The sequence below is a fragment of the Manihot esculenta genome, chromosome 7 (genome assembly GCF_001659605.2).
Source record: "Manihot esculenta cultivar AM560-2 chromosome 7, M.esculenta_v8, whole genome shotgun sequence".
Taxonomy (NCBI): Eukaryota; Viridiplantae; Streptophyta; class Magnoliopsida; order Malpighiales; family Euphorbiaceae; genus Manihot; species Manihot esculenta.
In genome coordinates, this window is record NC_035167.2 from 8,649,308 (window position 1) to 8,719,378 (window position 70,071).

At 29.5% G+C, this 70,071-nt stretch overlaps 6 protein-coding genes across 6 annotated transcripts; 4 read left to right on the forward strand and 2 right to left on the reverse strand.

The window, feature by feature from the left end:
• The first annotated feature begins 7,729 nt into the window (after window positions 1-7,729).
• LOC110618940 (acyl-CoA--sterol O-acyltransferase 1) lies at window positions 7,730-9,528 on the forward strand. Its single transcript, XM_021762209.2, has 2 exons — window positions 7,730-8,886; window positions 9,479-9,528. The coding sequence occupies exons 1-2, from the start codon at window positions 7,842-7,844 to the stop codon at window positions 9,526-9,528; spliced, it is 1,095 nt and encodes a 364-aa protein (XP_021617901.2). The 5' UTR covers window positions 7,730-7,841.
• Window positions 9,529-17,646: 8,118 nt separating this feature from the next.
• Window positions 17,647-18,934, forward strand: LOC110618409 (acyl-CoA--sterol O-acyltransferase 1). The gene has a single exon (XM_021761534.2). It carries the CDS (start codon window positions 17,766-17,768, stop codon window positions 18,879-18,881), a length of 1,116 nt encoding a protein of 371 aa, XP_021617226.2. The 5' UTR covers window positions 17,647-17,765; the 3' UTR covers window positions 18,882-18,934.
• Window positions 18,935-25,849: 6,915 nt separating this feature from the next.
• Window positions 25,850-26,956, forward strand: LOC122723974 (acyl-CoA--sterol O-acyltransferase 1-like). Its single transcript, XM_043958111.1, has one exon. The coding sequence runs from the start codon at window positions 25,850-25,852 to the stop codon at window positions 26,954-26,956; it is 1,107 nt and encodes a 368-aa protein (XP_043814046.1).
• Window positions 26,957-34,386: 7,430 nt separating this feature from the next.
• Window positions 34,387-35,652, forward strand: LOC122723943 (acyl-CoA--sterol O-acyltransferase 1-like). The gene has a single exon (XM_043958012.1). It carries the CDS (start codon window positions 34,444-34,446, stop codon window positions 35,557-35,559), a length of 1,116 nt encoding a protein of 371 aa, XP_043813947.1. The 5' UTR covers window positions 34,387-34,443; the 3' UTR covers window positions 35,560-35,652.
• A 9,189-nt stretch (window positions 35,653-44,841) lies between these two features.
• On the reverse strand, window positions 44,842-47,569 carry LOC110618939 (endo-1,4-beta-xylanase 5-like). The gene is made up of 7 exons (XM_021762208.1): window positions 47,476-47,569; window positions 47,344-47,390; window positions 47,005-47,227; window positions 46,754-46,920; window positions 46,576-46,674; window positions 45,264-46,055; window positions 44,842-45,189 (listed from the first exon to the last, which is right to left on the reverse strand). Exons 1-7 carry the CDS (start codon window positions 47,567-47,569, stop codon window positions 44,842-44,844), a joined length of 1,770 nt encoding a protein of 589 aa, XP_021617900.1.
• A 6,939-nt stretch (window positions 47,570-54,508) lies between these two features.
• Window positions 54,509-57,530, reverse strand: LOC110619149 (endo-1,4-beta-xylanase 5-like). Its single transcript, XM_021762406.2, has 7 exons — window positions 57,278-57,530; window positions 57,142-57,194; window positions 56,831-57,053; window positions 56,575-56,741; window positions 56,312-56,410; window positions 55,443-56,234; window positions 54,509-54,877 (listed from the first exon to the last, which is right to left on the reverse strand). The coding sequence occupies exons 1-7, from the start codon at window positions 57,336-57,338 to the stop codon at window positions 54,530-54,532; spliced, it is 1,743 nt and encodes a 580-aa protein (XP_021618098.1). The 5' UTR covers window positions 57,339-57,530; the 3' UTR covers window positions 54,509-54,529.
• Window positions 57,531-70,071: the final 12,541 nt, after the last annotated feature.

The following is a 70,071-nucleotide window of genomic DNA, read 5'->3' on the forward strand; positions in this document are numbered from 1 at the left end:
TGTCCAGTAAAAGGGTCCTTTGTCATCTTACCAAGCAAACAAGATTCACAATTTTCAAATGATTCAAAATCAAGTGAATCTAATAAACCATCCAAACTGGCCCAAATAATTTTCTATTTTTTTTAAGCCCAATAGAAATTATGTAGAGGATAATGAACAATCAAGATAGGATTTATCCCTCTCTCTGAGAGAGATATCTTCTGGGCCCCTCGATAAGTGAGACTGAGAAATGCATGGCCCTGCTCAAATGAATTGATAGTGTGATCAATATCATTTGAATTTATCAGTCTACTTAGAGATCGAGAAATCATAAGTTTGAACATTATAAGTTTGACATTGACCATGACTTATGTTCAAACTAGATATCGTGTGACAAAGGATTAATACATGTTCTATTTATTAGGCTTTATCGGACTATTAATCCTCATATTAGTTGGGTAGTCATAATGTATTGCTAGAGGCTATTTATGACTTATGGGCCTTGTGGGACTGTGCCTATTGCCAATTAATATGAGCCTATTGGATCACACACAAAAGAACGTTGTTGATGTGCTATGACATATTAATGGCCCAAAGCCCATTAATATAATTAATAATAATAAAGTGTTATTATTATCGATCATTAATTAATAATAATAAAGTGTTATTATTATTAATATTAATTAATAATAATAAAATGTTATTATTATTATTTATTTATTATTATAAGATAATAATATTTAAAAGATCTGCAGTCTATCTGTAACTGTTACAGATAAAGGACTCTATTACATAAGATATTTGAGTATGTGCGAGATTGTGATAGTGGGTTCTGAACACAACTCTTTTGGGAAAAGAGTTGTGGAAAAATAAAAGACTGAAACATATAAATACTCGTTCTACGAATTTAGGAGTGATGATGAAATTTTTAGAAAAATTCAGTCTAACATTTGCAGATTGTGGAGCACATAATCTATCCATCCTTGAGAGAGCTAGCACTGTAGAAGGATAGAAGACGTTCGTGTAGATACCATTGAGGGTGTTCGTTTGAAAATGCAGCACCATTAGTCCGGCATTGTATCTTCTCGATGAGATTAACAGGTTAGTCTCATATCCTTCCTTTGAAATAAACGAAGCACTTGGATTTTGGAAAAGGAAATCAGAGTTTTTTTATTTTTCCGCTGCGCAATATGGGTTGTAATAATCTCTGTATTTCCCAACACCAGATGACTCATATATTCTAGAGTCAGTTTCACGTGGCACCAGAGGTAGGAGTTGCGGTCATGCTAGGGGTCGTAGAAGCGATCAGGCACAGGCGGCACGAGTTGAGAGGGATGTGCATCCAATACCTCCCCCAATACAGTATCATCAGTCCATGCATGATTAAGATGCACCAAGTTCATCTCATGTGGCACCCAGTTCATCTCATGTGGCACCCAGTTCATCTCATGTGATATACATGTTTTATCCTTCTTAGAGTCAGTTCATGGGATGGACGCCGGGACTTTTGATACCGACTATATCCCCTTCATTTATGGCCGGTACTTATGGTGTACCATATACACCATTAGCATCGATGTTTTCTGCATTTGCATCGCCTTAAGAATTCCAGCATGGCTATCTGAAATTACACACAAGTCTTCTCGATTGGTCACAAAGATCCTTATGCAATCCATAAACCACGATCAATTATCATCGTCCTCCTTATCAACAATGGCAAAAGCTAATGGAAAGAGTTTATTATTTCCATCGAGTGCGGTTGCACACAGTATACACCCGGTATATTTTCCATATAGGAATGTCCCATCGATTGAGATTATAGGTCGACAATGTTTAAATTCCTCAATCGATTGCTTAAAAGTTCAAAACATACGGTCAGATACACAACACATCAGATTTAATTGTTCATTTATCCAATGTGGATTATCTTCAATCATGTATATTGTTTCTGGGTTGAAATGATGAAGAGCAGTCATGAATCTACGCAACCAACTGTATGATTCATCCCAACCCCCATAAAGCCTTGCAATTGCCTTCTGCTTTGCTTTCCATGTTTTTTGATAAGACGACGCGTACCCAAATTTATTTCTCACTTTGACTTGTAAGGCAACAATTTTTATATCAGGCTGTTGTTCAATTAATGCAAAGATAAATGAACAAATAAAATTTTCATCCAATTGGCTATGGTTTTTCATCAACTAAGGATTTTTACATATGTGCGGTCTACTATATCTCGTAATTTTCCATATATCCTTTCCTTCTTTTTTGGATGCTCGAAGCCTCCATGCACACTCACTGTCTTTGTCTTTACACTTTATAGAATAAGTCTTCTCTCTTATTTCATGGTAGCAAAATTGATGATTATGTTTTAGGTGATATTCTTTTGCAGCCACAGCCACTGCATCTCTCGAAGAAAATATCATCCCAATCCCAACTGAAAACTCTTTAGATGGGTCCCAAAAGGAACGACCTTCTAGGTTATCATAAGGATCCACCCTAAGTAAATCAAAGTTTATTTCTGAGTATGGGGGATGATGAACAACAGGCATAATAGGATTAGGAAATTGAGTGTTGTAATATCGAGACTAATTCCCACTATTCTCTTGACCATTATCATCATCATCATCTTCAGTAGACATCCATGAATCATTGTCATCATCATCCTCATCCTCTACTATATCAGATAAATTGTTTGACGGCCCTCTAAGACTATCAGATAAATCATAATCATCAACTAAATTTTACTCTTCACATTGTTTAACATTTGATTCTACAGCAGTTCCAAATAGACCTATATCAGCATCCTCATTCGTCGCATCAACCTAGCGAAATATCTTAACGTATATTTCTATACCAAGTATACCACCAATTTGATATAAGTAATTAAACATACTAGAAACATCATCTTCACCCTATATCTCCATGCATTCAAATTTTAAGGATCCATCAACGATTGTAGACTTTCTAAAATTAATTATCTCTATATATTCATTCTTCTCAGATAATCCAATTGTACAAGCAATTTTTCCGAACAATTGATTAAAACTTATCTTTTTACCCATTGGAACAACTTTTAAAAAACTTTCATCATAATCGTATCCATGAGAACTATTTATAATATTAATTCAATATTTCTATAATTGATAAATAAATATTTTTATTTTTTAAAATTACAGTAAATTAAATTTAGACACAATAAAAATGATATGTTTATTTAAAAAAATTATAATTTTTTATGTACTTACCTTTTAAATATGAATCATTGTATCACGTTTTCACCTATACGATCAATGAAATTAAATCTTTCAATTCCTGCAAATAAAATAATTTATATTAAGAATTTATTTTTCTTTACAAAATTTACTACAAAAATAAAAAATAATTTAAATTTAAAATGAAAAATATCTAAAACTTATAAGCGTTTCTTTTTTTTTTTTTTGTAATCGAGTCGAAACAAGTAGAAATGATAATTTTATGAAATTTGTAGAGGAAAAGAACTAATTTGTATCAAAAATTAAGTAAAAAATAATTAAGATTATAGAAGCAGAGAGCAATTTATAGAGGTGATTAAGTAAAAAATAAGTAAGATAATAGATGGGAGGTTGATTGTAATTCAATAAGTAGAGAGCAATTTATAGAGGTGCGGATGGGTAGCTGTTGGACGTTTTGGGCCGTCGGTGTAGTTCGACACTCTTAGTGCCGAACTAGTCGGTGCAGGAACATGCCACGTTCCCAAACTCCTGTGGTGCCAATGGCCCGTCAAGAAGTTAAAATGCTGGACAGGCATGTTCGGCACGTAGACATGCCACATATGTCACCACGGGAGAATTTCAAAATGCTCCTGTGGCATGAAGCAGCTTGTCCGACACCAATGCTTGTTCGATACTATTGGTGTCGAACTATCCATTAGTATCGAACAAGCATGTTCGGCAGTCATACTACCAAACGTACTCCTTTAATACACAGAATCCGAAAATATTTTTGGATTGTACATGATTTGATAAGTATTTTCTTTATTATGGTTGAAAAAAAAGCTCTTATTGTGTTCTTTATGTTGTTTTCTAGGACATGCATCTACCTTCTTGTTTTCTCTTTGCTATTTTCGACTGCTTTTGCTTGTGCTGTTGGCCAGAGGTAGTGAAGACGGTGGAGCAGTTGATGCGATTGTCTTTCTCCAGATGGCTCTTGGATTTTGGGCCGGCAGATTAAATTTCCTCGGGCTTTTAGGGTTGTTTTTGTTAGTGGACTTTTGATTTGTTAGAATGTAATACTTTGTACTAAGCCTATGCCTATTTTACGACTCAGTAAATAAAATTGAGATTGCATGGTAAAAAAGTAACTTGAGCCTTACCAGATAACCACTTCTCCCTTGTATATATCTATACTATATATAAAAATAGGAAGACGACAGGAGAAATATTAAAATTTTTTAAATTACCTTACTTTAGATTTAATTTTTTAATTAGTTTTCTTTATTTTTTAAGAAATTATTAAAATAAATTATTTCATAACGAATATAATTAAGCCAAGGTGGACCTCGAATGCTGTCATTTTAAATTTTAAATATCTAATCTAATTTAATTTAGTGATTAAAAATATATTATTTAAATTTTTTATAAAAATAATTGTAAAAATTAACAATTAAATATTAAATTATACGACACCAAATAATTTTTTGAAAGAAAGAAATAATATTGACTTAAAACTATTAGATGCCATTTACAATAAAAATGGTTGACACAATTTTTAGCAATAATTTAGTTTTGATTTTGAAATCACAATATTATTTTAACCGTAGGTAATTAAATTTTAACAATATTTTTTTATTGATGAAAATTCATAATACGACATATATTATGGCGTTTTCAAAGTTTAAAATTATTTGATCTAATAAATTCATTTTAAATAGTAATAAATACTATAATTATATTTATCTCTTAAACATTAAAGCTCTAAAAACGTTTCTTCTTCTCTTCTTTCTCTGTTCTTATATATCAAACCATGTTTTTAAGACCGATTCAATTATTAAAATACCTTCTTTTCTCTTTATTGGAAGAAAATATTAATTTTAAGATCAATAACGTTAAAATTAAAAAAACGATTTAACTGAATTAATTTAAAAATTCAGTTTAATTTTTTATTATTTTAGTTTTTAATTTTACAATGTTTAGTTATTTTGGTTCAGTTTAATTTTAATAAAAAAATTAAAAAAATTAAACCGAACCGATTAATAATTATAGTATATTATTTTTTATAATATAAATAGATTAAATCATAATCAAAATTAAAATATTTTAATTAAATTTTAAAATATTAAATATAAGATATAAAAAATAAAAAAAATATAAAAAGTCAGAAAATATATTAAAAAGTCTAATTGATCAAATCAAATTAAATCGAATAGAATTGAATCGGTCCAATTCAATTTAATTTCTATCCACAATCAATTTGATTTAATTTTCATACATATTAAAATTCTTATTTTTAATTTATTTAATTCGATTTAATTTTAAATCGAACTAATTGAATATTTACCCAATGTTAAAAGAGCAATGCATATTATTTTCAAAAGTGAAATTCATCATGCTACTTATATTTTTCTTAAAAATAAATATTATTTAATTTATATATTATGAAAATTTTATTAATTAATTTATAATATTTTAAAAACACAATACATTGATTAATTTGAGCTATTAAAAATTAAAAATATCTAAAATACGCTTAATTGATTGACTTGATTATTCACTCAATAAAAAAAAAAGTAATTTTTACGTGAATTTTTTTCTTACCTTTTAGTATCAATGATTATGACATTAGTTTAAAAATCTAAAAATAGAAATTTATTAATAAATTTTTAAAATTTTTAAAAAAATTTAATGTATTTTTAAAAATAAATTTAACTAATATATAGAAATTAAATAATAATTTTTTCTTCAAATTTACTCTATTGATCTCTAGTTTATTATGTTCTCTGTTGAATTTTTTTTTTTCCCTAGATAATGTTGAATTAAGCATATGAAAATTTTATTTTGAAAAAAAATGTACACAAAACTTTAGCAGCACATTTTATTACTTCATCCATTTATTTTTATTCATCACTTTAATTTTACAATTTTTTTTAAAAAATGTTTATCATTTTAAGAAAATTAAATGGCATTGTTTTTAAATTTATTCTTACTTCTATTAAACACAAAAACATTTTTATAATTTCTAAAATCTATTCTTACTATTTTCTTTGCATTTCTCTCAATTTTCTCACTTTTCCAATTATAAATAAATGGAAACAGACTAAATTAAAATTAATTTAACCTAGTTAAGGAGTATTTTTTAAAATTTTAGATGATTTAATGAATTTTTTAATCATCTTAAAAAAAAGAAAAATATTTTTTTAACAAATAGTTGCACAAAAGAGCCAAACTAATTAAAAGATCGTTACGTGGAAAGCATTCATTTTTTATTTTTTAAATATCTTTTTGTTAGTTCTATTATTTATTTTCTTTGTTTTTTAATTAATTTGTTATTAATTATATCATATATGAAAATTTTATATAAAATTACACAAAAATTATAAATTTACAAAAATACAAATACAGGCTATTCAAAACTCAACTGTTTAGTATATATATACATATAAAGGCTATTCAGTTCAAATTTCTGTTAATTATTTAAGAAATTACTAAAATATTTTATAAATATACTACTTTTTCATCCTTGAATTATATTAGAATTAACATTTGCATCCCTTTATTTTTTAAACAAAAATGCTTAATCAAGTTTTGATTTTATCAAATTTAAAAATATCCTAGTTTTGAATATATACAAAGTGACTTTTTTTAAAATTGAATCAAAATACAGAAAATACACTGTTAAATTATAGGAAGAAATGTATTAATTTTGACATAATTTAAAAAAAAAATTCTACTAATTAGAAAAATACTAGTTGCAGTAAAATTTTCAAGTGATTGTCTAATATTTTTCATTCTATTAATTGAAGTATAAAATATATTTATGATTAATTAAAGAGAAAATATAATAATTAATTTAATACTATTTCTCAACCAATAAGATAAGAAGTATTAAACTATAACTCAAAAAAAGTATTAATTAATTTATTATATATATATATATATATATAATAAATTTGAAGACTAACCATTTTAAGGAGAATTCCAATATCTACACGTTAGATTCCATTTCTAAAATAGTTAATAAATTTTAATACCGATCTTTCTAATTTTGAAACTATAAATATGAAAGAAAAATCGTGGTGAACTTTATTTTTTCTCATAGTAGAGAAATTAATTAAGATATATTGACCAAAAATTAAACAAATTAGACGAAAATGAAATAATTAAAATCACTACAAATTCTCAACAAGACATGCAATTAAAATTAAAATATATACCCATAATTATTATTTGATATTAAAATTATCCAAATTTTACTTATTTAATTAATTTATATTCATATCGATTAAATTTATTAAAGATAGAGTGATTCTCTTAAATTTTAAAAATAATTTATTTTAAAACTCAAATTCAAATTTTTAATAAAAAAAAAAATAAATTTATGATATCTCATCTCATCAGGTGTGTGGTAATAAAAATCAGAACGATAGTTTCACGGTAGCTTTAGAAAGGTGTGATGAAAAGTTTATGCTTCCTGGATCACCATATATAGCGAAATCTAGCTTAAGTTTCATGTCAAAGAAACTGCCAAAAGAAGGCCCAGGAATCTAGACCCCCAATCAGACAACTAGCGTGCATGGTTCCACCGTTTACCTCGTCTCTTTCACTTCTTTAATGTTCTAATACCTCTGCAAGTCCTCAAATTCATCAACTGATCATCAAAAGAAAAATATGGAAGGAGAACTGTACAATTTCTTCAAGGTATGGCTCTCAGTTTTGGCATCTCTGATTTATTGCCATGCCATTGGCAGGATAGTCCCAAAAGGTTCTGCACGATTCTTTTGCTTACTACCAATTCTATGCCTGTTTCTTCTTCTTCCTCTCAACCTCTCCTCTATTCATTTTAGAGGTATGACAGTTTTCTTCATCGCTTGGCTTGCAAACTTCAAGCTCTTACTTTATGCTTTTGGTAAAGGCCCTTTGTCTTCCTCCGACAACAACCCAATTGGTCGTTTCCTGCTCGTTGCTTGTTTTCCCATCAAAATCAAAGGAGAATCTCATCCAAATGGTGAAGATAAACAAAACCCAGCTCCTAGCAAGGTCCATAAATCTATTCCGAATTATGCAGTGAAGGGCTTGCTTTTGGCTATGGTGGTTCGTGTTTATAACTATAGGGAGTTTATCCATCTTAATGTAATCTTACTCCTATATCTTGTTCACATGTACTTTTTCCTTGAATTAATCTTAGCTATGGTGGGGGCCCTGGCTCGAGCCTTGTTAGGGCTCGATCTTGAGCCACAGTTCAATGAGCCATACCTTTCAACTTCGCTTCAAGACTTCTGGGGTAGAAGATGGAACCTCATGGTCACCAGTATCCTCCGGCCCACCGCATATGAACCCTTTCTCAGAACTTCGGCTCCAATCATTGGCCGAAGATGGGCTCCAATCCCTGCAATCTTCGGCACCTTTGTCGTGTCGGCTGTTATGCACGAGCTCATGTTCTACTATGTGTGCCTCGAGAAGCCAACGTGGGATATCACCTGGTTCTTTCTGCTCCATGGAGTGTGTTCGATGGTGGAGGTTACCTTGAAGAAGGCGGTTGCTGGGAAGTGGAGCTTGCCGAGGTTGATATCAACTCCTTTGACGGTTGGGTTTTTGCTGGTGAGCGGTTGTTGGCTCTTCTTTCCACAATTTCTCAGGTGTAAAGTTGATGTTCGAGTGCTTGAAGAGTATTCGGCTGTAAGCGCGTTTCTAAAGAATGCTGATCGTGCTTTTAGTTATTTGAACAGATCTAGTAATTGGTCAATAGTCAATACCATAAAATATTGAAAAAAAAAAAAAAGAAAAAAACCATAAAATCATAAAAATCAGGCAGTAAATATAAAATTTAAGACATACTAATTTTGGCAAATTTAAGTATTTATTTTTATTAAATACCATTAATTAAATTGTACTTACAAATTCTTAATAGTTTGCCAGTGTCAAATTTTTAATTAAGCTGCACTTCAAAACACAGCTGGTTAGAATTATAAAGTTATGAGATGAATAGGGCACAAAACTAGGGATATTTGTGGGCTGGGTTTGAGTATATAATCGAGTTTATATGGGTTTTGATTTTATAAATTGTATTCCTATTGAATTTGAGTATTATACGTTGGTTATTTATTATTAAATTTGTTTATATAAATAATTAATTAATTATAGTTTATATATTTTATAATTAATATTTATATTTTATACATATATTATATATAGAATAAATATAATTTAAATCTTTTATTTAATTATTGAAATTATAGAATATAAATTAATTTTTTAAATTATATTTTATGTAAATGATTTAATTAAAAGTTTATAAAACTAAATAGATTTGAGTATTTTTGGTAATGGTAATCATCTTTATGGTTCAGGTAATTAAACATATATTTTCATTAGAATTTAGACGAGTTTGAATATTGAATTTACTAAATCAAGTTTAAATATTCCTAGGCATAGATAAAATTATAAAGAATTAATTATAGTTTATTTTTTCCTTCAAAGGGAGGGAGAGAGACTTTATACAAATCAGCAAAAAAATAGCCAACAACATCTATCTGGTTCTCTATCCACTTCACACCATACTCTCCATTATATGTATTCTTTACCATGCTATCCGCCACTTGATGTCCTTGGCCTTTGCCTTAACTCTTGGCATTTACGGACCAAATCACTTAGTCGAAAAACTCCATCACCATTCCCTGTGATCAAAGCAATGACTGTAGTAGAATCAGATTGCACTACCAACCTAGATTATCCTTTTTTCCATGCAAAATTAAGAAAATGAAAACAACCCCACACCTTCGCCTCTATAGATCCTTAGGAATCTAAGAAATGTTAAAAACCACCTAACCATTTGCCTTCTTTATCTCGAAAAACTCCTGCACACGCAGCTGTACTAGAGCTACCTCTCGCACCACTATTAGTGTTACAAACAACTCACCCATCCGGCAGAGGTTCCCACCCAATAAAATGCAAATGCCTGCACACGTCTGAATTTGGATTTGCATCTCGATACTAGGCCTTCAAAACGACATGTGATGCAAACATGAGAATAACATTATTTTTCAACAATAAGTAACACATTGAAGTCTTTACATTCTTCTAAGATTCGATATGAGAAGTTTTGAATCACGAGAAATCAAGGAGAATTCGAGTCATTTATTCTGAATACCACATTTTGAAGACAAGAGAAAGAAATGGAATAGTTTCCTTAAAATTTATGGGTCCAATTCCAACCATAATTTATTTACTTTAAAAATTCATATATGAGATATTTTAGTGTGTTTTAGTGTCTTTTATAATTATATATAGACTAGGAGTAAAATTAGTAAGATTAGATATAGTTTTTCTTGTTTAAATAGGATCGCCTTATGTTTTCTTATTTCAACTAAAATTTATTTTATTTTCCTATTTCAATTAGAATTTATTTTGTTTTCCTATTCTAACTAGGATTAGGAGATATTTAACTATAAGTAACCTTTAGTTTGTATGTAGGGAGAAGAAGTTAATAAGTAAAGATTTAACATTTTTCTCCATAATGAGAATTTATGTTCTCCATTACAAAGATGGTTAATTCTTCATACCTATATGTTTAGCAACTTATCAAGGTTCAATCTTGTGGCATTCTAATATGGATTTCCTTTATACTTAGTTAACTTATCAAGAATTTCTCATGGCGTTTTCTAGCTAGAATCACTTGATTATCTTCATTTCTAATCACATTGGTTGATTAAGGATGTGGTAGAGCAATCTTATGGAAGATATATTTACCTTGTTTTTTGTCAAGTTGTGTGACGAGGTTTTTGATATCGAGTTAATCCTGAGTTCCACATCAATTGCCAAAATAAAACTTACAAAAAGTTAGACATAGATAAATAAGAATTTATATCTCATCGTGCTCTGATACCAATTGATATAGAACACAGGATCAACTCGTTATCATAAACTCCGTCACATAATTTAATAAAAAACGAGGTAAAGATATCTTCTATAAAGTTGTTTTACTACACTCCTAATCAATCAATGTGATTAAAAATGAAAATAATTAAGCAATTCCAGTTAGAGAACGCCACAAGAAATTTTTAATAAGTTAACTAAGCGTAAGTGAAATCCATATTAGAATGCCACAAAGTTGAACTTTAATAAGTTGCTAAACATGGAGGCACAAAGAATTAACTATCTTTACAATGGAGAACATCTCATTATAAAGAGAAATATCAAATCTTTACTTATTAACTTTTTTTTTCTCTACATACAAAATAAAAGACTATTTATAGTTAAATATCTCCTAATTCTAGTTTGAATAGAAAAACAAAACAAATACTTAAGTCAATGGTAGACCGGATCAGTGACTAAATACTTCGTAAAGCATGAACAGTTCTTTATCACTCTTCATCAGTAACAATTTGCTGATTTAATCGCTTTGGGTTGTCCATTTCCATACTCCTGCATAGAGCAACATTCAACTTATTATCAATACTTAATTCAAATCTATTTTGTCTCAAACTATTAATAGCATCTATGTTATTAATATGAATTACATCAATAGGATATTTCAAATAATCATAAACATTTAATTTAATCACTTTTCCATCAAATTCTATAGTGAGTATATTGTTACGTACATCAATTTTAGTTCTAACCATACTAAGAAAAAATCTACCTAATAAAATATCAAATGTCTTGTTAGTTTTATCCTCTTCAATATTAATGATATAATAATTATTAGAAAAAACTAAACCATCAACTTGAACTAGCATATCTTCTAACACTCCAATAACATAAACTATAGACTTATTAGCTAGTTGAATCACAGTCTGGCGGTTCTTTCAATTTTTGAATCTCAAAGCAAGTCTTTTTCACGATCGAATTTGGCCACGAGAAGAAATAAATTAATTTAAATCAATTATTCAGTAATAGCGCTAAATTTTTATGGATGTGAAGTTATAAAAAATAATCTATCCAAATCCAAAAAAAAAATAATTACATATATAGGCTGAATAGAATCATATCCACAAAGAATTGACACTAAAAATTTCTAATCAATAACCATAAAAATAAACAATAAAAATAAAAAAGGATTTTGATTAAGAGTAAAACTAAAGTAAAAATCAAGATAATTAATAAAGAAAGTAATAATCAAGTAAAAATCAAATAATAAACTTGAGAGAAAATCAATGAAAATAAATTTTAGTTGAAAAATATGATCTATTTTAGTTGTGAGAATTGATTATTGAAACAAAAATAAATCTTTATTTATTCTAATAAATTGATTCTAGTTATGGGAGATATATACTCCTCACAACAATCTCTCCTTAAGTGTAAATTAATTAGAAAATATTTATAAAATTAATCCTAGCTAACAAATATCCAAAAAACATCTAATTGAATTGAATTTATTAATTGTCTTAAAAATTATAGAAATTTAATTCTAACAAACAAATCTAATCGCGTGGTAAGTTTAAGTGAGAGTATGCGATTACTTAGCAGGTTACAGACTCAAGCATCCCAACTAACAATATATTACCTTTATAAAAATAAACAATGAGTCTTATTGATCGATCAATAAAGTAATAATAATAATAAAAATTAAAATTTAATGAGGTCTAAATCTCACAATTCTTGAAAAAAAAATTCAAATCTCAATCTATTTTCAACTAAGAGAAATCAGCCATTCATGGTGGTTGAAAGTATAAAAATCAGATGTAAAAATAGGCCCCCAAGAGAAAGGATTCACTGTTGTTATAAAAAAAGAGCTTATAAAGCAAAAATCCAAAGAAATTGTAAATTAAAATTCTTTTTTTGAAAAGATAAAATCCAAATTTTCTAAGATAAAGTGTTGATTTATTTTAATATTTCCTAAGCTTATTGGGTGAGAATCCCATTATTCAGGGCTGAATTAAAAGTCTTTTAATGAAAAATCACGAATCTACCACGTTAATTGCATTTCTGCTACTATTCAAAGTTTTGTCCAATGCTTTAATAAAGGTTTTAGGCAAGACTTGATCTTTTGTTATTTTAAGTCAATAAATATATTTGTTTAAGTCCGTTGGTCGAGATTCAGTCTAGTAACTTCTCCAAGATTATTTTTCATCTAAATTTTCCATCACAAAATTTGCCCAAATAAACAGAGATACTAGCGCGTATATAGACTTAGTCAGGTGAAAAGTGCATCCTGGTAGACTTGAGAGGTCTAAAATTCTACTTTTCCAATCCCTATTTCAAAAAAAAATATATATATTAATTAAAATACTTATATTATTAAAAAAATTTAAGGATACAAATATTAATAATTTTCTTGTAATTCAAGAAGGAAAACGTAGTTTATTTCTAAAATATTTTGATAATTTCTCATGTAATTAATAAAAAATTAAAATGACTAGCTTTTAATTTAAAAGAGTAAATATATATATATACTGATTAAGTGTTATAATAGAGAAAAATATATATTAATAATTATATATTTAAGATGAAAAAATAATTGGTCGAATACATACTTATACCCGTATGTTAGTTGGAATTAAAGTGTTGAATATTTAAAGTTAAAAAAATCATATTTTTTCTGTCTTACAATTTTTCTTTATATATATATTTTTAAAAAATTATTATTATTTTTTATATTATAATAATATATAAATTAATTATTATAATTCTATTTAATTATATCTTATTTATAAGAAATTTGTTAAAAATATTTTTTAATATTTAATAAAATTTAATATTTTTATGAAATGTATAATTGAAAAGTCAATAAAAAATTATTTTTGTTAATATGTATGAAAAAATAAAGTAGACAAAAATTATAAAAGGAGTGAAATATCAATTAACACAAATTAATTTTATTGTCTATGCTTTATATATATATAAAAATTATTATAAAAACAAACAATAAAATTTATCAATCAAATTATTTGATTGATAAAATAAATTACCTACTAGTTATTAATTATTTAAAATATCATCAATAAAATTATCGATAATTTATAGATAAAAAATCGTAATTATATTTTTATTTTTTTTGCTGAATATTTTTTATTACATTATAAATTTTAGTGATTATACTCTAAATTTTTAAGAATGGATAAAGTTAAATGAACATATTTCTATTATTTTATGAAAAGTTAATAATATATATCAATTCTCATCTTTTTTCTTTTTATTAGTCATTAATAATATAATTAATTTATATTTAATTATTAAAATTTTTTTATAATTTTAAATACTCACTAAATTATATTTTAATTCAGATATTTAATGAATTAATTTTAAATAATATAAAATATAAATATGTAATTTATCAAAATAATTCACGTGTTGTTTTTTTTTAAATGAAGAGTGGGGAATTCGAAACTGAAATCTCTCAGAATTATTCGGATGCACTTATCACCAAGCTAAACCTGTGAGTGTTAATTCACGTGTTGTTGTAATTTAATAATAGTAATATGTTGGTTGTGATTTAACAATAATAATATGTTGGTTGTGACAGACACCTTTTCCTTGTAATTATAATATATGGTATGGTTCTGGTTATTCAAGAGGAATTTCTCTAATTTTAGATGGATACTCATTAATAATATTGTTGTTATCAAAAGAAAAACATGTTAAATATGTATCACAAATTAAATGCATTATTTTTTAAAAAATTTTAGAAAATTAAAAAGAATTATTAAATTTGTGATGCCATGTCCACAGAAATTGTCAAAATCAAAATTTTACCCTTAATAATTAAAGAAATAAAACTTATGATACAATATTTTCAAAATAAAATCTAAATATTTTAAAATTAAAAATATGAAATTATTTAATTTTTTTATTTTTTATATCAATATTAATTAATTATATAAAATTATAAAACAATATTTATGCATTAATTTCTTTAATTATATGAAAATGGGCTTGGATTGAATTTCCCAGTAAAGTAATAGTAAAATTATATATAAATTATGCACGAGTTCATTTGTGTTTATGAATTAAATAGAGTTTAAAACTAAAAATTTTAGTTAATTAACTAAATTAAAAATCTTATTAAAAAAATATACAGGATAAAATTAAATATTCAATTAAAAAATAATAGTAATGGCACCAAAATGGAGCAGAAAAGAAAATTGGGACTCTTAGGAATCAAATTGGGCGTGTCTATCGAAGACAATTCAACAAAATTTTCTTTCATTGAATTTTCTGGCACCTGTCTCCGGTGACTGATATAATTTATATGGTAATATATTTTTTATTTATCTATTAAATTTAATAAAAATTACTATTTAATCTCTCAATTTAATAAAATTTATTAATTAATTTATTAATTTTAAAAAATATATTAAAAGACATATTAAAAAATTTATTAATTAGACCATCAGCTAATTTTAATTATTAAATATTGAAAAAATTACTAATTAATTTAATATTTATAAAATTATTAAGAAATTAATAAATAAATTTTATTTATATTATAGAGATTATATAGTAAAATATTTAATATTTAAAATAAAAAAATTAATTAATAATTTTTTTAATAATTTAAAAATATTTTAATAAATTTTTTAATTAATAAAATAACTAATGAGTTTCACTAAACTTTTAGAATTAAATAGTTATTTTTTTATAAATTTAAGTGATTATTTAAAATTTAAAATTTTATAATAATTCAACTTAATTTTTTATATTATGTTTTTTAAATAAAAAAATTATTTTTTTCAAAAATAAAAATTTTATTTTCATAAAAATAAATATTACCCTATTTTACAAAAATTGATTTAAATGATTTTTTTTATAAAATAAATAATGTCAAACGGATAATAAATAAAATTGCTGATGGTTTCTTAGTTAGTAGCTAAGGACATTACCTTAATTCTGATTTTTTGATTTTAAGATTCTCTTTTTCCGATATAATATGTCCATTATGGATTTTAAATATTATAAAAAATGGTAAAAATATATGGATTTTAAATATTTTAAGACATGGTAAAAATAAAAATTTTAAATAAAATTTTATTAAAAATATATTCGTTAATTATTAATTGAAGAACTCCATCGTTCCCTTGACCCGACGGCAGCTTTCTATTGGTTACCTTTCTTTTTCTAATTTTGAAACAGAAAAATTAATAATTAAAGAGTTTTTTTTATGTTATTTTACTTGTTTTTTTATGAAAATTTCCAATCTAAGATTATCTTTTGGAGGAGAATATTCTCCAAAGAAATTTATTATATAATTTCTATAAATTAGTAAAATTAATTATTTAATTCCTTTAGGTTTTTAAAAATATAATTAATTACTGTCTGCATTGCTGATTATTAATTTAATATTTATAAATTGTTAAACACTAAATAATATAGTGTTTTAAAATTGTAAGAACTAATAATTAGAGATAATATTATTTTAATTATTTTACTCGTTATTAATAAATAAATAAATAAATAAAGAGACTTAGCAGTTAAGTATTCAGAAAAAATAGATTTTAAAGCCTATGATATGCATAAAATAATTTATATTTAAAAAATATTTTTTTGAAAAATATTTTTTATAAGATAATTTATTTTCTGTTGTTTAATTTTAATTTAAAAATTAGAATTTATTAATTAATTTATATAAAAAGATCTTAATAAATATTTCAAGAGTGTTCCAAATATGAAAAAAATATTTTGGTATTTTTCATTTTAAGTAATTAATAGGAACTAAATAATATTTTTCCTAGTGAATATCAAAACTTGCCTTCCTGTTTAGAATTTATATTTCTTAAAATTGTTAGGAATATATTAAACCAAATAATTTCTCAGAACTTATTTATATTGAATATTGGATACTCAATTTTTATATGTTTTTATATTTAGTTTTTAAAGTTCATTATAATAATTAAAATTCAAGATAAACTTATAAATTAATTCTACAAACAGAGTAGTATTTTGAAAATAAATTTATAATATAAAAATACAAATTTTTTTAACAATAAAATATGTAAAAAAAGATTTACAAAAATAAAATAAAATAAAATAAATTCTATTCATTTTTTGGTAAACGATATCATCAATTCACATCTTTTTCATTATTTAATGTTTCTTACGCATAATGGAATTAATCAGAAGAGTAAACACAAGCCAATATTTCTAAAGTTAACAAATTTTAATACCAAAGCTTCTACTATTAATATCAAAGAAAAGTCTTGGTAAACTTTCTTCTTTCTCTTCTCCTTCGTACAAGATACAAATATTTTTTTTTATTAATGGAGCAAAATTTAAATATACTAAATGAGCAAAATGCCTTCAACCAACAGACTAAAGAATAATATCTATATGAAATAATTAAAACGATTTCCAACATGGCATGCAATTGAAAAATAATAAAAAAAAATCATACCCATTATTTATTTCATATTAAAATTGCTTTAAAAAGGTATGAAGAAATTTCGTCCTAGTTCCTGTCCTTGATCACATAGGGAAAGCTAGCTTAAATTTCATGTGAAGGAAAACTGCCAGAAAAAGGTCCAGGAATCTAACCCCCCAATCAGACAATTGGCGTGCATGGTTCCACTATTTAGCTAGCTCCTTTCTTTCACTTTTTTAATAATGTTCTAATATCTCTGCAATTCCTCAAATTCATCAACTGATCATCCCAAGAAAATTATGGAAGAACTGTACAATTTCTTTAAGGTATGGCTCTCAGTTTTGGCATCTCTGATTTATTGCTATGCAATTGGCACGATGGTCCCAAAAGGTTCTGCACGATTCTTTTGCTTACTACCAATTCTATGCCTATTTCTTCTTCTTCCTCTCAACCTCTCCTCTATTCATTTTAGAGGTATGACAGCTTTCTTCATTGCTTGGCTTGTAAATTTCAAGCTCTTACTTTATGCTTTTGATAAAGGCCCTTTGTCTTCTTCCTACGACAACAACCCATCAATCTCTTTCAGTCGTTTCTTGCCTGTTGCTTGTTTTCCCATCAAAATCAAAAGAGAATCTCATCCAAATGGTGATAAACCAAATCCAGTTCGTACAAAGGTCCAGAAATCTATGACAAATTATGCAGTGAAGGGCTTGCTTTTGGCTATGGTGGTTCGTGTTTATAACTATAGGGAGTTTATACATCCTAATGTAATCTTGCTCCTATATTTTCTTCATATGTACTTTTTCCTTGAATTAATCTTAGCTATGGTGGGGGTCATGGCTCGAGCCTTGTTAGGACTCGAGCTTGAGCCACAGTTCAACGAGCCATACCTCTCAACTTCGCTTCAAGACTTCTGGGGTAGAAGATGGAACCTCATGGTCACCAGTATCCTCCGGCCCACCGCATATGAACCTTTTCTCAGAATATCGGCTTCAGTCATTGGCCGAAGGTGGGCTCCAATCCCCGCAATCTTCGGCACCTTTGTCGTATCGGCTGTTATGCACGAGCTTATGTTCTACTATGTGTGTCTCGAGAAGCCAACGTGGGAAATCACCTGGTTCTTTCTGCTCCATGGAGTGTGTTTGATGGTGGAGGTTGCCTTGAAGAAGGCGGTAGCCGGCAAGTGGAGCTTGTCGAGGTTGATATCAACTCCTTTGACGGTTGGGTTTTTGCTGGCGACTGGTCTTTGGCTCTTCTTTCCACAGCTTCTCAGGTGTAAAGTTGACGTTAGAGCGTTTGAAGAGTACTCGGCTTTAAGCGCGTTTCTGAAGAATGTTGGTCGTGCTTCTAGTTCTATGTTTGGATCTTTCAACAGATCTATCAATTGGTCAATAGTGAATACCATAAAATCTTAAAACTCACGTGCTTAGACAGTAACTATAGAATTCAAAGATATATTAATTTTGAAAAATTTAAGCATTTATTTTTATTAAATAGGATTGCTTACATTGGACTTCAAATTCATAAAAATAAAGAAAGTTGTACTTCAAATACTTATATTGCTAGTTTTCAAAATTTTAATCGAGTTGTAATTCAAAACACAACTGGTCAAAATTACAAAGGTATGAGATGAATGGAGCATATAATTAGGTTTCATTTTTGTGTTTGAGCGAATGATGCACTTCTTATTAAAGACTTTGTGCATTTTGAATTATTAAACATAACTAAAAAAAATGTTTTGAACCGGAATAGATTTTAGTTTTTAAATTTCAGATAAATAAGTTATCCAAGTACGGATAGATTTTAGTTTTATAAATAATATTAGTATCCAATTGAAGTTTTATATATTGATTATCTATTATTGAAACATATTTATATAAATAAATAATTATTTATTTATATTATTTATATTATTGATGTCGCATAACAGTCCACTAATATAAATCGTGAGCTGTTATTATGAGATAGTGCCATGCGATAAAAATCGGATAAATAGAAAATGCAGTTCATCCCGAGAAAGTAAGATACAAATGTCTTAACATCTAGATCATTATCAAGACTCGCCCTTCTCTCAACATGGAGAGTCTCGGCGCTAAGTTACTGTTAACCAGCACAGCCTAGCGTATTTTCATAATCATGAGATTACCAATCCATTAACTAACAATATATCTTATCAAACAGCCGGCTACATTTCTGTCGGATTACCAGAAAATGCTATATTTATTTTTACCTTCTTACAATATAAATCGTGAGCTGTCAATATGAGATAGTACCATGTGACAAGAATCGAATAAATAAAAAATGCAGTCCAAACCGAGGAAGTAAGATACGGATACCTTAACACCTAAATCATTATCAAGACTCGTCCTTCCCTCAACAGAGAGAAATAAAATTTTGTCTACCAAATCACCCTGTGCTCTTTTTATTTTGCAGATTCGGACCTAAAGAAGGAGCTGATGTAGCGTCATTAGCACTGTCTATAGGGAATCTCTCCAATTTCTCATAGAAATACAAATTTTGTGATTGTCTGCCTTAGTTTCTTCCTTCAATGGCCTCTAATCCTCCTAATTCTAGTCACGATATGCAAGACAACGGTACCACTAGAGTAGGCAATAATAGAAACCTCATCAGTATAAAAAATCTTCCCGAGAATGAATTACTAACTCGAAGCTTCTAGAAAAACTAAAGATACTAACAAAACTGCTAAAGAGACAAGAGAGAGATGACGTCCTACAAGGGAGCCAGAATTTGAATATGAAAGAGAATAGAGATGGTGCTTTGGAGAGATCGGCAAAAAGCCGAGAGACCGAAGGAATAAAAACCGTAAACCACGATCGAGGGTAGCTGCATACGAGGTTAATGGATGCCATTAGGAAAATTCAAAAAGAGTAGTTAGATGATGATTTTGCTATAAGAGACGTTTTCCCCCTCTCTCCTGAGATACTAGCTGAAGCTTTTCCTTCAAAATTCAAGTTACCTTCTTTGGATAAGTATGATAGGAAGACATATCCACGTAGTCACCTAGCTAATTTTCGTACAACCATGCTCCTCTAAAATATTAATGACATGATCATTTATCGGGTATTCCCCTCAATCCTCACTGGTTTAGCATAAAAGTGATACCATCACCTTCTTGCCAACTCCATTCATGACTTTAAAGAGTTAGCCTATACTTTCAAGCAATGATTCATCACATGTGTCCCTCCTAAAAAGCTATCCTTAGATTTGCAAAAAGTAAGGCAAGGAGAAATTGAATCCCTAAAGAGTTATGTGAATAGATTTAATGTGGAAGCAATTGAGGTGGATAACGTAAACCATAAAATGACATGCGAAGCAATTAAAAGGGATGCTGAAATATTAGGTTCATGAAATCATTAATCAAGAATCCAACCAGGGACTATTACCACTTTATAAAGAAGGCAAAAAATATATTCATCTGAATAATGAAAAGCAAGCATTGAAAGCGAAAAATGAGAAAGACAGTTTGTTCATATGGTCAAAGAGGAAGAAACTTTAAAGAAAAGACATAACAAAATTCTAACGTTACACACCATTGGATGAAAGTAAATCTCCGATGTATATTCTACTAGTAGAAACAATATTAATAAAGCATAAAACTTTCAGACAAATTCTAAACTACAAAATACTTAGGTAACTTCTCGTCCACTTTAGGCACCTTAGTTCCCATTCAGACAACCTTTTATCCATTCTAAGTGTTTTAGCACCCATTTAGGTGATTTTTCATGCACTTTAGGCATATTAGCACCCACTTAGGCGACTTCTCCTCCACCTTATGTACCTTAGCACTCACTTAGGAAAATTCTCGCGCACTTTAGGTGCCTTAACACCCACTCAGGTAACTTCTCACTCATTTTAGGTACCTTAGCACCCATTAAGGAGAGTTTTCGCCCACCATAGGTGCCTTAACACCTACTCAGGTAACTTCACGACCATTTTAAATGTTTTAGTGCCCACTTAAGCAAAATTTCACCATATAAGGTGCCTTAGCGCTAATCCAAGTGACATTTCGTGAAAATTAAATTTTGCTCCAAATAATTTCATAGGTCGAAATGCATTTTTCGGCCAAGTAATCTCTTGCATTGAAATCCACTTTTTGGCTAAGAAATTTCCTATGCTGAAATTCACTTTTCGGCCAAGAATGATGAAACACTAAGAAGAATGAAACTCTAAGAAGCATGAAACTCCAGGAAGGATGAAATACCAAGAAAGAAGCATGAAACTGTGGGTGTAAACCCCCAGCTCAGACACGCAGATTCAAAGCAAGACATGAAAAGAACGGAGTTAGGGGTTAGCATTCGAGGGGTGATCTCGAAATACTGGAAGACCTCTTTAAAGAAAGAAGAAAAGGGGAAGGACAGACCGTATTCCCTCTGTTTGAGGAAGAAGACTAAACTGACGTCCCTTTGAGGGTCGATTAAGCCAGGGGGAGAAGGATCAAGAAGAACAATCCTCTCATTACGGTAAGGAGCCCGGATGTGGTAAAGAGGGGTATCCAGGTATTCCCTAGAGATGAAATTCCTAATGTTAGATGGGGTGATGCTAGACTCCAGGTTGACGACATTGAGGAGACTAGAACTATCCATGGAGGAATAAGAAAGTGTACCTGAAACACAGTAAAGATGGATAAGCAGAAGAAGAAGGCAAAGGAGAACAGAGAGCAGAAGAGAAGCAAGCTTTCTGAAAAGACAGAGAGAATTCGAAATGTGAAACAATAAAGAGCCGAAAAGATGTTTTGAACAGTTTTGCCCTTTGGCGGCGCGGTCATGATAACTCTCGATATTTACCCCCTTATCACTCGAAGCAATAACTGACGAGAAGGTAAAGGGGCAATTGATGACCGCTGGATTTCTTCACCCCGGACAGAGGCCAAGCCCATTAAGAAAGCCCATAATCTGAAGGCTTCTAAATCTCTTTTAAGAGCCAGGTCCAGCCCGCTCAGCTCAAAGACCGGACTCCAGTCAGATTCTCCAATCAGGTCGGCCCAGCTCATTCGGCCCTATGAACAGATCCCCTCTAGGCCTAGCCTTATCTTTATCTTCTGGCCCAGCTCGGAACCCAAAAAGAGTTCAACCCATTCACTTTGTGGGACCATCCGTGGGACCATCCGCATGCGTACCTGGGGAGAATCAGGGGCCGTTGCGCATGGGACAGAGATCTGATTCCCTCGTACGTCCATATCAACGTAGCAGGGACAGGTGGTCCAATGATACACGTTCTGTTACACGTCACTAGCAGCCAAAAGGAAACATATAAAAGGAGAAATACTCTCCTCTAGGTCTAAGTTTTTCCAATCTTACAGAACCCATTGTAAAATCCTATTTTCTGGATCTCAGATCATCACATGTTTTTAAGACCGATTCAATTATTAAAATACCTTCTTTTCTCTTTATTGGAAGAAAATATTGATTTTAAGATCAACGGTGTTAAAATTGAAAAAATGATTTAACTGAATTAATTTAAAAATTCAGTTTAATTTTTTATTATTTTAATTTTTAATTTTAAAATTTTTAGTTATTTCGGTTCAGTTTAATTTTAATAAAAAAAATTAAAAAAAATTAAACCGAACCGATTAATAATTATAGTATATTATTTTTTATAATATAAATAGATTAAATCATAATAAAATTAAAATATTTTAATTAAATTTTAAAATATTAAATATAAGGTGGAAAAAGTAAAAAAATATATATATAAAAAGTCAAAAAATATATTAAAAAGTCTAATTGATCAAATCGAATTAAATCAAATCGAATTGAATCAATCTAATTCAATTTAATTTCTATCCACAATTAATTTGATTTAATTTTCATACATATTAAAATTTTTATTTTCAATTTATTCGATTCGATTTAATTTTAAATCAAACTAATCGAATACTCACCCAATATAGTTAAAAGAGCAATGCATATTATTTTCAAAAGTGAAATTCATCATGCAACTTATATTTTTCTTAAAAACAAATATTATTTAATTTATATATTATGAAAATTTTATTAATTAATTTGTAATATTTTAAAAAATACAGTACATTTATTAATTTTAGCTATTAAAAATTAAAAATATCTAAAATAGGCTTAATTGATTGACTTGATTACTCACTCAATAAAAAAAAAAAGTAATTTTTACGAGAATTTTTTTCTCTTACCTTTTAGTATCAATGATTATGACATTAGTTTAAAAATCTAAAAATAGAGATTTATTAATAAATTTTTTAAAATTTTAAAAAAACTTTAATGTATTTTTAAAAATAAATTTAACTAATATATAGAAATTAAATAATAATTTTTTCTTCAAATTTACTCTATTGATCTCTAGTTTATTATGTTCTCTGTTGAATTTTTTTTTTTCTCTAGATAATGTTGAATTAAGCATATGAAAATTTTATTTTGAAAAAAAAATGTACACAAAACTTTAGCAGCACATTTGATTACTTCATCCATTTATTTTTATTCATCACTTTAATTTTACAATTTTTTTAAAAAATGTTTATCATTTTAAGAAAATTAAATGGCATTGTTTTTAAATTTATTCTTACTTTTATTAAACACAAAAACATTTTTTATAATTTCTAAAATCTATTCTTACTATTTTCTTTGCATTTCTCTCAATTTTCTCACTTTTCCAATTATAAATAAATGGAAACAGACTAAATTAAAATTAATTTAACCTAGTTAAGGAGTATTTTTTTTTTAATTTTTAGATGATTTAATGAATTTTTTAATCATCTTAAAAAAAAAGAAAAATGTTTTTTTAACAAATAGTTGCACAAAAGAGCCAAACTAATTAAAAGATCGTTGAGTGGAAAGCATTCATTTTTATTTGTTTCATATATTTAGCTATATTATTATTTGTATTTTTGTAAATTTATAATTTTTGTGTAATTTTATATAAAATTTTCAGATATGATATAATTAATAACAAATTAATTAAAAACAAAGAAAATAAATAATAAAACTAACAAAAAGATATTTTTAAAAAAAATCTAACTTTCTTTTTGAAAAAAAAATATATATAAAAAAAATTAAAAACTTTCTAGATACAGCCATGCAACTTAGATTTTCCTTTATCTCAAAACTCAACTGTTTAGTATATATATACATATAAAGGCTATTCAGTTCAATTTTCTGTTAATTATTTAAGAAATTACTAAAATATTTTATAAATATACTACTTTTTCATCCTTGAATTATATTAGAATTAACATTTGCATCCCTTTATTTTTTAAACAAAAATGCTTAATCAAATTTTGATTTTATCAAATTTAAAAATATCCTAGTTTTGAATATATACAAAGTGACTTTTTTTTTTAAATTGAATCAAAATACAGAAAAATAAAAATTAAATTTTAAAAATATAGGAAAAAATATATTAATTTTAACATAATTTAAGAAAAAAAATTTAAATTCTACTAATTAAAAAAATACTAGTTGCAGTAAATTTTTCAAGTGATTGTCTAATATTTTTCATTCTATTAATTGAAGTATAAAATATATTTATGATTAATTAAAGAGAAAATATAATAATTAATTTAGTATTATTTCTCAACCAATAAAATAAAAAGTATTAAACTATAACTCAAAAAAGTATTAACTAATTTATTATATATATATATATATATATATATATATATATATATATATATATATATATATATATATATAATATTGAGTCTAATTAATATTTTAAGTTTGAAGACTAACCATTTTAAGGAGAATTCCAATATCTACACGTTAGATCCCATTTCTAAAACTGTTAATAAATTTTAATTCCCAACTTTCTAATTTTGAAACTATAGATATGAAAGAAAAATCGTGGTGAACTTTATTCTTTCTCTTCTTAGACGTTGAAATATCTTTTTTGTTAGTAGAAAAATTAATTAAGGAGAATGAACTCGAATTTAAATATATGTATTGACCAAAAATTAAACAAATTAGACGAAAATGAAATAATTAAAATCACTACAAATTCTCAACACGACATGCAATTAAAACTAAAATATATATATTCATAATTATTATTTGATATTAAAATTATTCGAATTTTACTTATTTGATTAATTTATATTCATAAGATTAAAGTGATTCTTTTAAATTTTAAAAATAATTTATTTTAAAATTTTAATTAAAAAAATAAATTTATAATATCTCATCTCTATCTCGTATGATAATGAAAATCATATATAGCGAAATCTAGCTCAAGTTTCATGCCAAAGAAACTGCCAAAAAAAGGCCCAGGAATCTAGACCCCCAATCGGACAACTAGCGTGCATGGTTCTACTGTTTACCTCCTCTCTTTCGCTTCTTTAATATTCTAATAACTCTGCAAGTCCTCAAATTCATCAACTGATCATCACAAGAAAAATATGGAAGGAGAACTGTACAATTTCTTCAAGGTATGGCTCTCAGTTTTGGCATCTCTGATCTATTGCCACGCCATTGGCAGGATAGTCCCAAAAGGATCTGCACGATTCTTTTGCTTACTACCAATTCTATGCCTGTTTCTTCTTCTTCCTCTCAACCTCTCTTCTATTCCTTTTAGAGGTATGACAGCTTTCTTCATCGCTTGGCTTGCAAACTTCAAGCTCTTCCTTTATGCTTTTGGTAAAGGCCCTTTGTCTTCCTCCGACAACAACCCATCAATCTCTTTTGGTCGTTTCCTGCTCGTTGCTTGTTTTCCCATCAAAATCAAAAGAGAATCTCATCCAAATGGTGAAGATAAACAAAACCCAGCTCCTAGCAAGGTCCATAAATCTATACCGAATTATGCAGTGAAGGGCTTGCTTTTGGCTATGGTGGTTCGTGTTTATAACTATAGGGAGTTTATACATCCTAATGTAATCTTGCTCCTATATTTTCTTCACATATACTTTTTCCTTGAATTAATCTTAGCTATGGTGGGGGCCATGGCTCGAGCCTTGTTAGGACTCGAGCTTGAGCCACAGTTCAATGAGCCATACCTTTCAACTTCGCTTCAAGACTTCTGGGGTAGAAGATGGAACCTCATGGTCACCAGTATCCTCCGGCCCACCGCATATGAACCCTTTCTCAGAACTTCGGCTCCAATCATTGGCCGAAGATGGGCTCCAATCCCTGCAATCTTCGGCACCTTTGTCGTGTCGGCTGTTATGCACGAGCTCATGTTCTACTATGTGTGCCTCGAGAAGCCAACGTGGGATATCACCTGGTTCTTTCTGCTCCATGGAGTGTGTTCGATGGTGGAGGTTACCTTCAAGAAGGCGGTTGCTGGGAAGTGGAGCTTGCCGAGGTTGATATCAACTCCTTTGACGGTTGGGTTTTTGCTGGTGAGCGGTTGTTGGCTCTTCTTTCCACAATTTCTCAGGTGTAAAGTTGATGTTCGAGTGCTTGAAGAGTATTCGGCTGTAAGCGCGTTTCTAAAGAATGCTGATCGTGCTTTTAGTTATTTGAACAGATCTAGTAATTGGTCAATAGTCAATACCATAAAAGATTGACAAAAAAAAAAAAAAAAAAAAGAAAAAAACCATAAAATCATAAAAATCAGGCAGTAAATATAAAATTTAAGACATACTAATTTTGGCAAATTTAAGTATTTATTTTTATTAAATACCATTAATTAAATTGTACTTACAAATTCTTAATAGTTTGCCAGTGTCAAATTTTTAATTAAGCTGCACTTCAAAACACAGCTGGTTAGAATTATAAAGTTATGAGATGAATAGGGCACAAAACTAGGGATATTTGTGGGCTGGGTTTGAGTATATATTCGAGTTTATATGGGTTTTGATTTTATAAATTGTATTCCTATTGAATTTGAGTATTATACGTTGGTTATTTATTATTAAATTTGTTTATATAAATAATTAATTAATTATAGTTTATATATTTTATAATTAATATTTATATTTTATACATATACTATATATAGAATAAATAGAATTTAAATCTTTTATTTAATTATTGAAATTATAGAATATAAATTAATTTTTTAAATTATATTTTATGTAAATGATTTAATTAAAAGTTTATAAAACTAAATAGATTTGAGTATTTTTGGTAATGGTAATCATCTTTACGGTTCAGGTAATTAAACATATATTTTCATTAGATTTTAGACGAGTTTGAATATTGAATTTACTAAATCAAGTTTGAATATTCCTAGGCATAGATAAAATTATAAAGAATTAATTATAGTTTATTTTTTCCTTCAAAGGGAGGGAGAGAGACTTTATACAAATCAGCAAAAAAATAGCCAACAACATCTATCTGGTTCTCTATCCACTTCACACCATACTCTCCATTATATGTATTATTTACCATGCTATCCGCCACTTGATGTCCATGGCCTTTGCCTTAACTCTTGGCATTTACGGACCAAATCACTTAGTCGAAAAACTCCATCACCATTCCCTAATTTTAGTTTGAATAGAAAAACAAAACAAATACTTAAGTCAAGGGTAGACCGGATCAGTGACTAAATACTTCGTAAAGCATGAATAGTTCTTTATAACTATTTAATTGCTTTGAGTTGTCCATATCCATAATCCTGCATAGAGCAACATTCAACTTATTATCAATACTTAATTCAAATCTATTTTGTCTCAAACTACTAATAGCATCTATGTTATCAATATGAATTACATCAATAGGATATTTTAAATAATCATAAACATTTAATTTAATTACTTTTCCATCAAATTTTATGGTGAGTATATTGTTACGTACATCAATTTTAGTTCTAACCATACTAAGAAAAAATCTACCTAATAAAATATCAAATGTCTTGTTAGCTTTATCATCTTCAATATTAATGATATAATAATTATTAGAAAAACTAAATCATCAACTTGAACTAGCATATCTTCTAACACTCCAATAATATAAACTATAGACTTATTAGCTAGTTGAATCACAGTTTGGCGGTTCTTTCAATTTTTGGATCTCAAAGCAAGTCTTTTTCACGATCGAATTTGGTCACGAGAAGAAATAAATTAATTTAAATCAATTATTCAGTAATAGCGCTAAATTTTAATGGATGTGAAGTTACAAAAAATAATCTATCCAAATCCAAAAAAAAAAATAATTACATATATAGGCTGAATAGAATCATATCCGCAAAGAATTGACACTAAAAATTTCTAATCAATAACCATAAAAATAAATAATAAAAATAAAAAAGGATTTTGATTAAGAGTAAAACTAAAATAAAAATCAAGATAATTAATAAAGAAAGTAATAATCAAGTAAAAATCAAATAATAAACTTGAGAGAAAATCAATAAAAATAAATTTTAGTTGAAAAATATGATCTATTTTAGTTGTGAGAATTGATTATTGAAACAAAAATAAATCTTTATTTATTCTAATAAATTGGCTCTAGATATGCGAGATACTCCTCACAACAATCTCTCCTAAGTGTAAATTAATTAAAAAATATTTGTAAAATTAATCTAGCTAACAAATATCCAAAAAACATCTAATTGAATTTAATTTATTAATTGTCTTAAAAATTATAGAGATTCAATTCTAACTTATTAATTGTCTTAAAAATTATAGAGATTCAATTCTAACTTATTAATTGTCTTAAAAATTATAGAGATTCAATTCTAACAAACAAATCTAATCGCGTGATAAGTTTAAGTGAGAGTATGCAATTACTTAGCAGGTTACAGACTCAAGCATCCCAACTAACAATATATTACCTTTATAAAAATAAACAATGAGTTTTATTGATCGATCAATAAAGTAATAATAATAAAAAGAATTAAAATTTAATGAGGTCTAAATCTCACAATTCTTAAAAAAAAATTCAAATTTCAATCTATTTTCAACTAAGAGAAATCAGCCATTCATGGTGGTTGAAAGTATAAAAATCAGATGTAAAAATAGGCCCCCAAGAGAAAGGATTCACTGTTGTTATAAAAAAGAGCTTATAAAGCAAAAATCCAAAGAAATTGTAAATTAAATTTTTTTTTTTAAAAAAAGATAAAATCCAAATTTTCTAAGTAAGATAAAGTGTTGATTTATTTTCTAATGAGAGAGAATATTTCCTAAGCTTATTGGGTGAGAATCCCATTATTCAGGGCTGAATTAAAAGTCTTTTAATGAAAAATCACGAATCTACCACGTTAATTGCATTTCTGCTACTATTCAAAGTTTTGTCCAATGCTTTGATAAAGGTTTTAGGCAAGACTTGATCTTTTGTTATTTTAAGTCAATAAATATTTTTGTTTAAGTCCGTTGGTCGAGATTCAGTCTAGTAACTTCTCCAAGATTATTTTTCATCTAAATTTTCCATCACAAAATTTGCCCAAATAAATAGAGATCTCTCCAATGATTGCCAAATATAAAAGTAAAATATATATTGAATATATGCACCATTAGAATCACTTCATCTATATTTTTTTTTTTTGAAATAAGGGTTGGGGGAGTCGAATCTTAGACCTTTCAAGGCTACATGATGCACTTTTTACCAGGCTAAGCCTTGGAGTGCCACTTCATCTATATTTAAAACTAGCGCTTATATTTTAAGTTTGATAAAAATAAAAAATATTGATTAAAAGCACTCCGAGACTTAGCATTGTGAAAAGTGTATCTTAGTAGATTTGAGAGGTCTAAAGTTCTACTCCCCCAACTCCTATATCAAAAAATATATATATATATATTGATTAAAACACTTATATTATTAAAAAAAATTTAAGGATACAAATATTAATAATTTTAATGTAATTCAAGAAGGAAAACTTAGTTTATTTCTAAAATATTTTGATAATTTCTCATATAATTAATAAAAAAATTAAAATGACTAGCTTTTAATTTAAAAGAGTAAATATATATATATATATACTGATTAAGTGTTATAATAGAGAAAAATATATATTAATAATTATATATTTAAGATGAAAAAATAATTGGTCGAATACATACTTATACCCGTATGTTAGTTGGAATTAAAGTGTTGAATATTTAAAGTTAAAAAAATTATATTTTTTCTGTCTTACAATTTTTGTTTTTATATATATATTTTTTAAAAATTATTATTATTTTTTATATTATAATAATATATAAATTAATTATTATAATTCTATTTAATTATATTTTATTTAAAAATATCTCTTAATATTTAATAAAATTTAATATTTTTAAAAAATTATAATTGAAAAATTAATAAAAAAATTTTATTTTTATTAATATGTATGAAAAAATAAAATAGACAAAAATTATGAAAGGAGTGAAATATCAATTAACACAAATTAATTTTATTGTCTATGCTTTATATATATAAAAAAATTATTATAAAAACAAAACAATAAAATTTATCAATCAAATAATTTGATTGATAAAATAAATTACCGACTAGTTATTAATTATTTAAAATATCACCAATAAAATTATCAGTTATTTATGAATAAAAAATCGTAATTATATTTTTATTTTTTTTGCTAAATATTTTTTATTACACTATAAATTTTAGTGATTATACTCTAAATTTTTAAGAATGGATAAAGTTAAATGAACATATTTCTATTATTTTATGAAAAGTTAATAATATATATCAATTCTCATCTTTTTTCTTTTTATTAGTCATTAATAATATAATTAATTTGTATTTAATTATTAAATTTTTTTTATAATTTTAAATAATATAAAATATAAATATGTAATTTATCAAAATAATTCACGTGTTGTTTTTTTTTTTAAATGGAGAGTGGCGGATTCGAAATTGAGATCTCTCAGAATTATTCGGATGCACTTCTCACCAAGCTAAACCTGTGAGTGTTAATTTATGTGTTGTTGTAATTTAATAATAGTAATATGTTGGTTGTGATTTAACAATAATAATATGTTGGTTGTGACAGAGACCTTTTCCTTGTAATTATAATATATGGTATGGTTCTGGTTATTCAAGAGGACTTTCCTTTTTCTCTAATTTTAGATGGATACTCATTAATAATATTGTTGTTATCAAAAGAAAAACATGTTAAATGTGTATCACAAATTAAATGAATTATTTTTTAAAAAATTTTAGAAAATTAAAAGAATTATTAAATTTGGGATGCCATGTCCATAGAAATTGTCAAAATCAAAATTTTAACCTTAATAATTAAAGAAATAAAACTTATGATACAATATTTTCAAAATAAAATCTAAATATTTTAAAATTAAAAATATGAAATTATTTAATTTTTTTATTTTTTATATCAATATTAATTAATTATATAAAATTATAAAACAATATTTATGCATTAATTTCTTTAATTATATGAAAATGGGCTTGGATTGAATTTCCCAGTAAAGTAATAGTCAAATTATGTATAAATTATGCACGAGTTAATTTGTGTTTATGAATTAAATAGAGTTTAAAACTAAAAATTTTAGTTAATTAACTAAATTAAAAATCTTCTTAAAAAAATATACAGGATAAAATTAAATTTTCAATTAAAAAATAATAGTAATGGCACCAAAATGGAGCAGACAAGAAATTTGGGATTCTTAGGAATCAAATTGGGCGTCTATTGAAGACAATTCAACAAAATTTTCATTCATTGAATTTTCAGGCACCTGTCTCCGCTGACTGATATAATTTATATGGTAATACATTTTTTATTTATCTATTAAATTTAAAAAAATTATTATTTAATCCCTCAATTTAATAAAATTTATTAATTTTAAAAAATATATTAAAAGACATATTCAAAAATTTATTAATTAGACCATCAGTTAATTTTAATCATTAAATATTGAAAAAATTTTAAAATAAAAGACTAATTAATTTAATTTTTAAAAAATTATTAAAAAATTAATAAATAAATTTTATTTATATTATAGGAATTAAATAGTTAAATATTTAATATTTAAAGTTAAAAAAATTAATTAATAAATTTTTTAAATTAATAGACTAACTAATGAGTTTCATTAAACTTTTAGGATTAAATTATTATTTTTTTATAAATTTAAGCGATTATTTAAAATTTAAAATTTTGTAATAATTCAATTTAATTTTTTATATTATTTTTTTAAAATAAAAAAAATTATTTTTTTCAAGAATAAAATTTTTATTTTCAGAAAAATAAATATTACTCTACTTTACAAAAACTGATTTAAATTATTTTTTTATAAAATAATTAATGTCAAACGGATAATAAATAAAATTGCTGATGGTTTCTTAGTTAGTAGCTAAGGATTTACCTTAATTCTGATTTTTTGATTTTAAGATTCTCTTTTTCCGATATAATATGTCCATTATGGATTTTAAATATTATAAAAAATGGTAAAAATATATAGATTTTAAATATTTTAAGACATGGTAAAAATAAAAATTTTAAATAAAATTTTATTAAAAATATATTCGTTAATTATTAATTGAAGAATTCCATCGTTCCCTTGACCCGACGGCAGCTTTCTATTGGTTACCTTTCTTTTTCTAATTTTGAAACAGAAAAATTAATAATTAAAGAGTTTTTTTTATGTTATTTTACTTGTTTTTTTATGAAAATTTCCAATCTAAGATTATCTTTTGGAGGAGAATATTCTCCAAAGAAATTTATTATATAATTTCTATAAATTAGTAAAATTAATTATTTAATTCCTTTATTTTTTAAAAATATAATTAATTACTGTCTGCATTGCTGATTATTAATTTAATATTTATGAATTGTTAAACACTAAATAATATAGTGTTTTAAAATTGTAAGAACTAATAATTAGAGATAATATTATTTTAATTATTTTACTCGTTATTAATAAAAAAAATAAATAAAGAGACTTAGCAGTTAAGTATTCAGAAAAAATAGATTTTAAAGCCTATGATATGCATAAAATAATTTATATTTAAAAAATATTTTTTTGAAAAATATTTTTTATAAAAAATATTTTTGAATAAGATAATTTATTTTCTGTTGTTTAATTTTAATTTAAAAATTAGAATTTATTAATTAATTTATATAAAAAGATCTTAATAAATATTTCAAGAGTGTTCCAAATATGAAAAAAAACATTTTGGTATTTTTCATTTTAAGTAATTAATAGGAACTAAATAATATTTTTCCTAGTGAATATAAAAACTTGCCTTCCTGTTTAGAATTTATATTTCTTAAAATTGTTAGGAATATATTAAACCAAATAATTTCTCAGAACTTATTTATATTGAATATTGGATACTCAATTTTTATATGTTTTTATATTTAGTTTTTAAAGTTCATTATAATAATTAAAATTCAAGATAAACTCATAAATTAATTCTACAAACAGATTAGTATTTTGAAAATAAATTTATAATATAAAAATACAAATTTTTGTAACAATAAAATATGTAAAAAAAAAAGATTTACAAAAATAAAATAAAATAAAATAAATTCTATTTATTTTTTGGTAAACGATATTATCAATTCACATCTTTTTCATTATTTAATGTTTCTTACGCATAATGGAATTAATCAGAAGAGTAAACACAAGCCAGTATTTCTAAAGTTAACAAATTTTAATACCAAAGCTTCTACTATTAATATCAAAGAAAAGTCTTGGTAAACTTTCTTCTTTCTCTTCTCCTTCGTACAAGATACAAATATTTCTTTTTTTATTAATGGAGCAAAATTTAAATATACTAAATGAGCAAAATGCCTTCAACCAACAGACTAAAGAATAATATCTATATGAAATAATTAAAACGATTTCCAACATGGCATGCAATTGAAAAATAATAAAAAATAATCATACCCATTATTTATTTCATATTAAAATTGCTTTAAAAAGGTATGAAGAAATTTCGTCCTAGTTCCTGTCCTTGATCACATAGGGAAAGCTAGCTTAAATTTCATGTGAAGGAAAACTGCCAGAAAAAGGTCCAGGAATCTAACCCCCCAATCAGACAATTGGCGTGCATGGTTCCACCATTTAGCTAGCTCCTCTCTTTCACTTTTTTAATAATGTTCTAATATCTCTGCAATTCCTCAAATTCATCAACTGATCATCCCAAGAAAATTATGGAAGAACTGTACAATTTCTTTAAGGTATGGCTCTCAGTTTTGGCATCTCTGATTTATTGCTATGCAATTGGCACGATGGTCCCAAAAGGTTCTGCACGATTCTTTTGCTTACTACCAATTCTATGCCTATTTCTTCTTCTACCTCTCAACCTCTCCTCTATTCATTTTAGAGGTATGACAGCTTTCTTCATTGCTTGGCTTGCAAATTTCAAGCTCTTACTTTATGCTTTTGGTAAAGGCCCTTTGTCTTCTTCCTACGACAACAACCCATCAATCTCTTTCAGTCGTTTCTTGCCCGTTGCTTGTTTTCCCATCAAAATCAAAAGAGAATCTCATCCAAATGGTGATGAACAAAATCCAGTTCGTACAAAGGTCCAGAAATCTATGACAAATTATGCAGTGAAGGGCTTGCTTTTGGCTATGGTGGTTCGTGTTTATAACTATAGGGAGTTTATACATCCTAATGTAATCTTGCTCCTATATTTTCTTCATATGTACTTTTTCCTTGAATTAATCTTAGCTATGGTGGGGGTCATGGCTCGAGCCTTGTTAGGACTCGAGCTTGAGCCACAGTTCAACGAGCCATACCTCTCAACTTCGCTTCAAGACTTTTGGGGTAGAAGATGGAACCTCATGGTCACCAGTATCCTCCGGCCCACCGCATATGAACCTTTTCTCAGAATATCGGCTTCAGTCATTGGCCGAAGGTGGGCTCCAATCCCCGCAATCTTCGGCACCTTTGTCGTGTCAGCTGTTATGCACGAGCTCATGTTCTACTATGTGTGCCTCGAGAAGCCAACGTGGGAAATCACCTGGTTCTTTCTGCTCCATGGAGTGTGTTTGATGGTAGAGGTTGCCTTGAAGAAGGCGGTAGCCGGCAAGTGGAGCTTGTCGAGGTTGACATCAACTCCTTTGACGGTTGGGTTTTTGCTGGCGACTGGTCTTTGGCTCTTCTTTCCACAGCTTCTCAGGTGTAAAGTTGACGTTAGAGCGTTTGAAGAGTACTCGGCTTTAAGCGCGTTTCTGAAGAATGTTGGTCGTGCTTCTAGTTCTATGTTTGGATCTTTCAACAGATCTATCAATTGGTCAATAGTGAATACCATAAAATCATAGAACTCACGTGCTTAGACAGTAAATATAGAATTCAAAGATATATTAATTTTGAAAAATTTAAGCATTTATTTTTATTAAATAGGATTGCTTACATTGGACTTCAAATTCATAAAAATAAAGAAAGTTGTACTTCAAATTCTTATATTGCTAGTTTTCAAAATTTTAATCGAGTTGTAATTCAAAACACAACTGGTCAAAATTACAAAGGTATGAGATGAATGGGGCATATAATTAGGTTTCATTTTTGTGTTTGAGCGAATGATGCATTTCCTATTAAAGACTTTTGAATTATTAAACATAACTAAAAAAAAGTGTTTTGAACTGGAATAGATTTTAGTTTTTAAATTTCAGATAAATAAGTTATCCAAGTACGGATAGATTTTAGTTTTATAAATAATATTAGTATCCAATTGAAGTTTTATATATTAATTATCTATTATCGAAACATATTTATATCAATAAATAATTATTTATTTATATTTTTTATATTATTGATGTTGCATAACAGTCCACTAATATAAATCGTGAGCTGTCATTATGAGATAGTGCCATGTGATAAGAATCGGATAAATAGGAAATGCAATCCATCCCGAGGAAGTAAGATACAGATATCTTAACATCTAAATCATTATCAAGACTCGTCATTTCCTCAACATGGAGAGTCTCGGCGCTAAGTTACTGTTAACCAGCACAGCCTAGCGTATTTTCATAATCATGAGATTACCAATCCATTATTAACTGACAATATATCTTATTAAACAGCCGGCTACATTTTTATCGGATTACCAGGAAATGCTATATTTATTTTTACCTTCTTACAGTATAAATCGTGAGCTGTCAGTATGAGATAGTGCCATGTGACAAGAATCGAATAAATAGAAAATGCAGTCCATCCCGAGGAAGTAAGATAAAAATACCTTAACACCTAAATCATCATCAAGACTCGCCCTTCCCTCAACAGGGAGAAATAAAATTTTGCCTAGCAAATCACCCTGTGCTCTTTTTATTTTGCATATTCGGACCTAAAGAAGGAGCGGGTATAGTGACTGGTGTCGAATCCGTCAATTTAAAATTTACTTTCCTTTTCTTGATTGATAAGAACTTGTAAATAGGGTAAGTGAGTATCGATTTCACAAAGACCTTAATCCTGTTTAATTTAGATAACCAATTTGAAATAGTTTAATACAAAAAGTGAGAAGAAGAGAGTTTTTTTGATAAAAGTGATTTTGTCTGAGTTTTTTTGATAAAAGTGATTTTGCCTTGTGCAAGCCAAAAAAAATAAACTTAAAAGAAAATTAATAAATAATGCAATTGAAATTGAAGAAACAAATAATTAAAAAACTTTCAGCTGAAGGTAATCAAATTGAGATATTTTGCAGTTGATCATTGGTTAGAAAAAAAATATTTCATATTATTATCTATTGTTTGGTTATAGTGGTCAAACACGCGAATCCAATGAATTCTTCCTTATAAATAAATTAATCTGCTTCACGATTAAATTAATTCTTAGTTAACTAAAGACCCCAACACGCGTATAGATTTAATTAGTCAACTGTATTAAGAGAGAAGAACCCAAACTTGATCAATAAAAACACGTATTTTATTTAAATCAAATATATTAATTTCTTGATATAAACTAATATATTAATTGCTACTTGTTATTAACCCAATTAAACAATTACGGATTTAATTAGATTAATTAGCAATATGTTATCTTTCCAAGAGATTCAATGGGTCCCTTGAATTCTCAAGAAAACAACAATGGAGGTGGTGTTCCTCGAATTCAGAAATTAATAGAAAATAGAAATAAGATGAAGAGAATTAAAGTGCATAACCTCACAACTTGAATAAACCTCAATTTAATTTAACCTTCAACTAAAAAATAATTGTTTAGCCACTCATGGCCATAATAAAATTATAACAACTAAGCAAAAGAAGAAGAAAAAAATGGAAAAGAGAGTGGGGGGCAGCAAGAGAGGACATGAGAGTGAGAGGTAGAATATGATTCATAGGTTTAATGCTATGAGCCTTTATATAGGCACAAAAAGATAAAACTTAATAATTTAAAATAAAATCTACTATTCTTATCTTATCTCTATTCTAATCTTATCTCTATCCTAATCTGATTGAGTTTGATTCAATTTGACCCACTTGAAGCTGATATTATCCTTGCTTAGAAGGCAAAATCTATCTTATATGCCCATCGCCTTGAGTTACAGGTTTGGTCAAGATTATAACCTCCAGTGTAAAAATCCTTTAATTCAGCATTTTTTCGTCTCTTTTCTCGACTTCTGCTCACAAACCTATACAAAATTAAATTCAAATTCAAATTAAATATTTATATCAAAATTACAGTAAAATCAAGGAATTAAATGAGGAAAAAATTGTGAGTTTTGCAACTCATCATATAGCGTCATTAGCACTGTCTATAGGGAATCTCTCCAATTTCTCATAGAAATACAAATTTTGTGATTATCTGCCTTAGTTCCTTCCTTCAATGGCCTCTAATCCTCCTAATTCTAGTCACAATATGCAAGACAACGGTACCACTAGAGTAGGCAATAATAGAAACCTCATCAGTGTAGAAAATATTTTCGAGAATGAATTACTGACTCGAAGCTTCTAGAAAAACTAAAGATACTAACAAAACTGCTAAAGAGACAAGAGAGAGATGACGTCCTACAAGGGAGCCAAAATTTGACTATGAAAGAGAATAGAGATGGTGCTTTGGAGAGATCGGCAAAATGCCGAGAGACCGAAGGAATAAAAACCATAAACCACGATCGAGGGTAGCTGGATACGAGGTTAATGGATGCCGTTAGGAAAATCCAAAAAGAGTAGTTAGATGATGATTTTGCTATCAGAGACGTTTTCCCCCTCTCTCCTGAGATACTAGCTGAAGCTTTTCCTTCAAAATTCAAGTTACCTTCTTTGGACAAGTATGATAGGAAGACATATCCACGTAGTCACCTAGCTAATTTTCGTACAACCATGCTCCTCTAAAATATTAATGACATGATCCTTTATTGGGTATTCCCCTCAACCCTCACTGGTTTAGCATAAAAGTGATACCATCACCTTCTTGCCAACTCCATTTATGACTTTAAAGAGTTAGCCTATACTTTCAAGCAATGATTCATCACATGTGTCCCTCCTAAAAAGCTATCCTTAGATTTGCAAAAAGTAAGGCAAGGAGAAATTGAATCCCTAAAGAGTTATGTGAATAGATTTAATGTGGAAGCAATTGAGGTGGATAACGTAAACCATAAAATGACATGCGAAGCAATTAAAAGGGATGCTGAAATATTAGGTTCATGAAATCATTAATCAAGAATCCAACCAGGGACTATTACCACTTTATAAAGAAGGCAAAAAATATATTCATCTGAATAATGAAAAGCAAGCATTGAAAGCAAAAAATGAGAAAGACAGTTTGTTCATATGGTCAAAGAGGAAGGAACTTTAAAGAAAAGACATAACAAAATTCTAACGTTACACACCATTGGATGAAAGTAAATCTCCGATGTATATTCTACTAGTAGAAACAATATTAATAAAGCATAAAACTTTCAGACAAATTCTAAACTACAAAATACTTAGGTAACTTCTCGTCCACTTTAGGCACCTTAGCGCCCATTTAGACAATCTTTTATCCATTCTAAGTGTTTTAGCACCCACTTAGGTGATTTTTCGTGCACTTTAGGCATCTTAGCACCCACATAGGCGACTTCTCCTCCACCTTATGTACCTTAGCACTCACTTAGGAAAATTCTCACGCACTTTAGGTGCCTTAACTCCCACTCAGGTAACTTCTCACCCATTTTAGGTACCTTAGCACCCATTAAGGAGAGTTTTTGCCCATCATAGGTGCCTTAACACCTACTCAGGTAACTTCACGACCATTTTAAATGCTTTAGTGCCCACTTAAGCAAAATTTCACCATATAAGGTGCCTTAGCGCTAATCCAAGTGACATTTTTTGAAAATTAAATTTTGCTCCAAATAATTTCATAGGTCGAAATGCATTTTTCGGCCAAGTAATCTCTTGCGTTGAAATCCACTTTTTGGCTAAGAAATTTCCTATGCTGAAATTCACTTTTCGGCCAAGAATGATGAAACACTAAGAAGAATGAAACTCCAAGAAGCATGAAACTCCAGGAAGGATGAAATACCAAGAAAGATGAAATCCTAAAAAGGATGGAACCTAAGAAGGATGAAACCCCAAGAAGGATGAAATTCTAAAAAGGATGAAAGCCCAAGAATGATGAAATCCCTAGAAGGATGAAATCCCAAGAAGGATGAAACTCTAAGAGGGATAAAACTCCAAGAAGGATGGAAACTCTAAGAGGGATGAGAACTCCAAGAAGGTTGAAACTCCAAGGGGGTTGAAATTCGAAAATTATAAGCCAAACAAAGTAAATCCACCACAGCTAAAAACCTGAAAAGTGTCAAGCAAACACAACACGATTGAAAATATGAAAAGGATCAAGTAGATCCATATAGCCAAAACCCCAAAAGATGTCAAGCTAACCCACCATGGTTGAAAACTCGAAAAGTTTTAAGTAAACCCACCACAACCCAAAACCCGAAAAGGGTCAAGTTGTAACACCCTTTACCCTATCAAGGTGTAGATTGTCACAAATTATACTTTCTTAAATATTTCAAAACTAAACCATTTCCTTTATGTGTAATTACCAAGTTATTAGATAGTTCATGTAAATTTTATAAAGTGAGTAAAATAAATGCGAGATTTTAAATTAAAATTTTAGCAGAATTTCCTCTGTTTTATCAGTATTTCAACCTGTAGTATATATAAAAAATATATTTATAATTATATTATCAATTGTCATTTGATATCTTACAATTCTTTAATTTAGCACACATTTCATAACAACATCATTAATTATTTTTCCATGATTATCATCACATGCAAATGTTTAGCTCTTTTTCTTTATCCATACATAATTATATTATTTTAACTTACATAACCTTCAAAGCCCACTCTATTTAATATATACATGCCAAAATATAACTATATCATGACTCAAAAACTCAAAACAACCAACTATGATAATGGTTTTGATGCCTGATATTGATCTCTGATGACCTCTGCAGTTATTACTTTATCTACAACCTGTATGAGGTAAAAACTAGCACGTTGAGCTAATGCTCAGTTGGGTGATAGCAATCAAATAATAAAGTAGAGTAAGCATATTTATGTATATAGATTATTAAGTAAACAATTACAAGCATGTAAAGTGTGGTTAATATGATACAAATCATACTTGTCAAACTTCCTAGTATAAGATAGGAGTGCAATATGTATCCTTGTGCACCCTAAGAATTTTCTTCAAAATCAATAAAACATCTCCTTTTGCCACTATTGCACATTTTATATTCATAGCAAATCACCATAACTTAATGCATGTAATAGATGCAAACATGTTTACATTCATCGGTAATTTTACAAAAATTGAGCATCAATCTTAATTAGAATCTCAGCCCTTATAAACACATAGTAGGATCGACTAGGTAGATAAAAAGTTATAACGGTTAGCTCAGGGTGTCAAACGGTAGGCTCAAAGGTTAAAACTGTGATAGCAGAGCTTCATGGCCATGCTTATGAGGTACCTGATATGTAACCTCAAATATAGATCATGTATCAGTAGCAGTAATGCAGACTCTGTATATTTATATGGCATACCATACCCTTAAGCTAACATCGACTCTTATTAAGTTTACTAGGGTTAAGTATCATTAATTCAATGCATCAATTTATTTAACATAAATACATGCCATTTGAAGCTATTTAAAATCATTTCCAAGATACATATATCATACGCCAAGGTTAATAAGATAAGAAACTCATGGCAAATAGTTGAAAACTTTGTCGATTTAGCATTCCAATATTGCATCAAGTCAATTCACTTCTTGCATTTCATACTACTAACAAGTAAAGAATGGTAAGTTTTACTCAAATTATCATGCACCAAAGAAGTTTTATTATCAAGAAAGCACGTGCGAAAATCAAGTACGACAAGCAAGCATGTCAATTTTTATGTATTCCAATCCAAGAGGGCTACATTCTGCCATATTTTGCATCAACTTTTCAAGCATTTTAAAGTTATAATTTGACTTAAGTTTCTTCACAATAAATGTGTATTTATATCATATCTTCCAACAAGGTATAATTCATGCAAATCTGATCACCTTAACTTAAGTGATGAAGTTTAATTTACAAGCTGTTTAATAAGGTCTTAATCGATCCAATATTGGTATTTATTTATAGTATCATAAAACATATCAGATGCATGCATTTTCATACAAATTCAAGCTTAAGTTTTTTGTACAAAGTTTTAGGTATACTTCTTAAGATTCATTTGGCACTGGTCTTAACTAATTTTATTGAGCATAGAATTAATTATGGTATAATCAATATAGTCTGTTTCGGATGCTCTATCACCGTGACCAGTTTATGTTCACTTGTAATTTACATCATCTTACTTATAGATTCGGAATTTGGTCAAATCATGAAAATTTTAGTTCTTTGTCTCAGTTTTTATTTGATATATCTTAGGCCTAATTTTGACAACTATATAAGGAGTTATGAGGTTACCAACTCAATCTGCCTTGTTAAAATCTATTCTGCCAAATTTACACTTTTAATTTTCATCTTAAATTTCTTTGCTTTGAACTTTTCAAACACCATTCCAACATTCATATTACATATTTATACAATTAAAGCAACATTTTCAGTAAATAAAATCAATCCCTAATTTTACATATTTATGAGAAAAATAAAGGAAATCAGAAAATCATACAAACACCAAACCTTTCTTGAATTTCTCTTTCTTTTTCAATTCTACTCTCTGGCTATCTCCTTTCCTTTTGATGTTTCTTCACCTAGGTCAATTTATATCTTAGGGAAAGATTGAATAAATTGAAAAATTAAAGCTTTATAATTTAAATTCATGCATGAAGAAATGAGAAGATGCTATTTCCTACATACTCCTAAGCTTACCTTTGATTTTCAAGTTTGGTGCATATGGAACCCTAAACTTTTCCTTCTTTAATTCTTTCAATATATGGCTCTTTCTTTATCTCTTGATCTTAGAGTGAATTTTGATTAAAAAAAGAAGTTGATTTGATGAGAAATTATCTTGAATTTGGTGGAAGAAAGAAAAAACAAGATTTTGGTTTTCAATGGCATAAGTTTCGGCCATAAGAATGATGGCTCGCTAATTATATCGTCTATTTTATTTTTGGATATATTTGTTTCTTTATTTGAGTTTTCTATAATTCAACTATTAGCAGTTTAGAGCTATACTAGCACCTCCCTTAAGTAACTCGGAGTAAGCTAGCACCTCCCCTAATGCCACTTGTTCTAATAGTGAAATGGCCTAAGTCATACCTAGTGATGTCACTATTCTTAATTATGGGTTTGAGAATGTTACACAAGTAGATCCACACAACAAAAAACCCAAAATGTGTCAAGCTAACCTACTATGGCCGAAAACTCGAAAAGTGTCAATTAGATCCACACGTTGAAAACTTGAAAAGTGTCAAACCCACCATGGCTACAAACTTGAAAAGTGTCAAGTAGGCCCAAGAAGCCTTCCACGACCAAAAACCCAAAGCAGCCCCACCAACAGTCGAACAACTTTTCAAAAGCACCAAAAACTCGAAAGTCTTAAAACCAAAAACCTTAAAAACCGAAAGCCAAATGAAGAAAAGCCAAAATCCAAAAGCTGAAAATCCAAAAACTCAAAAATCCAAAAGCTACAAAACTAGAAGCCAAACAAAGAGAATCCAAAAGCCAACAAGCAAGAAGGGAGGGAAACCCGAAAGCTTGAAGACAGAAAATCCAAAAACGAAGGGGCTATAGACTGGAAGTCTGAAAACTAAGAGCCAAAAAAAAATCTCAATTAATAAGAAGATTTAATTGAAACATGAGGACTCTCTCCTATGAAGCATATGTACAAAAATAATAAAAAAAGTAGCAAGCCTAAAGATTCACAAACTAGGGAGAGACTAATGATACAATACCCATATAATTAAGGAATGGACCGAGAAATCAGAAAGCTCGAATAAAAGAGAATCATAGCCCGAATACTCTATGGGTTATCTGGAGTCTTAATTCAGATAAAATCCTAAATAAAAGTCAAACATAATACTTGTCCTACTAAAACTATATAACAGATTTCAAATTCTATTAAGATGAAACTTCTGACAAGTTATATATATGGACAACCTCCAGATATGCAATCTCATCTTATTATTGATCATTTTCAATAAATACACCATTGAACCTTTCACTGACTTAAGATTGGAGGTTTTGCCCACTGAACCACTCGTCTCTCTTTTTATTTTGCAGATCCGCACCTGAAGAAGGAGCCGGCGCAATATCAATTATATTCATTTCTTTTCTTTAAAAACATGTGCATTCAATTAATTTATCAAATATATAAAAAATTATTATTTAGTCACTGTGATATGGAAAAACTCATTAATTGATCTCTCAACTTTAAAAACTATATTAAAATGTCCCTTATATTTTAAAAAATCTACTAATTAGTCATTCCATTTGTTTTAATTGTTAAGTGTTGTACTATTTAGTTTTTATGGTATAGAAAAACTCACTAGTTGGTCTCTCGTTTTTATAAAAATGTCTACTAATATTGAGGATACTTTAAACTTTTTTATAATATTTAACGGTTAAAATTAATGGGAAACTAACTAGTAGAATTTTTAAAATCTCATAAACGTTTTAATATATTTTTTTAAAACTGATAGATTAATTGATGAGTTTTTTTATATCATAGGGCCCGCATAATAATTTTTTTAGTTATCGAGAGGTTTTTATTGTCCTTTAAATACTTAGTGTATGTGGTATTGATTTCATTTATTAAAATTAATTTTTGAATTCAATTCATATTATTATTAAGTGATATGCATTGATTTCTTTTGTGCTCATGCAAAAGATTTGTGCACATATAGATCTTAAGTATTAACACGATTTGATTAACATTACGTTGTCTATTAATTGAAAAATTATTTTCAGTAAAATCTATCTCATGTATCTCTGCTCTCTCTCTGTTCAGCTTCTACACTTCCTTTGCCTTGCTTGAATCATTATTAAAAAAAAGAGAGATTCATATATGAGCAATCATTTCACAATTTTTGGGAAGAGTAATGAATACTTAGATTGTTTTCCAGCAATTACACTTTACATAGGGCAATTTATTTTTCAAATAAATGAAATTTAATACGGTGAATTATTCATTCAAGCATTGATCAGAATATGAACATTGCCACCCTTGTCATCTTTTCTCAGATTATAATTCCAGCTAGTAGAAGAATTGCTAAGTGGGTCTTTAACAGTTATATTGTAATCTCCATGAAACAATGAAACTTCAATGGATCCTTCACTATCTGTTGTGAGTTCAGCAGTTGTAGCCTTCCACTCATTAATCAGCTTATCCACAACATCTCCAGCTGGAGTGTTCTTGAAATCTTTGTCTGCTAAGGTTGTAGCATTGAAACCTGCAATTTCTGGGCCTGCAAACATGATAATCCCTTCAACACCAGGGTGAGAGTGGCCTTCCCTTAGCACCTGCTCAAAGTACTCTGCCTGCCCCAGCAAAAATATCTATTACCATCAGATCATGCTAATCATATCCATTATATTAATATCAATGAAATTACCTGATTTGGGCCTGCTTCAAGACTCACTTCAGTGAGCCATATGGGCAATCCATTTGAAGCCAGAATGTCCAAGGAAGCTCTCATGTAAGCAAGGTCAGGTTGGCCATAAATGAAATGGCCTTGCACGCCTATTCCAGCTAAAATTCCTTTGTTTCCAGGATATGACAGGATTTGCTCTAGTCTCCTCTTGTAGTTAGTTGGACTTGCAGCCTCATCCCTACGATCTTCAATTGTATTAAACTCATTCATGAACAGTCCCGTTTTCGGATCAAGCTGAAAAGCTCTGGAGAAGTACTCAGCAGAAGCATTTGCGCCAAGCTTATCTTCGTAGAAGCTGAAGTGCAGATTCTCATTCATTACATCCCAAGCAATGAGTTTGCCTGCGTATCTTGAGACCACTGAATTTATTCTTTTTGCTGCAGCTTTTCGTAAATCATTAGGAGAGAGATTTTTAACCCAGTCTGGCTGGTACTTTGGATTATCCCACAAAATGTTGTGACCTCTGATAGAAATGCCATGTCGTTTGGCAAATCTCACCATTGTATCTGCAACTGTGTAGTCTTCGCGACCCTGTATGATCTCGGTGCTGTACCACTTCATTTCATTAGTGAAAGTGGTGTACTTGAATCTTGAAGTAAACCAGTTTTTGTAAGCTTCACTTTCCAAGATATGATGGTTCATGCCACATCCAAATGGCAAACTTGATTGGGTTTGTTTTATGGATACTACAGCACCTTTTACGGCAGTTTTGTTCGCAAATTTTACCTGGAAAGTCACCTTTCTCTTATGTTCCTGCAAGTTTTCAAATTCAAAGTAGAATTCCAATATACAGTGATTTGGTCTGATAGTACAATACTTTAGGGTGTAGGCAGTGGTATATTATCGCAACAGTATATAATTATCTTAATATATATTAATAAATAACAGTTTGATTATAATTTAAAATTTTTATTAAAAAAATTGACTTTTTATTATATATAATAATATATTTTAATAAAAACCACAAACACCCTTTAACTCCCATGTTATAATATAAGTTATAACGTGATTAGAATCAAAATCAATTTATTAAAATTTAAAATAAAAAATTATATTAAAAAAAGTCATTATATGTCATTAAAACTGAAATCAAAATCAAGAGAATTCTTAGGAACTTGAACACCCAAAACAAAATCCTCAATTTTGATCGAGATATATAGGAAACAGCCGGTAGCTCGAATCAGTGTTTTGTATAGATCATGAGAGTATGATGCTGATTTTTAATCTTCACCAGTCAATAAAATAAGCAACGATTGTATATTGATTGAATTACCTTTTGAATGATTTCATCTTGGTGGGATCTCCATTGCTCCATGGTAAATGGTTGTAATGAGACATTGTCAATCCATATTTCCACATTTGTATTCTTGCACTGAAACAAAAATCACAGCCAATTTTCCATATATAGATTTGATCCAATGAAAACTTTGCATATTGATGCCTTTACTTACCTGAAACAGAAGCTCAGCAGGGCCTGAAAAGTTTGCAAAGACACCACCTTTAAGGAAAGACCAGCATCCATCTCTTGCTATAACTTGGCCAACTCGAATCAGTTCACCAGCAGCCGTTCGCAAAACAGCTGCTACACTCTCACTTCCTCGATTGATTTGAACCCAAACTGAATGCCAAGTGAAGTTTAACTAATTAGAAATGCAAAACGTAAAAATTATATATATATATATATATATAATTAGAGACTTACCAGAGAAAGTATAAAGATTTCCTTCTACAAATTGAACTGTCTGTGAGGCACCGTCGAGTGATTGAGTTCTGCCATGTGCAATAATATATCTGTTACCATTCTTTGATATTCCTTCTCTGATTGTTCCTTCACCATGCACATTCCACCCTTCCAAGGTATGGGTAAACTCTGGATTGGCTATTATCCCTCCTCCATATTGAGCTCTCTGAGGCTCTTTCAAGCACTGTTCAAGAAAATATTTCAACTTTTTCTACAATGTTTCTCTTAATAACATATGTAACTGGAAAAATGGTAAAATTTTGAAATCAAGAAACTATGGGAACAGAAAATTCAGCTTGCCTCAGTCGTTGCAGAATAGTCATAGGAGAAAGCAAGAATACTATTCCCTGAAATAGTTAATGAACAATACATATGAGCTTCTCATTTGCCTGTGCATGGTCATAATAATGAGAGAGAGATGGAAAAGTGGACCTGAAGATAGTAAAATATACAAGAAAACCAATACCCAATAAGCTCCTATTGACATACTCATCTTTGCATAACACAAGTATACAGGATCATACATTTCCTGAAAGACTCAAGAGTCAGAGATATTAGTTATATAGGGAGGAAGTCTTCTTGAAAATGCTGCAGTTGGTAACCAGAAATTGAAGATGTAAAAGGAAAAAAAATGCAAAAATTTCTATATTAAATTTGTTTTGGAGTGAGAGTTCTCAAATTCAAATATGGATCAAAGTCAATTATATTAAAAAAATTACAATAATAGACTTAATTTGAAGGGTGTCATTCTCTCAAGAATTGGAACTTTATTATGTTAATGATTTTTATGGCATGTAACAAATTAGTGTTTGCTCATCAAAAATAGAATTTTTATGTCAGAAATGAAAGCAATGAGGTAAGAGGCCTTTTATTATCAGAAGTAATAGCAAGGGATGCATTGTATTTTACTTTATTTTAATGCATAAAAAAGGAAAATTTTCTGTATTTTACTTTAATGCATAGAAAAGGGAAATTTTCTGAATATATATATATATATATATATATATATATATATATATATATATATATATATATATCTAGATATATTTGTGATTGCTGCTCAAAAGTAAATTTTTTTATTTTATTCTTAAATTACAAGGTGAATATGCATTTGCAGTAGCGGATAAATTTTTTTATTTTATTCTTAAATTACAAGGTGAATATGCATTTGCAGTAGCGGATTTAGAAAAAAAAAAATTGCACGGTCACTTGACTTCCCATAAATAAAAATATATACTCTTAGAAAAGATAAAATTTACAAGGAGTTAATTTAATATATAAAAATAATTTTGAAAAAAAAAAAGAACAATTGAGCACTCTTTTATTTCATTGTATATTGAATTAGTAATTAATATTAATTTACAATGATTAATTTATATTATTGTGAGATTTTGAATTTAAATATCAATCATTGCTAATATAATAAAAAAAAAATTGATTCAATAAAAACGTTAGTATAATTTTAAGATCTATGATAGAGAAAATAAAACGAGATGCTAAATATTATATATGGAATGACCCTTATTTGTGGATACATTGTTCGGATCAATTTGTAAAACCATGTGTCTTGGATAAAGAGATTCAGCTCATTTTACAATTCTTTCGTGTCTCTGCTTGTGGAGAACACTTTGGACTTAAAAGAATAGCTGGACAGTGCTTAAGAAATGCTAAATATTATGTATGGGATGACCTTTACTTGTAAATTCATTATTCGGATCAAGTTGTGAAACGATGTGTCTTGGATGAAGAGATTCAGCTCATTTTACAATTTTTTCGTGTCTCTACTTGTGGATAACACTTTGGACTTAAAAGAATAGCTCGACGAGTGCTTGAGTGTGGACTGTTTTGGCCGAATCTATTTCGAGATGCTTATATATTTTGCAAAACTTGTATTAATTATCAAAAAATAAGGGGATTGAGCCATAGAGATAAAATGCCTCTTACTTCCATTTATACCTGTGAAATATTTGATGTATGAGGGATAGATTTTATGGGGTCACATCATTGTTCTTATGGTTTCAATTACATATTATTGGCAATTTATTATGTTTCTAAATGGGTGGAGGCCAAGGTCATTAAGACTGATGATGTTATGGCAGTAGCAAGTTTGGTCACTTTAACATTTTCATTAGGTTCGATATACCAGAAGTACTCATTAGTGATAGGGGCACACACTTTTGCAACAAGATCATGAGGTCACTGTTAAAGAAATATGGGGTACAACATTGCACTTCTACAACCTACCATCCTCAAAAAAAGGCCTAGTTGAGATATTCAATAGAGAAGTGAAATCTATCTTGGAAAAGACTGTTAGTCCAATTTGAAAGGATTGGAGCTTGCGTCTGGAAGATGCACTTTGGGCATATCGTACTGCTTACAAAACACCAATTTGTATGTCTCCATATTGATCGGTATTCGATAAACTATGCCACCTTCCCATTGAAATCGAACACAAGACCTTTTGGGCAATCAAACAGTGCAATATGAAAATGACTACTGCTGGGGAAGAGAGGAAGTTATATCTCTGAGAGCTTGAAGAACTGCGATATGAAGCTTATAAGAGTGCTTGAATTTATAAAGAAAGAATCAAGGCACTTCACAATAAGATGATCGCAAGGAAACAGTTTTCAGTTGGTTAAAAGGTACTACTGTACAATTCCATATTGCAGTTGTTTCCTGGAATGTTACGCTCTTGATGGATAGGGCCATTTGTAGTTACTCATGTCTCCTCTCATGGTGTCGTCGAGATCAAGAGCCTCGACACAGGAAAGACATTTAAGGTTAATGGATACTGGCTTAAACTCTTCTACGAAGGTTTTCAAGCTCAGATGGAGGAAGATGTGTGCTTGGCCAAGCATTCTAATGTAGAGGTCGAGTATTCTGATGCAGTGACCGAGAATTCTGATGCAGTTTAATGCAACCACTGCTTGTCCGGCCTAAGACGTTAGAGTAGAGCGCTCATAGGAGGCAACCCATTTTATAAAGCGTGTCCACGCCTTACTTTTTTTATTTTTTTTTTCATTTTCTATTGGGACTTTCTTTTATTTATAGGAATAATTATCTTTCTGGTCATCTTCAACCTTGGGATTACTAATAGATGCTCTAGAGTATGTTTCTTTCACTTTCAGATATATAGGTTGCATTATCAATAGAAAAAGAGAGGAGTGGGGACTACTACCCACTAAAGTGCTGATGATTGGGTGACAACAAGCTGAGGCGTATCATAAGGCTCGACCATGGGACCTCAACCTCGCCCGACTCACAAACCATGCGACCTCAACCTTCCTAAGCCTCTGGACCTCCGCAACGCAAAACATAATAGGTTGCCCCTCCTACGACTACCTCTTTCTATCATGATGGTAGCCCTTCTCACAGTCGATCCAGGGTGAAAAAGGGCAAGTCCATTCTCACTCTTAGCGATTCCGTCCTCGATAGATATCTCACATTCACAAAGTATAGTGCCCAGGAATGCTATAGGAGCATCAATCTACTCCCAGTTGTCCCCTGACCTATTGTTCTACGCCACCTTCGGGCTTTTAGCAAACATACACATGCCACCTATTCTGTACCTACTGGACCATCTGAGCCTCCACCCAATGACACTGACCTTGCTTAGCGACTGGACTAATTAGACTATCTCGCATGGATACTGTTGACTCCCATCTTTTTTGAATGGATCAGAACATCATTGCCCTCTGCCATGTGCTTAGCGTAAAGCACCTGCTACCCCATGACTCCAGGGAAGCCCCTTTCTTTTATTTGTCCTTTTCTTTTCTTCTTTCTTGTTTTTTAATTGTTGTTTGTCAATTTTTTTTCACTTTGGGGACCAAGTGAACTAAGTGGGGAGGGGGGTTTACATTGAGCATAGAACATATTTTATGCAATCTTATTACTGTTTAGGGGTTGTTCCACATGTTGTTCCCTCTTGTTAAGCCATTTTCAATATCCTTAGACCCCTGCTTATATGAACAGCTTGCCACTTGAGCTTTAGGAGGTTAAGTCAGTTTGCAATGTCTAGATAGCCTTAGTAGAGTCTCTCTTTTGCTCACACTACTAGACTCTTAAATGCACATTAAGAGAGCCTTATAATGAATAACGGACTGAAAAAATTGCTTACTCTTAATTTGATTGTCAACTCAATTAAATTATGTGCTGAAATATTGCCATGATAATTGTGTGATAACAATATTCTCAAAATAAAAGTGTTAAGTGATGAATGAGCTATTTCAACTTCAAAGAAGTAAAATAAACCCTAAGAAGCACAAAATCTTCCTCTGTCGGGTAATGGATAAAGAGCAGAGCTAGTAGCCACTTGAGAATTGTTACATAAGTAGCCAAGAATGAGTATCACCAATATGTGCCCTTACGCCGAAAAAAATTGACACCTCAAGCAAGAAAAAGTGCTCAACTGTATTTAACATGAAAAATTTTAAATGACATGGTTCATGTGCAGTTAGCACTAAAAGAAAATAAAAATGATGAAATATTGTATGCTTTATAACCGAGCTGGTTTTTGGCACTTAACTTGATTTGAGTTGATGTAATTACTTGAAAAACCTCTCTTGTGTGCTTAAATATAGAGGCTCTACTTTGTGTATCTTTGATGCTTCTGTTTTGGATTCTATAGGGGGTATACTACTGCTACCTATCTTTACATTGCTCATTGGATTGATCTCTTGAGACTTATTGGCTTAAACTTTATTCAAATAGGGAAGGCCTGCTAGGGAGTTACATGTAGGACATGAATTTTGACATATATCTCATACTTGAGGGCAAGCATGAACTAAGGGTGGAGGAATTTGATAGGGTGTAAATTTTATCTATTTAGTACACATTCTTTCTGATGAAATTGGAGTTGATTATGCTTGAATTATGGATATTTATTTCTTTTTTATAATATTGACAAATTCTATACTCTTTGGGAAGAAAAGCTCTTAATTGGAAATTTTAGGCAGAAATCAAAAGTAGAGTCACAAGGTAGACCTCGGGTAAGGCAAACCTCGGATAAGACAAACCTTGGGCACGGCTTGTGAAATATCACGGGATTTCCATATCTGATTGAAGAAACCAATTTAGAAAGAAATGATTTTAGAAAGAATAGGAAATTTTGGATTGTCACTTCTCCTTTTAAAGGGATTTTCTTATATTTCTCTTTAGTTTAGAATTTCCCCTTTAAAAAGGGAAGGTTCTTTAAATTGAGAGTCAGAATTTTGGAGTTGCAATATGAGCTTCAATAGCTAATCTTCTTTATCTTTTTAGGGGACTTTCGAGGTGCAATTCACAAGGATTGTGAGATCGAATTAATCTTAATTCTTCTTATTTTTTGTTTCTATGTTATTCCTTTTATTTTTGAGATTATCATTTGTTTAGTTGATGTAGTCTGGCCAATTGTTCAATCTTCTTTATCTAGTTACAGAACTTTCAAGGTATAATTCACAAGGACTGTGAGATCAAATCAATCTTAATTCTCCTTATTTCTGATTTCGATGTTGTTCCTTTTATTCTTGAGATTATTATTTGTTTAGTTGATGCAGTCTGGCTAATTATTCAATTGAATAAATAATATATAGTCATTCAGATTTATTAAACCTGTAATTACTTGTGAATTTGATACTTGTTACAAATAATATTTTATTGTGAAACAACTTATTCTGATTTCACAGCCGCGTTGGTGTGAGCTTCTTGGTCGGAGTCAAACCTTCCTAATTTTTAATGATATTATCAAATTAAATTTCATTGAGCTGATCATGTGGTTTGTTTATTAATTATGAACTAATTAGTGAACTGATCATTTTTAGTTTATTATCTAAGGGAATATTAGGTTATTATACCGTGTTAACATCTATAACTAACTTACCAGAAATTAGGTCGAATATCTTTACATCTATGATCAATATAGAGAATTAATATCAAGATATTTTTGAAACTAAATGTTTTCTTAATCTAATTAATCTTTTTAATTATTTGCTTTTAAGTAGTTTACTTTTACTTCCAATCAAATCTCTTCAATCAAAATCCCCTTTTATATTTATAGTTTAATCTGCTTTGTTGAGAAGACGGTCATCAGGTCAGTCGTCAAGTCATTAGATCAGTCTGGTCATTAGGTTAGTCGGTTATCAAGTTATTGAGTGGTCAATTATCAAGTCGAAAGTCATTAGGTCGTCAGTCAGTCGATCGATAGGTTGATATTTAGGTCATTAAATAGTCAATCATCAAGTCGTCTAGTCGATAGGTCGTTAGGTAGGTCGTCAAGTTCATCGTCAGGTCAGTCATCAAGTGGTCGGTCATCAATCGATCGGTCATCAAGTCATCAAACTAATAGGCCATTAGGACATAAGGTCGTTAGATCATCAATCTGTTGTGAAGACGGGTCGTGGTCGGTCATCAGTTCGTTAGCGAGATCATCAGGTCATCGGTCGTCATTTATATTTTTCTACATCCGTTCTCGAGAAAAATAGTAGTTAATCCATTTTCTGTAGATTCGACTCTACTTTCCATATTTGCAATTCATAATTATTTTAAAGAGCAAAATTTATTTTTATTTTATTCGATACCCATCAAATAAGAATATTCTTAGATAAACTTAATCCACCATGGACCAAAACATATAAAAGCGGGTTCCATATAATTTTTTATAATGAAATCCAATTATATCTTAAGTTTATAATAGACCAAGTCTAGACTAATATTTTCTGCTTAAATATTCTTTTGGGTAGTTGGCGGTGCGCATTTTATATTCTTAATGGCCAGAAAAAGGACACTATGGTATTACGAAGCGCAATGCTATTGATTCTATTCTCTCTTTTTTTTTTTTCTTAAATTTATAACAATACTTCCTTAGATTTATCAATATGTAACTTTTTTTTTTAATGTACATAATTTAACTCTTAACATTTCATTTTGTTAATAAAATAGCTTTATTATTAAATTTTAACAATTTAATACTTAAACTTTATCTTTTGTAACAGTTTTAATATTATTAATAATTTAATCATTATAATTTTTATATTTGTATAAATTTATTCCTTTCAATTTAACTTGACTTTTTAAATTTATAATTGACTATTGGAAATTAATAGGATGTCTATTTTCTTAATAAATAAAAAAATCAAAAAACAGTTATTTTCCATTAAAAATGTGAAATTTTACAGAATATAAAAAACTGTTATGGAAAGTATTATTATTGTTATTTTGTTAAACGTATAGAGAATCTTTGCATTTGCCATAAGATTCAGACAATGAATTTAATGGCATAATTCGATCATGTGATCATATATTTAGTCTAGTGATTCAAATTAAATATAATTTATGGTTGAGTGAATGAAATTTTTTATTAAAGATTTTTTCTAGTATATATCATTTCATTTATTTAATTTCACAATTTTCTGGATGAGTAATGAATGCTGAGATTGTTTTCCAAGCAATTACACTTTACATGGGGCAATTTATTTTTCAAATAAATGAATTTAAGATTGAATGATTTCATTCAGGCATTGATATAAATATGAGCATTTCCTTCTGAGTCGTCTTTTCCCAGACTAAGATTCCAGCTAGTCGAAGAATTGCCAACTGGGTCTTTAACAGTTATATTGTAATCTCCATGGAACAATGAAACTTCAATGGATCCTTCACTATCTGCTATGAGTTCAGCAGTTGTAGACTTCCACTCATCAATCAGCTTATCCACAACATCTCCAGCTGGAGTGTTCTTGAAATCTTTGTCTGCTAAGGTTGTAACATTGAAACCTGCAATTTCTGGGCCCACAAACATGATAATCCCTTCAACAGCTGGGTGAGAGTGGCCCTCCCTCAGTATCTGCTCCAAGTACTCTGCCTGCTCCATAACAGTATCTATTAACATCCACTCATGTTATATCCATTATCATATGTAAAATTAACTTACACCTGGCTCACTATAAATCCAAGATACTGTATGCATTTAATTTTTAATTTATGAAAAATTACTATTTAGTCAATATATTATAGAGAAATTTATTAGTTAATTTATTCATTTTAAAAATATATTAAAATATTTTTAAAATTTTAAAAAAATTTATCGATTAATATTTCTGTCAATTTTGATAAGTGAAAAATAGCAAAATACATATAAAAATTTAAAATAATATAGAATGACTAATCAATAGATGTTTTGTAAAATTGCAGGATCAATTAATATATTTTCTTATATCATCGGACTAAATAGTAAAACATTTAACGATTAAAACTAACAAAATGACTAACTTAATAGGTTTTTTAATATTTTAGTAACGTTTTAATTTTTTTTTTTAAATCGAGATATTAACTAATAAGTTTTCCTATAATATATGGATTAAATAGTAAATTATCCATTAATTTATTAACTCAATAGCAGAGGGAGAATATGGTTTCCAGGATAGTACCTGATTTGGGCCTCTATCAACATCCACTTCAGTAAGCCATATAGGCAATCCAGTTGAAGCCAAAATGTCCAAGGAAGCTCTCATGTAAGCAAGGTCCGGTTGGTCAGAACCGAAATGGCCTTGTGCACCTATTCCTGCTAAAATTCCTTCGTTTCCGGGATACCCCAGGATTTCCTCTAGTCTTTTTTTGTAGTTAACTGGATTTGCATCCTCATCCGTACAATTTTCTATTGTGTTATATTCATTCATGAACAATCTCGTCCCTGGATCAAGCTGAAAAGCTCTTGAGAAGTACTCTGCAGAGGCATCTACGCCAAGCTTATCTTCATAGAAGCTGAAGTGCAGATTCTCATTCATTACATCCCAAGCAATCAGTTGCCCTGCGTATCTTGAAACCACTGAGTTTATTCTTTTCGCTGCAGCTTCTCGTAAATCATCAGGAGAAAGATTTTTAACCCAGTCTGGTTGGTATTTCGGATCATCCCAGAAAATGTTGTGACCTCTGATGGAAATGCCATTTTGCTTGGCGAATCTCACCATTGCATCTGCAATTGTGTAGTTTTCATGTCCCTGTTTTTTCTCGGTGCTGTACCACTTCATTTCGTTAGTAAAAGTGGTGTACTTGAATCTTGAAGTAAACCAGTTTTGGTAATCTACGCTTTCCAATATGTAATGGTTCATGCCGCAGCCAAATGGGAAGCTTGATTGGGTTTGTCTTATGGATACTACAGCACCTTCTACGGCACTTTTGTTCGCATAGGTTACATGAAACCTCACCTTTCGCTTTCGTTCCTGCAAGTTCAAATTCAAAATAGAACTTGATTATGATGATTTAACGAAATTTTGTAGCTATTTTTTTTTTCAATTACCCTTTGAATGCTTTCCTCCTGGTGGGATCTCCATTGCTCCATGGTAAAGGGTTGTAAAGAGACACTGTCTATCCATATTTCCACATTTGTATTCTTGCTCTGAAACAGGAACCAAAACTAATAATTAATTACCCATATTTAAATTTGATCCAAAGACAACCTGTATACTAAATTTGCTGTAAGAAGGAAAAGATTGCTGATACAGTTGATACAAAAATTAATTAACGTGGCAAACAGTACCCTACATTGATGCCTCTTATTACCTGAAACAGAAGCACAGCAGGGCCTGAAAAGTTTGCAAAGACCCCACCTTTAATGAAAGACCAGCATCCATCTCTTGCTATAACTTTGCCAACTCGAATCAGTTCACCACCAGCTGTTCTCAAAACAGCTGCCACACTCTCACTTCCTCTATTGATTTGAATCCAAGCTGTATGCCAAGCCAAGCTTCACTACAAATTAGAAATGCAATTCAAAATAAAATATTTAATTATATGTATGTATAATATAAAGATTTACCAGAGAAACTATAAAGAGTTCCTTCCTCGAACTGGACCTTCTGTGAGGCACTGTCAAGTGATTGTGTTCTGCTATGTGAAATAATGTATCTGTTACCATTGTTTGATAAACCTTCTCTAATTTCCCCTTCACCATACACAGCCCAACCTTCCAAGCTGTAAGTAAACTCTGGATTGGCTACTATCCCTCCTCCATATTGAGCTCTCTGAGGCTCTTTCAAGCACTGTTCCAGACAAATATTCAAGTTCAACAATGTTCTCTTGATAACACACACACACACATATACAAGTAAAACAGAAAATTCAGCTTGCCTCAGTTGTTGCAGAATAGTCATATGAGGAAGCATGAACACCATGTCCTGCAACTGTTAATGAACAATACATATGAGCTTCTCATTTGCCTGTGTATGGCCACAAGAAAGAAAGAAAGAAAGAGAGAAAATTGGACCTGAAGATAGAAAAATGAACAAGAAATCCAATACCCAATAAGCTCCTATTGATATGCTCATCTTTGCACAACGCAAGCATACAGACACATATATTTCCTGAAACACTGAGAGACGTTAGAGGTTAAAGCTTGTCACCTCGAACTTCGCAACCCAAAAATGATGTTTTTGGATCGATTAAGTCATTTCACTACAGGAGCAAATTTATTAATCTTTACTTCTTTCAACTGTTGTAGATAAAGCTAAGGATCAAAACCCAAAAGGAAAAATTCAATGAATAAACATTAAAATTAAAAGAAGTCTATGGAATAATTTCAGAGAAAAAAAGGCAAATTTATACACTTTATTGATCTCTGAAACCTACAAATCTTTCTATGTTATCCCGTGAAAGTTGTTTGGAGTTATATAGAAGTATTCTTGAAAGTGCTGCAGTAGCTAATTAGAAATGAAAGAAATTAATAAAGGGAAATGAGAAATTAAAAGAATTCAAATTTCCAAAATGGAAGTGATTTGATGTTAATGTGTCATTCTTTTAATAGTTGGAATATAACTTTATTATTTGTGCAATCAACTTTCTCTATTGTTTAGCAAAGAACTGAACAAGAAACTTTGCCATCTTTTTTTAACGATAAAACTTTGCCATCTTGAGAGGGAAGTATTAGGAATTCTTTATGGTAATTTTGTTTAATGAAATCGAAATAGGTCTCTACCTAATACCGATTAGTGTATATACTATGTATGGCACGTAACAAGTTCTTCACAAAATGAGAACAATTAAGGAAAGTGGGTAGGGGGATTTTTCACTTTTTTTTTTTTTATGAGAGATTAGTTTTATATGAATCGCGAAATAAATACAGAATAGGAGTGAACCGTATTCGGTTCAACCGAATCAAATTAATTTGAAAATTCAATTTGATTTTATTAATTTTATTTCGGTTCGATTTTTAATTTTAAAATTTTAATTATTTCGATTCGAGTTTAATTTTATTCATTTTATTTCGGTTCGATTTTTAATTTTAAAATTTTAATTATTTCGATTCGATTCGGTTTTTTATGATAATAATATGTAATTTTTAATAACATAGAGAAATTAGATCATATTAAAATTAAAATATTTTAATTAAATTTTAAAATACAAAAAATACAGTGTAAAAAATAAAAAATTTATTAAAAATTGAAATCGATAAAACCGAATCGAATCGAATCAGACCGATTTATTTCGGTTTGATTTTTGATCAAAATCAATTCGGTTTAATTTTTATAAATACTAAAATTTTGGTTTTTAGTTTATTCGATTCGGTTCGATTTTAATCCGTACCAACCGAATATTCATCCCTACGGAAGAATACCAAATTAAAGATAAAATAAAAGAAAAAATTATTATTTACGTTTATACTAAAAATAGAATAATTTTAAAATTAAATTATAAGGCAAATGTATAGTCGATCATTGTAATTAAATATGATGCTGAAGTCATTTTTAGAGTCGAAAGTTTTAGAGTTCAAACTATATATGGTAAAATACATGGACAGAAAATGAAAGTAATAAATCTAGAGGGTAAAATGGTAAGAGGAATTTTATTGCTAATAATAATAATAAGGTAAGAGAATTTTTTTTTTTTTTTTTTCCTCTTTACATAGAAAAAGAAAATGCTGTCGATGGGCAGCAATAAATCTGTGTCCTTTTATATAAATTTCTCTTACGTACAGTTCTGATACATTATTCTTTGTGTTTGCTGCTCAAATTTAGAATCTTATTAAAAAAGAAAATTTACAGGGTAAATATATTTTCGATTAGTAATTAAACATTCTTTAATAGAAATTTCAGAATGATCGAATATACTAGCCAATACAGTAATTGTTAAAAATAAGGACATTCACAGTTGTTGAGATTTTGGATTGAATTAAAAGACACTACTAAAGCTGAATTTATTTTTCGACTCTGATTTAATTATGATTAAACTGTATCGAAAGTTAATTGAGAACTAAATTTATAGATTTTTTTTCATAATTATTTACGTATATATGCTTTAAACATAATTATATATATATATATATATATTTATGAGCAATTTATACATTATTATCTTTTATTTATTTACATTTTTAATAAATTTAATTATTTATTACACTTATTTCATATATTATATAATAAAAAGTAATTAAAATGTTATATTATAATAAGGTTAACAAATTGACTAACAGGTTTACATACGTTTCTAATGATGTCTAATGAGCGGAGTTGAGTTTGGTTAAATCTGAATCAGTTCTAACTTATTCAAAAATTAAATAAGAAAAAGGGTGTCAAACTGATGTGGAATTCAACAAACCTCTCAAAAGTTAAATAATGAGAGGAGTGTCAAACTAATGCGGGATTCAACAAAGCTCCTCATACCCCCTCACACTCAGAACTATATTAGAACATGATGTATTTAAGGAATGTCTAAATAAGTGAAAAGTTTTTAATACTATATTAAATTTGAATTAGATTTAACTCATTTCAAAAATTAATTTAAAAGGAAGAGTGTCTAAGGTCTTATAAGGGTATATTACATCTATTCCAAACCGATGTGCGATTCAATAGATTCAATCTATTTTTTAGAAGGAAGAAATGAAACGTGAATGTTGAGATTCATGAGCAAGAAAATAAGATTTTTTTTTAAAGCTGTGATCAGGGATAACTCTAGGTAGGTAGGAGCGAGTCATATTCGGTTCAAACAGAACAAACTGATTGAACTGAATTAATTTGAAATTTTCATTTAAATTTTTTATTCTTTTCAAGTGGGTTTAGTTTTTATTATTAAAAATTTAGCTATTCAATTTGGTTCAATTTTGATCAGAAAAAGTTCGGCAAAACTGAACTGAACCGATTTGTGAGTAATAGTATATTATTTTTGATAATATAGGAAAATTAGACTATAACCAGGATTAAAATACTTCAATTTAATTTTAAAATACTAAAAATAGGTATAAAAAATAAAAATTTCAACCGATTAAATCAAACCGAATCAGATTGATTCGATTCAAATTAATTTTTACTGAATTCGATTTAATTTTTATAAATACTAAAATTTTAATATTTTATTTATTCAATTCGGTTTGATCTTAAATCAAATCAACCGTATATTCACTCACTCTAAACAATTTTATATTGGATTGATTGGTTTCAAGGAAAAAAATCCTTACTCCTCAACTGGCTAAGGCTATTGCCTTCAAGGAGGGTTTAAACTATTTAAAAACTGTATGGATAGAAGTGTGGATATTAAAGTCGATGCCAAGAGTGTGATAAATACTCTTGGATCTTAAGAAGAAGACGGGGTTGATTTTGATGATATTATTTTTAATTGTAAATTTTATAAGAGTCGAATTAAATTTTAATTTAGATTTGAAGACAAACTAATATGACCGTTAGTTTTATATTGTAAGTGATTATAGATTATGTAGATTATATTTATTTTAAGGTGTGATTTATTTTTTTAAATTTTATTTGTAAATTTTTAAATTTATAACTTAAACTTGATTAATATATTTGAATTTTAAAAAAAATTTAAAAATTTAAATGATAATTTAAATATACATGATTGCTTCCGAAAAAATTGCATGAATTTAATTTAAGAATTAAAAACCGAATTATAATCATATCAAACTACACTAAAACTATATAACTGAGAATTGTATAAAATTGGAGTCAAAACAATAAAAAAAATAAAAATAAAATTTTGATTCTATTTTCATTAATATAGGATATATTAATTACAATTTTTACTTTAAGATATTTCTACTAAAATATAAAAAAATTCAAGATTTTTTTTTTTACAATTATCCCTAAAATCAAATTGTACTTAGGACTACTACAGAATTAAAGACATGAAATAATATTTATTAAAAAAAGGGACATAATATTTTCAGCTTGTGAAATTGAATTGAATCTATCCAACTCGAGATGTTAAACAATTTATAGTAATTTGTGAAATTAAATTGAATTTATCCAACTCGACATGTTAAACAATTTATAATTTATTTAAACTTCAATTTAATTTGAATGATATGCAGTCAATCTAACAATTTTTGTAATTTATCATAAAATTAATCCATGTGGGTATAAGCGGATTAATTTAAATTTTGATTTTAAAAATAAATAACAAAACTTTTTTTAAGAAAATTAACTTTTGATAAATAAAAAAAATATATATATAAAAAAAAAAAAGAAACTTGGGCCACTTTCTCAGAAGTGGACCAAGTATGAATCCATTGAGTGTAAATGAAATGGTTACCATGTCATAGACTCAATAGCATTATGGAGGTCTGTAGATAAGATAAGGTGGCAGAGTCACTTCGGCCATTATTATTTTATTGATAAAATAACACTTTACTTAATCTTTTATAACTTATAAAAATTAATATTAGAATTATAATTTTATTAAATATAAAATAAATATTTATTAAAATATATTATTATATATAATAAAAAAAATAAATTTTTAGTGATTTTAGATTGTTATCAAGCTGATGATTTATTAGTATTAATATAATAATTTTAAATTTTTTGATAAAATATTATTGTCTAAATATTTAGAATATAATAGCGTGTGCGCTCTATCCCACTTAATTAAGCAACATTCATTTTGGTTGTGATATTTTCTTTTGTTTTTTTATATTTTATTACTTTCTCGATTAAAAGTGTTGTGTTTTTATTTTTACCGTTTGTAAAAAAATTTAAAATTAAAAAATTAAAAGCTAAAAACTATAAATATTAATTTTCTTGTTATATATTTTATCAAAACTCTTATTTTTTTTACAAATTTTATCAAATTATTATTAACAATTTTAAAATTTTATTTTTGTTAATTAAATTTATTTTTTAAAATATGTATTTATTCCATTAATTTAAAAAATATAATTTTTTTACTATTATAAAAAAATTTACTATTTAATCTCTGTAATATAAAAAAAACTCATTAATTAGATCTCAATTTTAAAAAATATATTAAAACATTCTTAAGGTTTTAACAATCTATTAAGTAGTCATTCTTAATAAATTATTTATTATTTAATCTTTATAATATGAGAAAATTTATTAGTTAGTCCATCAATTTTGTAAATATATCTACTAATTATTCTCTCTGTATTAAGTGGATTTTAAACTTTTTTGTAAGAAAAATTTAATATTTAGTTCTTGTGATATTGAAAAATTTATTAATTAGTCTCTCAGCTTTGAAAAATATATTAAAACATTCATGAGGTGTTAAACAATATACTAATAAGTACTTCTATTAATTTAGCTATTAAATATTTTATTATTTAATTCTCGTAAAAAATTATTAATTAATTCATCAGTTTATAAAAATATTTACTAATTATTCACTTCACATTAAGGGCATTTAAAACAATTTTACAATACTTAATAGCTAAAATTGAGGCTACGAGTCTGAATACAAAGTAGGGATGTAAGAGTTCGAAATCACCAGCAAGACTACGATCCTAAATAAAAGGAAGGGTTAGAAGAGTTTGAATTTGCCAGTAAGGCTACAAGCCTAAATACAAATTAAAAATGAACAACTTGAAAGGAAGACTCAGGACTAAACCAACTCAAAAAATGACAAGAGGAACAAAGAAGCTCAAAAGGAGTTTCAGGGCTAAAAGATCTCGGAAAACAATAAATGGTCAAAATTCTAGAAAACAATCCAAAGATAGGAACCAAACTACTCAAAGAAAAGGAGAACGTCATAGCCTCCCAGACTCTCTCCCAAATATAAACACCAGGGCAAAAGTATACATACGACGAGGTAGAGTGTTGTCATCGCCATTAATTATAGGATTTCTTCTATTTATTTTTCCAAATATTGAATCTTATCAGCTTAGCAGGACATAGGGCTAAATAAAACCGCAAATGATATGCCAATTCTCATAAATCATCAAGGTTTTGCAGAAATAACAGGCTGAAAATATTCATTATGGAAGTGTTAAACTCAGCATAAAGATAAATATAAATTTCACGAGCAACTGAAAAACAAAAACAATGATAAATATATGCAAACAAAGTAATTAAGACAACACAAATGAACAAATTGAATTTTTATTGAAAGAAAAAGAAGTGTTACAAGTCAAGGGCAAGCAAAAATAACCCGCCATATTTACAAAGAAAAATTACTTTTGAGCTCCCACATAAAAAGCAAGTTCACCAGTCAAGTCCGGCTGAACCTCAGAAATGGCAGTAGGAACACGGGCGGCCTCTAGAGTCAAGTCTAAAGCAGCAACATCATCCAAAGGAGGAATTTGGGCATTTATGGCCTTTGGAGTAGTGGAGTCAATTGTCACTTGACCGGTTAGATTACCTGCTTCTCCCAGAACATGATGCGAAATCCATGATCAACTCGTAATAAAAAATTTCGAATACATACTTGACAAAGAACGAGGTAAAGATATCTTCTATAAGGTTACTCTACTACACTCCTAAGCAACTAATGTGATTAGAAATGAAGATTATGAGCGAAGGTTACTCTACTACACCCCTAACTAACCAATGTGATTAGAAGCATAGATTATGAAGTGAAGGTTGCTCTACCACACCCCTAACTAACCAATGTGATTAGAAATAAAGATTATAGAGTGAAGATTGCTCTACCACACTCCTAACCAACCAATGTGATTAAAAATATAAATAATCAAGCGATTCCAGCTTCGAGAACACTATAAGAAATTTTTGATAAGTTAACTAAGTATGGAGAGAATTCAATTTAGAATGCCACTAAAGTTGAATCTTGATAAATTACTAAATAATAGAAAAAAAAATAAAATATTATTCATAACATCATCTTTATTGATTGTTTGCTCGGCTTCCACCTTAAGAGTGTTTTTATAGCCTCCAAACCCTAATTCTAGTGTAGGAAGGTGTAATTACAATATAGGAAGGATATCTGGTCAAATAGTTAAACCTAGATTATATTAAATATCTTTTTCCTAAATTGTCTTGGAGAAATCTCCTTCCTAAATGAGCTGTACAAATTTGTCTTCTAATATAGGCTAAATTAATTTAAAATAAATTTCATAAAATACTAAAATATCAAAATAATAAAATTGGCCTAAGTGCAATTCGATCATACATGCATTACGCGATCTGAAATTGTGTTGCATGTCCACATGTGCTGAAGAGTGTGTTGCTTATTTTCTTATTTTCTCATGCTTTCCAAATATAGTTCACATCTCGTAAGTTTTGAATTAAACGATGATAATTTGACTTGTCATTATTTGAAACTTCCCATATTAAATCTTTGAAGATGGTAAATACTTCAATCCATAACTTATTGTTGAAGAATCGTGTCATTCCCGTACTCGTATCATTCTCTTCTTCCTCGAAAAGATTCTTCCTCAAAAAGATTCATCCTCGAATCTTCATCCTCGAATCTTCAATTATAATGACAATAAAAGGATCGACATACATAGGATCCTCTTTGAATTCAGTATGAAATTTCGCGTATGAAGCACTAAACTTTGACATCTCTCCTCTTTTTTTTTTTTTTTAATCAAACAACTGAAACGATTTTTTTTATTCACTCTTCTTCTTTTTTTTTTCCTCTTTTTTTTAAAAGTCTCAAACAACTGAAATGAAATATTTTTTTTATATATATATAAGATAAAGTATAAGATAAACTAGAATAATAAAATAAACTGAAAAAATAAAAAAAATTATGAAACAAATAAAAATAGATAAATAGGAATTTATCTATCATTATGCTCTTCAAAGATTTAATTAGGAAGTTCCAAATCATGACAATTCAAATTACTATCGCTCAATTCAAGACTTATGAGATGAGAACTATATTTGGGAATTAAGTATAAAAAAATAAGGAAATAAGCAACGCAATTTTCAGCACATGTGGACGCACAACACAATTTCAGATCGCATAATGTATGTATAGCCGAATTGCACTTAGGCCAATTTTATTATTTTGATATTTTAGTATTTTTGAAATTTTTTTAAAATTAATTTGGCCTATATTATAAGCTAAATTCGTGCAGCCCATTTAGGAAGGAGATTTCTTCAAGACAATTTAGGAAAAAGATCTTTAATATAATTTAGGTTTAACTATTTGACTAGATACCATTCCTATATTGTAATTACACCTTCCTATACTAGAATTAGGGTTTTGAGGCTATAAAAACACTCTTAAGATGGTAGTCGAGTAGATAATCGATAAATATAATGTTATGAACAATATTTTAGTTCTTCTCCATTATTTAGCAACTTATCAAAGTTCAAACTTGTAGTTTTCTAATATGGATTTCCTCCATGCTTAGTTAACTCATCAAAAATTTCTTGTGGCATTCTCAAAGCTGGAATCGCTTGATTATCTATGTTTTTAATCATATTGGTTAGTTAGGGGATATGGTAGAGCAACCTTATGGAAGATTATCTTTATCTCGTTCTTTGTCAAGTTGTGTGACAGAGTTTTCTATCACGAGTTGGTCCTGGCTTCCACATCAGATCACTCGGAGGGGAAGGGCCTTGAGGCACAGAAGCCAGAGAGACTGAAGTCTTGGAGGCCAAAGTCTTAGAGGTTGAGATCTTGGCGGGCTTCTAAATAGGCAGGTCGTGAGGAACACACATCTTCACCATCTAAATCACACTTAGCTAATCAGAGAGCACTAAGGGGCTTGCTAGGCTCATCACAAACAGCTTTTAGCCAAATGTTATAACCACTAGAATAAAAACGCATAGCGAATTAAGAACCTTGGACCCAGTCCTCAGACTCCAAATACTTCCGGTATAAGGTCCTGGTGACGCCCTCAAATTTACAATGCATATCTATTATGGTCCTCTCATACTCCTTGCAATGAGTAGAGAGCTCAGCTACCTCCACCTGAAACTGATTCGTCATGGCTTCACTGATACAGGCATCTTCCTAGGACTTCTCAAAATCATGACGAGCCTACTTCAATTTCTTGAAAATTTTCAAAAGCTCACCCTCGAGATGGATAGTACAAGAAAACCCTCGATTCTCAAATCAGCATCAACTTTAACTTAAGACAATTGAGTTGTTGCCTCAGAGTGTTCTTTAGTTAATTGGCTTTCCGGCTAAACAACCTGATCACTTTGAAGACGGATCTACTCGAGCAGGTCATTTAACCTCTTCACCTCAACCTCGTATTCATCTTTCAATAAGGCTATCACATGGGGTGGCCTCCTCTTGCCTAGCTTTCTCAACCTTGACCTAACTAACTATTTTCATCCTCTCCTCCAACTCAATTAAAGTGTTGAGGAACTGAGAAAAGAATAAACATTGAAAAAAAAAGAGAGGGGGAGGGGAGAAGAAAAAAGGAAAATGAACATCATACAAGGAGGGCTTGCCTCTTGGAGTTTGTGAAGAGCTCCTCGACGAGGGCCGTTGGATCCTGCCTGAGTACTAGTCCCAATAAGGTGATAAAAAATGCCTAAGAGACGAGGACTGGCGATATCAAAAGAAGCCCCAAAGACATGTTTGCGAAGTAACTCCGCAATAGAAGCAGGGGTGGACTCCACATTTAGTTGATAGGTAATTCCTGACTCATGGGCAACGAGAGCACGGGGGAGCTCAAGCTAGCACTGACTGATAAGCCCTCCTTGCCTTTGCTCGCAACAGCACGAATGCCCTCGCTAGGAACTCTAGAAGAGGACTTGCCCCTAGGAAGATGAGGCAAATGTGACTCTTTGACCAACCTCTTCTGTAACGACCCGGAAACCGGACCGCTACCGGCGCTAGGATCTAGATCGACTTAAGGTCGCCGGGACCCGTAGCAAGTCTAACATACATCTTGTATACCTATTTAATCCCATACATGATCATACATATACATAAAAATTTGAACTTTTTCTTTCATTTATCAAGCTTAACATGTGCATGCACAAACTTATAAACATAAAACCCCACACTGGAGCTCTCATCAAATGCTCTAGTTGGGTCAATATTACATACATCAAGTTTGGTTCATCATATAATATCATTAATAAAAACATTTCATAATAATCATGAACAAAAGGGATTAACCATAAACTCTAGGGTCAAGCACAATACTAATCCTCAATACCATTTTGTACAATACTTTACATTACAAAACATTACATTACATTATCCTTCATGTCCACAACTAACTATTACATACATAAGCTTTTACTCTTGCTGACTTCCTGATCTATCCTGAACCTGCAAACCTGGGGGTTAAGGAAAAGGGGTGAGCTACTAGAGCCTAGTGAGCAGAATAATAAAACATTACATTTAAAACATATGATCTCATGGAATGCATCACATCACAAACAATTCACAATCAAGGATGGACTTGTCAAAACTTGAAGGATTTGAGGAGAAATCACAAGATCGACAAGAGGAGTGGCGGAGACTCACCTTGCCCGAAAATAGAGAGAGAAAACTCGTCCATTTTCGGACATGGGGCCTTTTATAAGTGGCTGGCCAGACCACCTTCGAAAACCAAAAGTGCCTCTGCAACTCCACCATGTTCGGCGACCGAACATGAGGTTCGACTGCCGAACCTGGGTTTCTCCTCCAAAATATTTTCTTTCAAAACTCAATTTTCTTTCTTACTTAAAACCTTAAAACACATGAAAACATTTTAGAAAAACATATTTTACCCTTCTAGAGGGTTCCAACATTCGAGATTCCGTCAGACGGTAGGAATTCCGATACCGGAGTCTAGCCGGGTATTACATCTTCCTTTTCCTTTTAGGAGAAAGATCGGAGCTTTGCTAATGAACTTGAGAGTTTTTTATTGCCTCCGGCCCCTCCTCCTTAGATGAAGGGTCAAAAGGAATCACTTGAAAGGGTGGGTCATTTGCCACAGAGGCCGCAAAGTCAGACCCCGTCAATTGGAGTCGGGAGACCCTGATTCTCGTTCCTCTCCTTGAAAACTTGCAAGGAATCGCCAACAGCTACGACCTCTAGAGGGTTCGCTAAAGGTGGTGTCTTTGCAAACTTTTCAGGCCATGCTGAGCTTCTGTTTCAGGTAATAAGAGGCATCAATGTAGGGTATTGTTTGCCCGTTAATTAGTTTTTGGATCAACTGTATCAGCAATCTTTTCCTTCTTAGAGCAAATGATAATTAATTATTAGTTTTGCTTGCTGTTTCAGAGCAAGAATACGAATGTGGAAATGTGGATTGACAATGTCTCTTTACAACCCTTTACCATGGAGCAATGGAGATCCCACCAGAAGGAAAGAATTCACTGGGTAATTCAATCAAAAAATATAATGCTTGTCTGGAAAAGTTAAAAAATCATCATAATCAAATTCCATTTTGAATTTGAGCTTGCAGGAACACAAGAGAAAAGTGACTTTCCAGGTAAAATATGCAAACAAAACTGCTGTAAAAGGTGCTACAGTATCCATAAAACAAATCCAATCAAGTATCCCATTCGGATGTAGCATGAATCATCACATCTTGGAAAGTTCAGCTTACCAAAATTGGTTTACTTCAAGATTCAAGTACACCACTTTCACTAATGAAATGAAGTGGTACAGCACCGAGATCATACAGGGTCACGAAGACTACACAATTGCAGATGCAATGGTGAGATTTGCCAAACGAAATGGAATTTCTATCAGAGGTCACAACATTTTCTGGGATGATCCAAGGTACCAACAACCCTGGGTTAAAAATCTCTCTCCTAATGATTCACGAAAAGCTGCAGCAAAAAGAATAAATTCAGTGGTCTCAAGATACGCAGGGCAACTCATTGCTTGGGATGTAATGAATGAGAATCTGCACTTCAGCTTCCATGAAGATAAGCTTGGCGTAAATGCTTCTGCAGAGTACTTCTCAAGAGCTTTCCAGCTTCATCCGAAGACGAGACTGTTCATGAATGAGTTTAATACAATCGAAGATCGTAGAGATGAGGCTGCAAGTCCAGCTAACTACAAGAGGATACTAGAGCAAATCCTGTCATATCCTGGAAACAAAGAAATCTTAGCAGGAATAAGCGTGCAAGGAGACTTCAGCTATGGCCAACCAGACCTTGCTTACATGAGAGCTTCCTTGGATATTCTGGCTTCAACTGGATTGCCTATATGGCTTACTGAAGTGAGTCTTGACGCAGGCCCAAATCAGGTAATTTCATTGATAATAATAATATAATGGATATAATTAGAAAAAAATACAAAAAATACCAATGTGAATTTATTGATTTTTTATTTTGAGTCTATAGTTTACTTTAAAAGTTGCATATTAATTTTTATATAATCTTGTGATATAAGTTTTAGGTTAGTACAGAATCTAAAAATTATCATTATTTGCTATCGGTAGGATATCTTAAAATATCATTGTAATATTAAATTGAATTACAGATTCTGAATTCATTAAACCACAAATTCTAAAATAAAAAATTGATAAAATTATGTAATTTTTTATATTTTTCCCATATAATTAACATGATTGGATGGTAATAGATATTTTGCTCGGCAGGCCGAGTACTTGGAGCAGGTGCTAAGGGAAGGCCGCTCTCACCCGGGTGTTGAAGGGATTATCATGTTTGCAGGCCCAGAAATTGCAGGTTTCAATGTTACAACATTAGCAGACAAAGATTTCAAGAACACTCCAGCTGGAGATGTTGGGGATAAGCTGATTGATGAGTGGAAGTTTACAATTGCTGAAGGATCCATTGAAGTTTCATTATTCCATGGAGATTATAATATAACCGTTAAAAATTTAGTTAATTTAGTGGTAAGTACACTTGAATAAAAATGAGAGATTTCAGGTTGTATTCTTTCGATCTCCAATTTTCAATTTAAAAAAAATCAACTAAAGACGCC

Bases quoted from the DNA above. Each gene is read 5' to 3' on its own strand.
- LOC110618939 (XM_021762208.1), bottom strand. From the start codon at position 47,569: ATGTATGATCCTGTATACTTGTGTTATGCAAAGATGAGTATGTCAATA. The intron at 47,391-47,475 runs GTCCACTTTTCC...TAACTATTTCAG, and splicing joins GTATATTTTACTATCTTCAG to GGAATAGTATTCTTGCTTTC. The intron at 46,921-47,004 runs GTAAGTCTCTAA...CTTGGCATTCAG, and splicing joins AAATCTTTATACTTTCTCTG to TTTGGGTTCAAATCAATCGA.
- LOC110618940 (XM_021762209.2), top strand. From the start codon at position 7,842: ATGGAAGGAGAACTGTACAATTTCTTCAAGGTATGGCTCTCAGTTTTG. The intron at 8,887-9,478 runs GTTATTTGAACA...AAAACTAAATAG, and splicing joins GAATGCTGATCGTGCTTTTA to ATTTGAGTATTTTTGGTAAT.
- LOC122723943 (XM_043958012.1), top strand. From the start codon at position 34,444: ATGGAAGAACTGTACAATTTCTTTAAGGTATGGCTCTCAGTTTTGGCA.
- LOC122723974 (XM_043958111.1), top strand. From the start codon at position 25,850: ATGGAAGGAGAACTGTACAATTTCTTCAAGGTATGGCTCTCAGTTTTG.
- LOC110619149 (XM_021762406.2), bottom strand. From the start codon at position 57,338: ATGAGCATATCAATAGGAGCTTATTGGGTATTGGATTTCTTGTTCATT. The intron at 56,411-56,574 runs GTAATAAGAGGC...TTCCTGTTTCAG, and splicing joins CTGCTGTGCTTCTGTTTCAG to AGCAAGAATACAAATGTGGA. The intron at 56,235-56,311 runs GTAATTGAAAAA...TTGAACTTGCAG, and splicing joins AGGAGGAAAGCATTCAAAGG to GAACGAAAGCGAAAGGTGAG.
- LOC110618409 (XM_021761534.2), top strand. From the start codon at position 17,766: ATGGAAGAACTGTACAATTTCTTTAAGGTATGGCTCTCAGTTTTGGCA.